At 46.3% G+C, this 69,988-nt stretch overlaps 4 protein-coding genes and 2 long non-coding RNA genes across 7 annotated transcripts; 2 read left to right on the top strand and 4 right to left on the bottom strand.

Moving 5' to 3' along the window:
• Positions 1 to 31,471: 31,471 nt before the first annotated feature.
• Positions 31,472 to 34,197, bottom strand: HOXA1 (homeobox A1). The gene is made up of 2 exons (XM_048303000.1): positions 33,337 to 34,197; positions 31,472 to 32,905 (listed from the first exon to the last, which is right to left on the bottom strand). The coding sequence occupies exons 1-2, from the start codon at positions 33,953 to 33,955 to the stop codon at positions 32,550 to 32,552; spliced, it is 975 nt and encodes a 324-aa protein (XP_048158957.1). The 5' UTR covers positions 33,956 to 34,197; the 3' UTR covers positions 31,472 to 32,549.
• A 3,425-nt stretch (positions 34,198 to 37,622) lies between these two features.
• On the top strand, positions 37,623 to 38,338 carry LOC125325718. Its single transcript, XR_007203504.1, has 2 exons — positions 37,623 to 37,876; positions 38,041 to 38,338. It is a non-coding gene; the product is annotated as an uncharacterized LOC125325718 (long non-coding RNA).
• A 130-nt stretch (positions 38,339 to 38,468) lies between these two features.
• HOXA2 (homeobox A2) lies at positions 38,469 to 41,474 on the bottom strand. The gene is made up of 2 exons (XM_048302988.1): positions 40,232 to 41,474; positions 38,469 to 39,561 (listed from the first exon to the last, which is right to left on the bottom strand). Exons 1-2 carry the CDS (start codon positions 40,611 to 40,613, stop codon positions 38,807 to 38,809), a joined length of 1,137 nt encoding a protein of 378 aa, XP_048158945.1. The 5' UTR covers positions 40,614 to 41,474; the 3' UTR covers positions 38,469 to 38,806.
• Positions 41,475 to 41,545: 71 nt separating this feature from the next.
• HOXA3 (homeobox A3) lies at positions 41,546 to 48,542 on the bottom strand. 2 transcript variants are annotated; one of them, XM_048302902.1, is made up of 2 exons: positions 48,071 to 48,542; positions 41,546 to 43,778 (listed from the first exon to the last, which is right to left on the bottom strand). In XM_048302902.1, the coding sequence occupies exons 1-2, from the start codon at positions 48,540 to 48,542 to the stop codon at positions 43,711 to 43,713; spliced, it is 540 nt and encodes a 179-aa protein (XP_048158859.1). In that variant the 3' UTR covers positions 41,546 to 43,710. The 2 variants fall into 2 exon arrangements, with proteins under 2 accessions (XP_048158859.1, XP_048158853.1); XM_048302896.1 differs by lacking the exon at positions 41,546 to 43,778 and adding an exon at positions 44,560 to 46,597.
• A 5,589-nt stretch (positions 48,543 to 54,131) lies between these two features.
• Positions 54,132 to 55,948, top strand: LOC125325706. The gene is made up of 2 exons (XR_007203493.1): positions 54,132 to 54,940; positions 55,149 to 55,948. It is a non-coding gene; the product is annotated as an uncharacterized LOC125325706 (long non-coding RNA).
• Positions 55,949 to 65,393: 9,445 nt separating this feature from the next.
• Positions 65,394 to 67,818, bottom strand: HOXA4 (homeobox A4). The gene is made up of 2 exons (XM_048302915.1): positions 67,172 to 67,818; positions 65,394 to 66,631 (listed from the first exon to the last, which is right to left on the bottom strand). Exons 1-2 carry the CDS (start codon positions 67,752 to 67,754, stop codon positions 66,303 to 66,305), a joined length of 912 nt encoding a protein of 303 aa, XP_048158872.1. The 5' UTR covers positions 67,755 to 67,818; the 3' UTR covers positions 65,394 to 66,302.
• Between the last annotated feature and the right edge of the window lie 2,170 nt (positions 67,819 to 69,988).

Here is a 69,988-nt window from a genome sequence, read left to right as displayed (position 1 = left end):
ATCACTTAATTTTTTCAAAATTCAGAACTAAATTCTATGTTTGGTAACAATCAGATGACTTCAGAGAAATCAGTAGGCATATCAGAGGGCTAAACCTGGTTCTTAATCATTAAAATATTATGTAAAGGAACATGAATAGAAACAAAGGCAGGAGAGTCTTCACTTCCATATCAATGTTCCAGATACTTTGCATTCATACAGAGCAGAGTTCATGAACTCTCTCTAACCATGTTAACAATCCTCTGGGTTTCTAAAGGAGCAGCAGGGGTTGGAGTGAGAAGTCTCCCCATATACATCAATAACATCAGCCTTGACACACTGATGGGATTTCCAGGGGGTTCTTTTCTAACTGCGCCTGCTAAATCCCCTGCACCACTCAGCAGTGGTAGCTCAGTATGCCTAGCAGGGAGGAAAAAAGTCTGAAATTTGTAGTCGAAAACAAAATGTGCATCTGTGGCATGTGATTTCTTGTGCAAAAGCAAGTCAGAGCATAGACATTTTAAATGCATTTTTCTCAGTGACTGAAGTCAGTTGGGGTATCTTAAATGGATATTTTACAGAAATAAAGCACAGCAATATTTTGCACCACACATTTTATATTTCACACAATATATGTAGATAAAGTTAAACATGTCTTCATTTGAAAATCTGAGAAGTACAGTAGTCTCTACTATATGAAGGAAAACTGTGTGATTGACAACAGCTAGCATGTTGTTAGTTTTGAAGGAGTAAAATAATATCCGACAGAACTGTGCCGGTTTTGAAGGGGTAAAATAATATCTGAATGACAGAACTGTGCCAGACCAAGGATCCACATAGCTCAGTCCATGCTTGCTCGGTGGCTGGCACTTAATGATTACAGAATATTATCAGAACAGGACAAGCATATTTTTCTTCAGTAAAACCTCTTAGTACCCAGATATCCATGCTATAAGGACACCCTAAGAACTTACATCTTTTTTATGGAATTGTTCATGATGGTGTTTCATGCATGATTTTTTTTTTTCTAATTGTTTTTTGAATGCATTTATACTTTTTCAAGTTAGGAGACTGCATTCAGAATGAGATTGTCAGCTGCAGTTGATGGCATGTTGGCATGCCAGTTTCTACCAAATAAGAATTCACCCCTTAGAAAACTCAACATTAATATAACAACTGCTTCAGCTTCATAAACTTTTTAACTGACTCATCTTCTAGTGTAAGCAGTTTTTTATAATGTTAAAATAACAGTGTGCTGAAATCTGTCATTTTGATAGAGTTTTTCCATAGTGATTCAAAATAAATCTTGAAAATAACTTGAAGCTTTTGTATTCTGATTTTTTTAAGGTAGTTTTTGTAGACCTATAAATTGCAAACCCAACTAATATAAAAGAAAATGTTACAGAATAGCAGTAGTACTCTATCTGGTTTCAGTGCTTTGATACTACATGTATGTACTTCCTAACTCTGTATAAAATCTAGTATTTCTAAAATCCAAAAGTTAGTAAAAAATAAAATCTGCTTTAAAATTTTGTGACATTTTCACAAAGCTGAAAGTGAGAAAGAACTTCCCTGTGCCTGTGATTAGGCACAAAATAAAACCCAGTGCAGGTGGTATTATTATTTCTGATGCTTTTCTGTCTTCATCCCAGATACATGAGGTTCCATGCTGGATCACCTAATACAAGAGAGACATTGATAAGCTGTTGGCAGCTCCATCTTGAGCCTGCAAGAAGCACCTTATTTGCTCAATTCCTGCAATCATAGGGTTAGCTAAGGACATTGGGGAGAGCCTAGATAACCCTAAGAGCTCACCTGCTTTAAAGTCCTTGGGCAGTAGTTTCTTCTGTCACCTTCATTTTAACCGTCCTCATTTCTCCAAGCATGACAGTGATGGGGTAGAAATGTGCCTCTGCAGTCTCCTCCTTGGTTTGCCACACAGCTCCCTGAGCTACTTGCCAGAACCTGATCAAACGCTGGAATTTCCATTTTGCTTTGGCTCAAATGCTTATTTAAACAAACAGAAACAAACCTTAAGCAAAGAGTGAAGTCCTCAGGCTCTGGCTGACTACAGTGAATTGATTGTACATATGCAAAATGTTGTCATAACAAAACAAGTGTTCTATGGTAATTGTGCTAAGTATCCTAACAAACAAGGTTCATCTGGCACAACTCACCCAAAGCCTTCAGGGGACTTGCAAAATTTATTTACGAGTGAGAGAGAAAAAATACTCTCCTTAATAAAATAACAGAAGCCAGCCATATGCATCCTTTCTGTGATGGCAAGAAGGCCTGTTTAAACAGAGCATGATCCTCCTAGGCACTTCTGCAAAAAGAAGTGGCCTCCGTTCCCTACTAGGTCTCTTGCCCCCACAGCTTGGTTGGAAACCAGTTCTCCTAATCTTAGGCAACAGGGGAGGAATAACTGGGGGAAAAAAAATCTAACTTCTTTCTGGTGAGTTAGGCACATTTTCTTTCATGTAGATTTGGGGTAACTCAGTAATGGGGTGTATGAAAGAGGTGATCAAAAGAAATATTATGGAAGAAGAAACTTTGTTAGGAGATATGGAATAAAATATTTGCAAGAAAAATATGTCACAGGCAAAAGAAGGAATAAATAAATTTGCTAGCTCAGGGGCAAAGGTCAGTGATGCAGACAGATACATTCATGTTTGTATGTTTAATGTTTAATTCATGTATGTATGTTAAACCCCAAAATGTGGTCAGCAGCATGTAATCATAAATCCTGACTGGATCAGAGAGGCGTTTTTCATTGTTCAATCACCCTTCCACCAAAGAGAGCGCTGACAGCTTTTGTAACAGGTGGCACTTGCTCTATTATGTGCTATTAAAGAGTGAAATGGTATGGGCTGTCATCCTATTCCCAAGTATCATGTCTTAAATGTAAAAGAGCTTTCAGCATCTGACTCAACCTAAACTGGCAGTGTGGTTTTCCATCTTCTATCATAAACCTGAATACAAAAACATTTTGTACTAAGCTTAAATAGGTGGATTTTTATAGTTGATTTGTGGGTCTATATAAAATTCTGGCTCTGCTGAAATCAATGATAAAGTTCATACTAACAGTCACAGAGCCAAGTTTTACTGAACTGTTTTAAAGCCAGGCATTTTTAAATGTCAGAAATAATGCATTCAGGAAACATTAGTGCCTTTGCTCAGCTGAAAGTGGGAACTTCTCTCACAAAAGATTTGGCTGTTCTTCCTGCTTAGCTGGTTTATGGACATGCTCTGCTGCCTCCTACACATCACGCAGTAGTGTTGAAACTGGCAGAAAACAGGATCTTTCTTTCTCTCCTGAAAGCTTTGCATGCCAGTCGTCCTAATGAGCCCAGGGTAACAGCTGGGATCTCGAAAAACACATTGCTGATGGTAGATTCGATCAGCAGTGCTCAGGTTGTTGGATGCTGGAGCATGGCTAGAGCAGTGTTGGATCTGTTCCTAGGTATGGGTTTGGATTTGCTTTCCTGGGGTAATGTACCCTTACCCTGTCATGCAAGAGATGCTGATGCAGCCAACAGTGTCTGTGGGTAAAATACCAGCTGAATTAGAGTCATTAAACCCAGATATATCTTTTTAGGGTCAAGGAGGCAAGGAATTGCAATTCACACTTATGGGTGAGTAAGCACATAAATTATAGTATTTAACTAATTGCTTACCTTACAAAGATAAATTGGACAAGGCTTTCCCAGAAAACAGCAACATTTTGGACATGTTTGTATATGGGGACACTTCCCCAGTCCTCACTCAAAACACTGCCAGAAGGTCACTTCTCATTACTTAAACTTTCGGAACCATTTCAAATCATTTAATGGACCTAGTATATCCAATGTCTCTACAGTAAGGATAGAACAATTCCCTTAGCATCCCTCAGAGATGCAGTAGGCTCTCAACAGCATGGATAACAGCCTTGTGGTCTGGCACAGGAACAGTTAAGAAGCAATGAACTCTGGTTTGACCTCTAGTAAGAGAAACTGGGTGTTCCCCATCCAGTCCAGCCCTGAGGACAAACTGTGAGACAGTAAGCCAGCTATTTGTTGCTGTATTTCCCTAAAATGTTTATATTTTTCCAAAAATAGTGAATTGCCATAAAAACAGGACCTGTGCCAGATGACAGGAGTCAGGAGCTTGTATTTTATTTTCACAGGAGGAGTTATTTATTCTGGAAGGTGATGTGCAGTAACGGGTATGAACCAGCACTACTTAGCCCCAGGAAGAAAGTATGAAGTCATAAGTTCTGCATTTAAAAGAAGAAAAAAAGCTACAGGAATCAAAGACTTCATCAGGGAACAGAGGGCGCCTGCCAGAACCAGAAATAGTTCTGTTGCCTGATGCTTTCTTTCCTCAGGCTCACAGACCCCAGAGGTGTGTTGGGGAGTGGGTGGAGTTGCAATGTTTTAATAAAGTACTCTGGAATTTTGTTAATGTGAAGGGTTGCAAATGCCTGCAGTTCTGGTCATGTGAGCATCTGCATTCAGCTGTCTTGGATTTTAATGAGGTTCTGAAGAACATTAGCTATGTAATTCCCATGGCTTTTCTTTTGGCCTGTAACAGGTCATAACAGGGTTAATGTTATGTTCACGTTTAGATTTTAGTGTTTGGCTTACTGGAAAGTAAAAATAAGTAAAAGGAATCCTATGCATTGAAGGGGATCAGAAGGACACTTGGAAATGAAAGGAGTGATTTGCAAATGTGGAACTCATGGAGTGATGAGTAAGGCTAGCCAGGAAAGACAAGGAACCCGGTGTTAGAGTTTCATACCCAGAGACTTCACTGCAGGTCTCAGACTCACAGAAAGCACTAAGTGTCCTATTACATTCCCACTTAGGAAGAGCTGAAAGCTGAAGTGACTTTTTAAGATCTTTTTCCCTTCAAGAGAAAACCAGGTCAATCATACTTGTTAGAAAGAACAAATGCTTACTGTCTGGGGACTTCTTTTTTAGGGAATATCGTTTGCTCTTGGTCCCAGTTCAGTTCTGACTGGAGCTCAGTCCCTGCAAGAGGGCTGTCTGTGCATTGATGCCTCCCCCAGAGAAGCAGGGGTCAGCCCAGGAGCAGAGCACTGCTACAGAGACACCACTTGGAGCCCAAAGACAGCAGCTCCTTCCCAGGAAGCAAATTGAATTCCTCTGTGTGCCACTGTTCAGGTTTCTGGCCATAAATATCAGGAAGCTTTCTGAGCATGGACTAGAAGTTTGTCCATATCCTGAACATATATCTAATGCTCCTTCAGCGTGCTTAGAAGCAGGAAGATAGCAATTCCATATGTGAATCCTTTTCTGAACTTCACGTTCCTTTAGAGCTGCGGTCAAGTTACATGTCTTTTCCACCCCCAAAATCCACCCCCATTGTTGGATCTGGTGTAGTGCTCCTTTCCTACTCCCAGGGGACAACTTGGCCTTCAAAAGGAAGTACGCTGTGAAATCAATCAGCACACAAGCAGTCATTTGCTGTGTACAGCCCTTTCTCTGGTCAGTTACCTGTTCTGTGCTTCAGGGTGGAGGATGGTCCTACCCCCTGCTCAGCCACTGGTTCTGAAAAGTCATCACCTCCCTTGGCTGACCGCTTCCCTTCTCCTGATGGCAGTCTGAACAACTTAGCAGCCAACATGTGGCACTCGAGCAGACATGCCAAGGACTCCCTCTCTGATGACTATTAGAAGGGTCTGGTCAGACCTGCAACATCAGGCAGCTGTTTTTGTTGAATCCTCCTCAGAAACTGTCTTCCAGCTCCTCCTGAGCTCCTCAGGAATGGGGTGTCACAGCTGGGGAGAGACACTAGGCATGCTGGGCCAGAGCTGTTGTGCAGTCCCCCTCCTGTAAATGCAAAGGCAAGCTTGTGTGTGAAGATATTTGAATAACATTTTTCCCCTGTGCCAGATTGTGAGCTGTATGTCATGCTGTCAAGGCTAGCAATCAGCCTGATTGTTGCAGACTTGACAAACATGATTATTTTTAGAACTGCTGGATATTACACATTACACTAGATCTCCCTTTCATGTTAAAGACTTTAATCTTCTGCTGGAGTTTCTTATTGGACATCTGCCCAGAATATAAAGACTGATCTTTCTTTTTTTTTCCCTTTCTTTGATAAAGTGTCAGAGCCTCACTGAAAGGTGTAGATGGCAGTCAAAGAATCTCAGCTGAAGTCATGCCTCTCCCACCTCTCATCCAAATTATAAGTAGGGGTTATTGGCAGTATGTTGAAATAACTTTACCTTGGGATAATAGCCTTTTGCTTATCTCCCATCTATCTGTCACACTGTCTAACTTCTGTATTAACAGAGTCTACCTTTGGGCAGCTCACACAGTACAGTAGCTGTCATTCTGTCCTCACTCCTGGGTATTTAATGTAAACTGAACTAAAGTATGTTAAAGGTGTACCAGGAAAGACAGTCATTTTTCCATCTCACTCCCCAGCAAAGTGAGAGGTAGCCAAAATAGTGGCCCTGCAGCACTCCAGATGTGAAGTAGCACAGTACGTATCATTACAGAAGAAACATTTTCTGCCTCAGGGGTCTATTAGTAATTTTGACAGCAGAGGCACTCTAATCCCACGCAGAAGAAAACAAGGATAAAATAAGGTGGGACCTAGTGAGGTCCTGAAACTTAAAATTAAGGCCCAACTGAGATACCCTGGCCCTGCTGTCAAACAGAGATTGCTGAAGGCTGCATTCTGGACTGTAGAACTCAGTATTGCCTGACTGTGATGACTGGGAACAAAGCGAGAGTAGAAAAGATGGGAAAGTTCACTTGAAAGGCTCATTTCTTTTATCCCAAATGTAAGGCTAGGTGACAAATGGCCCACAAGGACAATGTACTCTGAGGAATTGAGGCTACATGAGGCGTGTGACCACCTCCTGGACTAGCATGCTTCCCCCTCTCTGCAGGAGGTGCTATCCAAACACAACAAGAGGAGGCAGAAAGGAGCTGACACAACATCAAAACCTTACTGGAGCCCCAAGATTGGCCATTTATGAGAAGCAAAAATCCCAGCAGCTCAGCATCCTCCTCCCCTAGCTCACCTCTCCTTTGCACTGTGCCACAAAGTGAAACTTTGTCTTCTCTGAAATTTAAAAAAAAAGGATCTAAAAAGATAAAGTGGATCACATAAGTCAAGATGCTTATGACTGTGTTTCATAAATTATTTTTTCTCCATACTTTCATATGTTATTTCTGCTCTCATTTTTTTCTAAATGGAACTTACTGTTCTGATTTTAGTCCATGGCCTCATTCAGTAAGACTGGGGATGTAGACTTTTGATCCCTCTTTATTGATTTGAATTTTAAAAGGGGGTTATGTACAAGAAATCTGTGGCCTTTGAGTGAAAATATAAACCTATCACATTCAAGACAGTCTAAAAATCTAAGCAAAAACTATTAAAACATGGTATAGCACTTCCACATGATAGAATATATCCAGTTTTTCAAAGAGGAAATATGTGGAGAATTCCTTAAGAAGGAATTATCATACCTTTACAAGTTATGTGATCTTTAAAACTGCAAAGCTAAAATCTCCTAAGCCTTTGTGCATTAAATAGCATTCAAAGAGCACCACTACCATATCTCCCCATTCTAGCCTGCTGGCTGGCTGATCCAGCTGGTGGCATGAGCTGATGAGGACATGCTTGGCAGCCAAGCTCCACACAGAACAAATATCAGTGCATTGCCTCATGAGCAAGTGTGAGAAAAGATAGGAGTGCCACAAACAGCAGGGAACTGGCCTGAGGCAGTTCAGCTTGTTAGCAGAGAGAGCGGAGCAGCCCTGGAACAGATGTAACCAACACCCTTCATCTGTAATCACTGCACAGTTCTCATGTCAGGAGAGCTTGGGCAATATGAGGGTCTAAACTGCTGTCAGTGTCCCATTCATGAGAAAACAGAAGATGTGACAAACCTCCAAGCATAGCTTGGTTTGATGGTCCACCAAGCCAGCAAGTTAGTATAGCATGGGAGAGACAGCTGCTTTCCAGCTACTGATCTCAGTTACTTTTTTTTTTCTTTTTTTTTTCTTTTTTTTTCCATGACAGATGGGGATTAGTGTAGCTAACCAATATGCCTAATCTCTGGAGAGTGGAAACATTTTATGCCACTCAACAGGAGGCTTTATAGATGCTAGAGGTCAAATTCACAATGATATCTGAAAACCTAAAACCTACAGGGGTACTTCCCTCTGGTCTTAGTGGGAATTTAGTCTCTGGAGGGTTAAACCTTAAACACCTTTGTGAAACCGAGCCTGGACACTTAACATTTAAACTGTCTCCTGAGGAGCTCTTTCTCAAGCTGTTCCCAAGTTTCAAGAATCCCTACATCTGTTAAAAAGCTCGAACTGTGTGGGGAACAGATTATAACTGTTTCCACAGTGAGTCAGTAATCCTGCAAGCAGCAAGGCAGCTACCTGCTGTACAAAAAGTATTGACAGGTTTATACTTTTAAGCGTAACATTGGCCTTTCCCCCTTAACTGCATAGCTGGGAAACTGTTTAGTGAGTGATACGCCTGCAGTCACAGACCTTGGTACTCTAATATCCCATTAATTCTGCTTAGATGGAATGGTGTTGAAGAAACTGAATTTTATGTCAGACCTGTCAATGATTCTACAACACTGGCATTCTCCACATCTATTAGTACAGTGCCTCTCTCATATACCACTAGCATTACTTGAAAACATTTGCTATGTCTTCTTGTCCGCAGGAAAAAATGAGCCCTGGATTTCACTTTGAAATGAGGATGCCCAATATGTGTCAAAACATGCTGCCTCTTTTATTAATTCCTTCCCATCAGCATTTCAATGACCATGGTTTAAATTAAAAGGCAAGAGCATAACAGCTTGGAATAAAGTATCACCAGTACCTGCTAGAACACTGTCCCTTTAAGGCCTTGCATTCTGCCCCAATTAACATTCCACTTTTATTGCATGTACCTGGCCTGAAGAGAGTCAGTAGCCACTGGGCATAGCATAAATTGTTGGCCTTCAGCAAAATGAACAGCTGAAACACATGCAGTACCTGACCATGCTTGTTAGGCTATTTGCTCCTTTAATCACTGCTGCACTCGTGAATGCCTGCTATTCAATTATTTTCCAAACCTTCATCATGTCACTAGACAATAAAACATGACAAGACAGGTATTACTGTGGTAAGGTCATCTGATATCTAGAAGTGTCTCATTATTCCCTTCAGTGATTAGCTACAATTACTGCTTTAACCCAAGTATTTAAGGCCATAACTAAGTGTTTCAAATATTCATCACAGGATACCTTATGAGTGGGAGAAGTGTTCATGGAGTGTCTCCAGAGCAGCAGCAATCCCAGAGACAGTGCTCCAAAAAGTGTTGGGACCCCAAGTGTGTTCCTAAGACACAACCAAACACTCACAAGACAAAGGGTAGGCAGACTGTATCTTGCCTGTGCTGGTTGCAAGTGCTATCAGAGATAAGAAGGATCCATGTGCAAGACCACCCTTGACTCACCTTTCTTGCCCTAATCACTCCAGGCAGGGCTGATAGGATAGTTGGAGCCCAGAGACTGACCCAAAGCACTCAAAACATCTCCCAGAGGGGATGCCCCAGAAGCACCTGTATATGCAGGCTGGGTTGGCCCCAAGGACATCATGTTGCCCCTCTCTGGTAACACAGGTACACCTGGCTTCAAAGTTACTGCAGTTTCTGTATTTCAGTTAGGAATTTATAATTAGATTTAATATTAGGTCATCTTGTTTGTTAAGCCAATGTAGTCTTATCCTAATAAAGCTTCCTCAACCAGTTCAGGACCAAGAAAAGTTTTTGTTCCTGATGCCTGAAAACAGCAAGTTGCAGGAATTACAACCAATAAAAGATTACATGATCCTTTGTTCCTCAAGTTGGGGTAAATTAGGTAACTCACTGAATTCCAATTCTTTGCATCCTTGAGGTGACACCATTTATGGTGCGCAATGGACAACGGGGAGTTCCCTCCAAGAAAGAATCCTTACCAAGAAGGTAAGCAGAGATGAAGGATGCAGGGCTGGCACTGGTGCAGTAGGAATGCTGATTGTTGAGGAGAAGGCAGGACAGACCCAGGGTTTAACATTTCTCAGTAAATACAAATTACATCCAGGATCAAATTAATGTTGCCTCTCTCCCTTTCACCCTGCCCAACCAAAGTCAAATGCTGGTGAAGGGGAGAATTCATCTTGATCTTTGAGTTCAAAGGCAGGACACACATTTCATTGCAGTTCTGTGGGAGATGGAAGTAATACCTGCAAAAAGTAGTAAACAAGAACAGCCAGACTTTCACTGGGGGAAAGGCAGTTTTACAGGCGCATTGCCAATCAAAACCTCTCTCCCACTGTGGCTCAGTGGCCCCAGTATTTGCTCTGCCTTCCACAGAGCATTCAACATGACAAGCTAATAACCACAGCTGGCACTGCCGCTGGCAAAGTCAGCAGTTACCTCGAGCAGATGACTGATAGAAATGGGCAAGATAGCTTTTGCATTACCTACCAGCAGAGCCCTGGAAAGTCAAGTAAGGGGATGTGGCAGATGTCCCACCCCAGTGGCACAGGAGTAGCAAGCCTTGCTCTCCAGGACTCGCCTCCATTCCAGCCCTTCTTTTGTCCTTCCCCATCCAGCAGCAGGATGAGCCCAGTCCTCCAACTTTGGGACTGCAAAATTCAATTCTGCTAGCACTGCTGAAAGCTTTGAGCTGGCCCTGCAGACAACACAGCTCACTGCAAGACAATGAGTTGACAATTTTGTTTCTTGTGGTACAATGAAACTTATTTAAATAAAATTCTGATTAAGACAGAAAGGCATGGACTCAATTCACAGCAGGGAAAGCTGAAAACTGCTTGCTGCACGCCGTTAAATTACCAATTTCTACCATTTTATTTTTAAAACAGTGTGCTGTTTCTTTGAACTGGGAACAACACGGCATGCACATCATTTGGGGTAATGTCTATGCTAGGTCAATTTGTTCATTTGATGCTATTGAGCCCAAAGTAAGAAACATGGGGGATTTTTTTCCTCTCCAGTTGAGGAGTGTCTATTGCTATGTGGAAGTCAATGACCCCATGGTAGCAAAAGATCTGTCTTGACATGCAAATGGTAAATCAAAGTGGTCCACCCCACCATAAGGATCATGCAGCTTTTACCAGTCATTGTCCTATGCCAGGAGAGCATCAATGAGGTAAAAGAAACTTTGTAGCTCTCTCATCTGTTCTGCACATTTAAGTCATAACTGCTATAGGGCACAGTTAGAATTTGCAGATCATTGCTTTCTGTCTTAGTTACAGAGGACCTGTTACACATACCAGGCACAGCTGGCTACAGTTCAATTAGCCAAACATTAAAATACCCTATAACAATGCACCAAAACTTTAATTCAATGCTGAGTGTCAATAATTTGATTCATTTTAACCATATTTCCTTCTAAATCTTAATCACCTAATCACTGATCGACTTTTCCATTGCCTGGCTGTGACTATTCTCATATTAGGCCATGCAGCTATGCTGTAGCTGGTCATTTCAGATGGTTTCCATTTCCTCCTGGTATAAGCATGTGAGCAATCCTGAAGCAAATACTCAAATGTACTTCACGTGGATAGTTGTATCTAGAAACAAGAACACAAGAACTTCCACAGAAAATGGCTATAAATAGACCCAGATAAAGAAAATGCAGTTACAAGAATTCACATTTGTTTATCCTTTGAGCTTTTTTCCCAGATATTCTTGAAAGAAATGTTTGATCTCCCATCAGCTAGCCTAGCTGTGAGTTTGGGGCATCATATCAGCTTGTACCACTTGAGAATATGGTTCTTTTTGTACCGTCTATGTTTAGCTATGGCAGGACATCACAGAAACATGTCCAATACAAATCAGAGGAATATGTCATATGTATTATCCACCATAACTGTTGTGTTTGTTTTCACTACCCAGACAGAGAATTAATTGCATTGATTTTTAGGGATCTGCATTTTAGATGAGGGTGAACTGCACAACACAGATGAGTTTGCATGATTGTGAGAATAAGCACTCAACCATTTTAGAGCATCTCTGAAAATAATCTCTGGCCTCCTGTAAAGACAAAAGCTTATAGATGTAGCTCTTTTCTGCAAGAATTTTCAGTGAAACCAACTTCCTTCAGCAGTGCCCTGTTTTAAGGGATCCAGCTATGTTAGCAACGTTCCCTTCCTCTGCAGAGGGGGCAGTGATAGCCCACTTTCACTGTTCAGCTGCAATTCCATATTAGGCTGCGATGGAGAGCAGTCAGCCCTGTCAGCTGCAGCCAGGATAAGCTTTCATGTTTAAATCATGTTAGATCATTCAGCAGTTATACTCAGGGCTGCCTAAATAGCACAGATAACATGCCTGACAAGTCTAAGGCAGGTAAATTAAGAAGTGCTGTGCCGAAACTGTTCCCACTTATTGGGGTTTTTTTCACTGGATTTCCGGGAATATCTGTACCTCCTTTCCCTTGTGCATGGCATTGTTAAGCGTCTGTGCTCCCACCCACCCCCCCCCCAACCCTTTTCTCAAACAATATTACACAGCTGTGAGTGCAAAATACCATTTATTCCACGCCATCGGTGCTCAGGTAGCATGCAGATGAGTGTCCATCACTACCTGGGGAGTCCTCTTTTCCTCATTAAAATGTCCCTCCTCTTACGTGAGAGAGCAGACAGATGGAGGGATGAGAACAAAAAGTTGATCCAGGAAAGCAGAGAGGACGAGGTAAAGAAGGCAGATGAGCTTGCCAATTCATTAGTCTATTAGCCCAGAGGCCAGTAGGGCATTGCAAAGCCTCCAGGCCCTACTAGACACCTGGATGCAGGCCAGTACTTAATGAGAAAAATTTCTTTCAGCTGACTGTGCTGTGGCTTTTTCTCTTCACCACGTGCATCAGTATAGTAGCAGCAGTAGATACGAGCAGATTATTTCAACTTCAGTTATCTAGTTTCTGTGGCCAAGTATTTGGCCATGTGCTTGCTGTACCTGGACTTTCTTTACGGTCATCTGAGACCCCTGGACTGGCTGAAGGGTGCTTAGTTTCCAAAGCATGGCATAATCAAATTCATTCAACTCAGTATGTGTAAGGCTTACTGAATTCTTTATTATAGCCGTCCTTCTGTGGGGCCCTGAAGTTTTAAGTGACTCAGCTATGTACTATGCTGATATGTCACTCCTGAGACTTGTATTAGTATAATAAGCCATTGGAGAGATTATTCATTGTATGTAATTAAGATGTTGGTTAACCGTGACATCCAGAATGAGCATTAGAGCAAAGACACTTTGCTAAATCTGTTGCAGTATTCCAAGTCATCAAGATATCAGTTTGATTGACAGATCAGATAATCTCTTTAGTAATCCTCTGAATTCTAAACACAGAAACCCGTAACTCATTATCAGATAAGAATATGTTGTATTTATACTCTAAAGGATAGAGGACAGCATTTCATTTGTCTGGGTTTATCCAGTCAGTGAATAAGGTTCTTAGAGCACCTCTGTTTCAAAATAAAGTTTAACTTTAGTAAGATCAGGCAGAACAATGACTTGTTCTTGCAGAGGTTCTGCTTGTTGATTTTTTTTACAAGGCACTAACGATGTAATAAAGATTAATTAGTGTAAGTTATAGTGTCTGAAATGTATACATTCAAGCTGTTAAATGTGTCAACGGAGATCCATTATGACAACAACAGGCATTTTATTCTCAATAGGGATTGCTCTATTTGCCAGTATGAGACTGTTTTCTTTATTAAGACAAAACAAGTGAGAAGAGTCCAGATTTGAATACAGCTGAAATAAGACCCTTGCTTTACACAGCATGATAAGCCTTGATTTTATAAACATTATTACTTTGCTTTCATTACATATTCCTGCTGGTGTTACTTTATGGCATCAGCTCTTTTACCAGCTTTTATTTGGCACCATATTAAATCAAGCCATCAGAATATGCTTAGCACCTCATAGCTTAAAAAACCCCAAAATCAACGTGGTGATTTATGAAGGACAAGTACTTGAAATTCAAATAGAATCTGTGTATCCATATAAATATCTGCCCAGATCTAGATGACCCATCAGACAAAAAAGATTAAAGCTCACTGAATTTCTGCCACCAGTAACACACAGGGAGGGGAATGTTGTGGCTAACAGCACCTTTGTATGCTTGGACATCCCAAAGCCCTGTTAAGCAGGCATCCACACTCACTATTGGATCAGAGAGAAGTGGTTATCAGTGTAAAGCCCAAATCCAGCCATGTCTGTGGATCCCTATTGGCAACTGAGATACACTCCTGCCATCTCCTCATTCAACCATCACTTTAAAGTGTTAGAAGATTTAAACTGATTTTAAGGCCATTATCGAGATATTTTAAAATAAATATGAAATGCAACAGTAAGATATTTGCTGCAAACTTACTGCTTAAATGCAGCAAACACTAGTAGCAAATGCATTGCTTGGATCATTTTGAGTGCATAAGGCAGTTATTAAAATTCAGGGCTTGATCTGATTTCCAAAAAGACCATCAGTTATATGGGATGGGCAAGTCCTCACTAGGCTGAGATGAGTCCATCTGAAGGCATTTCCAAGTCCCCCACAGCACTCTGGTCCCAGTGTGGCATTCAGCCAAATGGAATAGACAGTGCTTCTCCAGTTCCCAGGCTGTCACACTAGAGGGTTTGCCTCTGTTTGTGTTTCTCAAAGGAATACTTTTCCCATGTACACTTAGAAATTGTTTCTCACCACTGTTTTACAAACTTGAGATTTTACATAGGATTCTTCTGTGCATGGCATTTCTTGAATTTTGTGCATCTGGGGTAGGACATTAGCCTTTACAAAAGAACATTCAGATGTCAAAACTAGATATCATTTTCTCTGAGGCATCTCTGCTTGCTTGCTTGCTTGCTTGTTTTTAAGTTGTAGTCTGTAAGAAGGTTCACTGTCTTACTCTTCTGTGATTCAAAGTTTGATCAAAGAATTTTCCTCCAGATTTCAGCAGAAGAAAAACGTCTTTTATGAGCTGAGATCAAGCATCAAAGTTTTCAGCCCTAAAGGAGCTTGGGAGAAATTTGTAAGTATTTGAAATTGAGGGGTGAAAAAGAATTCATGCCAAGAGTGACTTCCCTGACACCTGGAGAAATGCTGCTTCTGCCTTTGCCCTTGCCATGGCCTCCAGTTAAAACAAATTTCAACTTTTTCAGAGCAGCATGAGCAGGGCTCAAGGCTAAGTCTTCCACTCACTTTTTGCTGGCTTTCTGCTAGCAGTCTCATTCAGGTTCACCTTAATACAGCAAAAGGAAAGTGAGGAGGGAGAAGTGGAAATGGGAAAGCTCTTTCCTTCCTCTCCTAAATTTAAATGAATGACTGTGCTGAATCTCCAACACAAAAAATGCTCACCTCATCCACTCCGATGGACAACTCATAGTCCTAGCAGATTTTTCAGGCAACTTGAGGGTTGCATACCTTGTGCAGAGTGTGTCAGAAGTCTTTTTCTCTTGCAGTTGTACTGGCACAGAGCTGGGCTCAGCTGCCACCTAAGATTCAGCTGTGCCTGAAGAAGCAGGATACCTGTTCTTAGCTTTTCTTTAATCCAGAAATCCAGATAAATGCCTGTGCTTGGCTTCATACCTCTGGGACAGAATCACAAGTGCATGCGACATCAGAGCCTAAGCAAATCAGTAATATCAAGTAGCACACACACCAAAAACTACCAGTGCTGTCAGGGATTGAAATATTAGCGGACTATGCCTCAAGAGAGCCATGAAAACACGAAACATTGTCCATATATCACTGACTCTGATCTGCTTGTTTGATTAAGATCTCAAGATTAAAGTTGAATAAGGAGGAAACCCTTTCTACAAAACCTTCGCCTTCTCAGAAACAAAGGTATCATTGAGGCCAGTGTGTAATAAAATCATAATTTCCTGAAATAACACAAAGTGTCAGGGCAACACAGCCCTCAGGAGCACAGACAGCTACACTGACAGAGCAGGCAACTTTTGTAGACGAGGTGAGGGTTCACATGATCTTGGCCAGTTCTGAGCCTTCAGTCACAGCTCCTGCTGATGAGCCCACAGACCCAGAGTGCTGCCCAAATGCCAGTGTCTGGGTTTGCTTTCTGTAAATGAAAACCAGTAGCAATTACTACTCTGCTGTTGATCAGTATCCCATTTGTGGAAGGTGTTGAAAAATGAACTAAAGACCCTTTGCTTTATAGGTTTGACTTTGGAATTAAGACTAAGATATCATAAGGTTTCCTACATTGGAGTCTGATGTCTGTGATTTAACAGATCTAAACTACAGCTTCATGTTACTTTCCATACATTAATCATTTCTAGAGTTCAAAATATGTTCATTTTCTTAATATGAATCCCTTAATGTGCTGTATGAACATGTATTTACTGAAGATCCCATCTGTGCTTTGGCATATTTATAATTAGATGCACAGTTTATCAGTCAGTTACAGAAGATTTTTTTTGTAAACTAATCATTGCCACAATTTGAAACTATATATTAAAATGCTTCAATTATATGTCCTTTGCTATGAATGAACCTTTTCCTAGTAACAGCATTGCACCTGAAGTGATTAAATAGATGTGGAGCTTATAATCACAGCAGAAATTGAATTCTCAGTTAACAATTTCAAAGTCCTATTGATGAAAATTCCCACTGATTACAATTCCTATTGATTGAAAGTGATTTTAATCAGTTCAGTTGTTTTTTTAGAGGATTGACCACAAAATAGATACTCTTTTCCCATATGAGAATATTTGCATTACTGGGAGCCATTCAGGGATGAAGCTTAAAATTCAGTGTTGGTTTACTTTGTCTAGCTGTCTCCTCTGAAGGGAAAAACAACCCTTCTCTTGAAGACATTCAGCACCATAATTTTAAGTGCATGAGGATATCCATCTCCAATGGATAAGACATCAGAAAATTTTTAAAAGTCCATTTCTGAGACCACCAAACAGCTCAGCCAGAGCAAACATCTACCTGCTTGGATTCTTAAACACTGAGCAAGCACAAGAATCAGCTATAAAAGAAAAAAGCTTCTGGTTTATCAAGTGTAAAACCCAAATCCTTAATATCACTACATAACAAGTAAGCTTTCTAAAAGACTAGATATTATGCACCTGTAGCATTTCTCATTGTTCTTTTTTTCTGAGATATATAAACCTTATATCTATGACAAAAATAACCATTGGTGTGGGATAACCAACATGGGCCATTCAGATTACTTCAGCCTTCAGAGGGATTGCGGTCTAGGATTTCTCAAATCTCATACCAGTGGCAGCCTTAGCCAGACCAGCTCTCTATTTGTGGTTCCACCCCACAGTGGTTATTGGTATTTCACCACAAATTTTACTGACCTAAAGGTGTATTTCAGTGTGGAGAGTATAAGCTAGTGACTCTGAAAGCATCATTGCGACGTTGCACAAACCAAACAGTTGCCTGGGTGAGGACTGTGAGAAAACCCAGTGACTGGCTCCATTTTGGAGATAAAAGTTTCACCCCAGGAGTGGAGTTACTGCCACCAGCCTGCTTATTCAGGGATGCATGGCAATGAGCTTTACAAAAACTCTTAGAGAGCCAGCACGGAAGTCTCCATCTGAGCAAAAATTCAGTTGCAAGTCCATCAGATCTGGCCTCTGGAGTATAATACCATAATACATGTAACATATCTGAGTCAATACTGTTCTAAACCACACCACCTTTCTAATTTTCACATGATACATAAGAGCATAATCAAGTCAGAAATTCTGTTGCAGTAGGGAGTACTCACTTTCTCTCACTGTCATGTGTAGTGTGGACAGGCTTACAAAAAATGCCTGTAATTGGAGCCGTGAACACCTGAACTTCAACAGAGGGCAATTGTCAAAATACTGTGAGTTCATCTTCAGATCAAATATCCTCAATGGTTCCTTTGCACAGTAAAATACCTTTGTTTAGGCATTAGAGTGCACAAGTCTTCCTAGAAGGATCTTGGTTAAGATAAGCTGATGTCCTGTCTTTTAATCTTTTAGGACCCTGACTTTGTACATTGTTATTTACTGTCAACTCCAGAATTCTGCAGTATTGCAACCTCATCCTAGTGTCTAACATTAGGTGGGAGATGTGCTTTGCCTCCCTTGGCACTGTAATGCTCTTCCTGAGGACAAAAGGTGTCCTCTGTCAGTGGAGGACATTGCCAAGTTTTCTGATAAATCAGATTGACTAAAGATTTTTTTTCTTTTTTTAAATTAAAATAATAATAATAATAATAATAATAAAGATAATTAAAACCATTTGAATAGTGTGATAGATAAATTATCTGAGAAACCACAACATACAGAAAAGATTCAGGACCCAGAGTCTGGCAATTTCTTTAAAATTTCACGCAAGTCGAGATGACAAACAGATGGCATGGTTAGGAAAATCTAGAAGGCAAAATATAGCCCCCATGTCACTTTAATGATGCCTCTGCTTATCTCAGCCTATATTTTAAATCAACTCACAAAGTATTTTTCTAAATCATAAAACTCTCTTGAGCTCTATTTTCTAAAGACAAACTGGTCTGTAAAGATGCATCAGTCAAGCAGAAGATTAATTCCTGTTGTACCAAGTTGTTGTTTTTGGCACAGAAGTCAATATTTATAAGACAGAAAGCAGCTGCAGCTCGCAAGTTAGCATAGTGCATAAATCTTTGCAGCAGGTTATAGCAAGATGATGATACTATCCACAGGTAACACGATGGAAGCACTGCCACAACAGAGCCTTCCTAATGGTGGTCATCCATTTAGCAGTGTGAGCCACGCTAATGAGGTCACACTGATTCACTTCATGTCATTTCCCCTTTGGAAGCAATCAGCACAAATATAAACCAGTAATACATTAGAAGAGGTCACCCAGCGCAGTAGCTCTGTAAAGAGTGAGCTGTTTGTATAGGACTCTGAGCCAGATCCAAGCCTGCCTGGAGCAATAGGACGTGTGGCTACTGACAACAGAGCCTGGGAAGCAGATTAACCCCCCGTCCCCATGAAAGCTGGCTGAGGTAAAGCGCTGCTCTCAGCTTTGCCTGTGGTGCAGCTCTTCATCCCCCCTCTCTCATCACCCCTCCACATCGGTGGTGGGGGTCGCGGGAAGGGCAGGGGGTTAACTCTCAGTTTTCCTTCTGCTGACTGAAGCTTTTGCCTCCTGCCTGGTGATGCTGGATGGCAGCTTTGGGGCAGCAGAGGGACAGGGGCACAGCACTGCCAGGAGTTGTGGCAGATGTGGTCCTACCTCCCTCGCAGGGGGACAAGAGTCTTGTCATTTGACAGACGTACTGACCTCTTTCCCCATCACTCCGCCTCTCTTGCTTGACACACTAGCAATGAGATACCACTCTCCCTTTCCTCCACAACAGAGACCTGGTGTGGTCGGCAACAGGGTCAGGGCACATTGGATAATGCCTGATCAACCAACCAGGCAAGCCCCAGCAATCCCCAGCCTTGCCTTCCATATCTTCAGCCCAACAATCATTCCCTTCCACGGCACATGATGAGCTCTGCAGTGGAGAGGCTAGTAGAGCTGATCTAATTCTTTATGTACAAGGTTATACGGGTTCTCCATATCTCTGTCAGCCCTTTTCCCAGTGCTGAAATTGAGGATATCAGATCCCTTGCCACAGTATTATCTCTGAAACTAGAAGTGAAGGAAGTTCAGCCTATCAGTCTGCTTGGTTATTTTTCCCCCTTCTTGAGAAGGCTGCCATGCCAAAATTTTGGGTTCCTGGCACTTTTCACAGGAGTGCAGCTACGCCCTTACAAGGCCGCATGCAGTTTCAAGCCCACAGCTCTCTCTCTAGCTACTGCTGCACTAGGTCAGACATTTCCAATCTCACTTGACCAAATTATATGTGGTTGTAGGCAAAGACGTTTGAAGTTTAATGTTGAATAGATGCAGATTGAGCCCACATGGGAGGGAAATACAGTAGATATGTGGAACCCCATTATAACAATTTATCAGTGTACATTCTGCATGCTTTATAAATTTCACTAGTGTGATCATCTATTTCATTCCTAGAAGAGAAAAAGCTGTATTAATTTCTTGAAATAGGCAGCAGAAAGAGATTGACTTGAAATAAACAAAATAGTTGAAATTAAATTTTCTTGGCAAGATTTGCTTGTGTTGTTCGTCAAATAAATGTACGTTATGTCTTGCACTGTTACTCAGCTGTGATCCTGTAATGTGTTCTCTGCATCCTGTCAGACATATGATCCTTTGTCCCATAATAGACCCAACTATCTCACAACCAGCTGAGCTCAGGGTCATCCCAGGGTCAGGCTGGTTAAAGATGGCTGTCAGTTCTCTGCCTGACTCACAGACGAACTTTAAATCACCTTTATCTTACTTGTGCTGATGCTTTCCAGCCATCACTGTAGCAGGAGCTGTATCATCTATGTACAATGTAGGGAAATGTCTTACAGCATCCCTGAAAATTTCTCTGTGGATCTGCAATGTGCAGTGCACTCAATATAAAGAAAGTGCAGCTCGATGCATAATGTGAAATGGGAGCTACTTCAAATACCTTTATGCAAGGTAGTTAACAATATGGTTCTCATCCATCTTGCAAATGAAAACAATAATTCAGGGGGTGAAATATCACCCTTCAGATCAGAAATATAATTATTACTTAGCCTGAAATTTCCAGCAAAAAGAGTATTTGCATAGGAAGGACAGATAATCTGGGAAATGCATCACCTAAAGTTTTTATTGTGATAAATACCTCTCTTCAGCTTCTGCAGCTATACAACTTCTTAATGTTTGTCACTAGTCTCCAAGGTATAGAAGAAAGACAGGCCTTAATTGTAAATTTACACATGCTTTATTACCAGTGCAATGGCATAAACACATTTAACAGGATTGTCATTCCAGTTAATTATTCTGATTCTGACATGTACCTATCTCATCTAAAATTGATAGTGTCTTTTGACCACTTAGTAGCATCACAATGTGTTTTGTCTTTCTAAGGCTAAGCATGTTAGGGGCCAGAGAATGGCAGGAGAAAAGAGTCCCTGCATATTAAGTAAACACCAACACATCAACAGCCAAACCTCCCTTTAAGAAAACTGTAAATAGCTGAACCCCAGCACATGTTCTGCATTTCTATGTCTGTTCCAGCCACAGCACACCTGCCCCAGGCAAAGACAATAATCTCCATTATGCCTAATAGTAAACAACACTGTTCCAGCCCCTCAGAAACTCTTGGCCTTGCTCACAATGTGTAGTACCCAGCACCCAAGCAGATGGTAACACTTATTAAAGATATTAAAGCAGAAGAAAAGACAGCAGAAAAGGAGGCAACTATTACAGAACACATTGTGACAAGGGAAAAAACAATTTCCATGTTTTCCCTGCAGCAGAAGTCTGAGTCTGTGAATTCCAGACTGAAGAAATTGGGGCAAGACATGAAATCAGCAAACAACAAACAAGCATCCAATGACAATAAAACACCACCCTTACCCTCAGCAGAGTTATCAATGCTCAGATCAAAGCCTCACTTTCAAACCTCACACTGAGAAGGAAACTGTACAGACTCTTTTCCTTCCCACACACCCCAGTATAAACCTGGCAGGGCATTCCAGAAAGGAGATGGAAGTACATATATCTTATAGTCACACCTGGGTGACAAGGGAAATATTTTCCCATTAGGAAGGAAGGAAGGAAGGAAGGAAGGAAGGAAGGAAGGAAGGAAGGAAGGAAGGAAGGAAGGAAGGAAGGAATCAATCTTCTGTGAAAAATGTCTTAAAAAAATCTTTAAGTCATTCATTTTCTATCATGATATCCACACGCCTTTTAAAGAAAAGCAAGCTTTTATGCTCCTTCAAAAGCATAAAACCATGGGTGATGGTAGCTGAGCTAAAGAGTGCAAAAACCTGGAAGAAAAAACCTTGAGGAATTAAAAATGCATTAAAGAATAGCAATCCTGTTGATGGTCATGTAAAGTGTAACTTGAAATGCCTCTCTATGTAATACAGAATTTCACACTGCTTGGGAAAGGATGAGGTATCACCACTGAGGACTCTCCTCTCCATGTTCTGCACCTACTCCTGCCCCTACTCCTGGGCAACAGTCTCTCCTTTCAGCTACCCCACTGCTCTATAGCCAATATTCTTGGGGACAGTGGCAGCCGTGTCCAGCAGAGCCCCTCCACAGTTGTCCATCTTCCTTCCTCACACACGCTTTGCCCTTTTGACCACCTTCATCCTAACCTAGACTGTAGAAATGGAAGAACTGTGCCAAAGGCTGGAGAACGTAAGCTCATGAAGTCTGGAAAACTGGAAAGGCTTGGATCACCAGTGAAGAGATGCTGAAGAGCTTGTCTCATAGCTGTGGGTAAGTACCTAGGAAACATCTAGATAAAGCTTTATTCTTAATATTCTTTTAAGTAGGAGAGTACAATGGATGCAAGGAGGAATTCATTTCCTCCATTTTCCTAAAAAGAAATTTTGCAGCTCCTCAGCTTATGAGTGCATCTAGAATTCATTTTGCTGGACAAGAAAAAGCAGTATTTTTCAGTAGTGGCATTCTGGATAACCACACATACTCCTGCTCACAATTAAAGGGATGTTCTCACATGACAGCTCAAGGAATGTCCTTCAGATCCAGCTGACAGGATCTCTGGAGCAGAGCACAGTGCCTGCCTTTGGACAAACTCACATTAAGCAGGTATGTCCCAAGACAGTGCTGCTGATGGACTTCGTTCCTTTCTCCCTCTTCTTTTGAGTTCAGATAGTGTTCACCTCATGACTAGTGTGACTTCTGGGGCTACTTCCACAGCCCTTTTTCTGAGAAACTCCCCATTGAAACTACTAGGCGTTTTTATATAGCACAAATACAGCAGGAGTTAAGCTTTTGTGATTAAAGGAAATCTTCTATTTGATGCCTGCTGGCATTTTTTTACTCTAAATATTTTACAAAAATAAAAAAAAAAAAGTGTCCTACCCTCTGAGATGTGAACAATGCATCTTAGATTATTTAATCTTCACTTAAATGTAGATTGTTTTTTCCAAAGGCTGATATATATTCCTTGCCCTGGAGAATATTTACAGACAAACAAACCTAATTTTAAGGCTCAGGCTGGACTCCATCACTTTTAGTGCTGCTGCTCCAAACTAATACGGAATTGCACTAAACAAAATACCTGCTCTAAGGATTAAAAACATGAAATAACGTGCCTCATTCTCATGAATCCTAAAGGACACACCCGTGCACCCTCAGATCGGTCTTCTCCTTCAACATGGACACTTCAGACATGTCAGCAGACGGGGCAGCTCTCAAAGGTGCTTTACCAAGGAAAATGGCTATTGGAATTTCCTACAGTAGTAAGAGCACCCTTCCCACTCTGAGGTTACATGCTGAGTGCAGACACCAGGGGTGCAGGTGACCCTCTACAGCTGCCTGGGGATTGCTGTCCCACGTGGCTGAACATGCGTCCTGCCCTCAAGGAAGAGGGCCAGGTTCATCTCAGCCAACACACACCTGAATGCAGTTAATATTGCTCAGCTCCTCCATTCATCTCCTGGCCAGTTTTTCGGTCTCTAAGAGGAAAGGAATTTTATGAAATGAAGATCTAAGGGCTGAAAATGTGCGTGCAAAGGAGGGGGGGTGGGGAGCGTGACAAACCTTCTAGCCCATATGAAAGGTTTGTTTCTAGACCAAAGGGGAGGAGGCCTGATCCTGCTCCCGTGCGAGATAAGCAGATATCCTGCAGGCAAGCAAAGCTGGCAACAGGCTGAAATCGTGGTGAGAGTTGAAAAGCTTGTTTTTCTATATGCACAACAAACCAGAAACGTTGACAGAAAAGTAAAAGAACATCTGCTCATGCTGATCTATGAATGCTTTTCCTGGAACCATTAACTCCCTTCTTTGTCTGTCTCTCTTTTTTTCCTAAACTGAAAATTATCATTTTAAATATTCAAGGCTTTAATTTTTCTATTAATCAAATTAAATCTCCTTAGCTACTGTTAAAATACCCTGTGAGGTCCTTCGACCAAAGATTATCTGCCTCACAATTAGAACTCATTTTTAATACAACAGGCGGGAAATAGAGAACCACAGCTTTAGAATCAATATAACTATAAATTACATGGGAAAGGAAACGGTAGCATCCTAGCTTGAAACAACAGATTTATTGTCAAAGAGGATGGTATTTTATCGACAGAGTACATAAGTTTTATAAAGAAAGAGAGAGGAGACACAGAGAGAGAAATCAATGTTAACATGGGCTCACCGTTGCTTTAAATGCTGCATTTGTGGTAACTAATTTTCATTTCTTATTTTAATTTGTAAAATGTCACATTGAAAAATGTTTAGTGGCTAAAAAGTCCTGTCTGGAGTATTTTCTAAGGCAAAACTCCACTGATTTTAATGAAAAAAATCTGTAGAAGAAGGTCCCACTATGTATTCTCTATTTTATCCTGGTTAAGACTGGTTACTAAAGGACCTCCTCCATTCCCATGTTTTGAACAATATCATAGTTCAGGTTGCAGCTAAGATTTGTATTTAAACTTCAAAGATTTGCATTTATTTTGATTCCTCCCTGCAGGACAGGGTGACAAATTTTTTTCTTTCTGATAGAAGCAAATATTTTAAATGCATCGCCTTCCCCTTCTGCAATCAGAATTCATCTGTGGTTGCTTACATACAGGATACAAAAAAAAAACCTGATCTGTGATCAGATTTCTTGCTAGATTTTCACTGCTTTCAGTGCACAGTCTGCCCTGTTGTCTTCTTAGTGAAAAGCAAAGGGGAAATTTTTGCCCATTGTTGAATGTGGAGTTTGCAGTTAGGGCCTGATCTAAAGCCCAAGGTAATAGCTATGTCTTCTTTTCTTTCAGCTCCAATAAAAGTGGGAGTCACCCTGTATGGTTGACAAGGCTCAAAATACATCATGATGTTCAAAAAAGGGATTACATAGAGATTTTCTGGATTTCTAGAGTCTCTCATCTGATTTGCAATAAAACTGTCTTGTTAGAGGGTCCTCAGCAGAATTTTCAGTGGGTTTGGCTGTGCTCCTTATATACTTCACAGTATAAATGCCATTCAAACCCTGGGGTGAGAAAGATGTGATCTGAAGAGAGAAAACTTATCTTTACTGGTGGATTACCAGGCTCAATGAGGCTAATTTTTGGATTTGCAGACTTGTGGGTCTCAGGTGAGCTGAGTCTCCCTAGCAATGAGCCACAGTAGGTTCCACTCAAAGCCAAGATATGTATCAGGTACAAGCCTCTGCTAACATTTGAATCTTTCCATTTGTGAGCTGACTTGAAAGAAGCTTGGGTAATGCCTTTTTATGTAAATCTAAGTTCTTGGGGACATACATGTTCCTATGGATATAGAAAAACACTGCATGTTTCCTGTGCAGTGGGATCTGAGCTGTGTCCTTGAAGACAGGTCTTCTCAGACCCTTTTTGCCTCACCTTCTATTTCCATGATCACTGCCTTGCCTCATAGCACTCATGTCAGAAATACAGAAAATAAAATATACAGGGAGATGTAATGAACTGCAAAGCCCCATGGGGTCCTGCCTGTCTGCAATACCCACTTCTATGTCTAAACATATTGTTCATGTTAATACTGTTTGCTGGTAGGAGTGTTCCTCCAAGATAACATTTTTGTGCAGTGAAATATGCATGGCTCTCAGATGGCTCAGCTCAGATGGGATCACCTTTCAGTTTCTAGACAGTGTTATTTTTTTTACCCTTTTTTTTTCCCCATCACAGCATGAAGAACACAACACTACCCCACCAATGCCTTTTGTTTTATGACCCATCTGTCCACAGAACTATGCAGAGATGTTAAATCCACTGATAGTGCAGAGCAGTGTTGCAGTGATTTTATTTCTTTCAAAATAGACCAATCTGGTCCAAGTGTCTACTTTGCTAGGTGCTAGTGGGAATATTTTACTACTATGCTAAGAAAATAAATTGTGGTTTGGATGATATTTCCACTGCAACTGATGCTTTGTACTAGGGTTATTTGAGATAATAGACCAGTTGCAAAAGTAAAGAAAAATCTTGATTTTATTGGAACAGAAGAGTTTCAATTAAAACTGTGTAGAAATTCCCATTCTGTGACTTAGCCCCTTGCATGACCTTCACCTTCCTATGAAGGCAGTAGGACGCTTGGACAAGCAGTTTTTCTCCAAGACTTCTCCAGTATGCCCCCACTGCTCCCAGAAGGGGTCTGTGATTTATACAGGTGTGCTTTGCACCTGAGGGCTCACTGGTGTGCAGAGGAGGAGGCCCCCTATTTCCACCACCAGCCTCATCCTCACCCCCATCTCTTTTCATTACTTAACAAAGCTGGTCTCCTGTGTTTTCTCTGCTCTTTATTGCTTGTCACCGAGGCTGAGTGACTGCTGAAGATGAGAAGGGATGAGGAGTGTGAAGCGGGAAGCTTCTGCCTTTGGTCTGAGCCTGACGGGGAATGATGAAAAACACATGGGCTATGAAAAAGTCCAGTCCAACTTTCTGTTTACCGAGCTCCCTAGAAACGTCAACATCTGTCACCAAGTTACCCCTAAGAGGGGCACCCCCTTGCTACAGGACCCCGATGGCAGGTCCCATCCCTCTTCCCCCAGCACGGGCTGAAGCGGAGGGGTGTTGACAGAGGGAAAGGAAGGTTATCCGGGATTTGGTGATGGCTGTATTAATAGACAAAGGACATCAGGAGCGATATCCCCGGCTCAGCGCTGCGGTGCCACCTCAGGCTCGGCCAGCCGGCCCGCAGCCTCCCTCCCGCAGAGACGGGGTGGGCGCCGGGGCATCTCTCGGGTTAGCCTGACTTCTGCCGTTCCCGCAGGCGAGTCCCGAGGGAGAGACCGGCTGAGCTGGGTGCGGAGGAGCGCGGCAGCCGGGTACCGCTCCCCCGCCGCCCCCGGGCCGGGCGCCGAGCAGAGCGGCCCGGCGGTCGTAGCCCGCTCTGTTGTTATTACAATTCACACAACGAATTTTCCTCGTATCAGTAATTTCTCGAAGATCAAGTACGAGTACAGCTGCGAATGAAATCGATCCCTACAAAATGCTTAGCGAAGTGTTCAGTCAAAATAGGTATTTCCTTGGAGGTTTTTTGTTTGGTTTTTTTTTTTTTTAATTTATAATAGTCGATAGCATATTGCTATTTTTTGATTTTCCTTTACTTTTCTTTTTTTTTTTTTTCCTGGCGAAGAGTTACAACCCCGCATGGGGTAGAATTAGAAACTGCATAAGTACCTTGGCAAAGCCGAGCTTATCGGATGCAAACAAGAACCGCTGCGCAGCGTCGAGACGCCAGGCGGGCATCGAGACAGGCACCGGGGCAAACACCGGGGCAGGGCGCGCACGTACCCTGGCTCTCGACCTCTCGGACACTACCTACAACTCTGGTGAGCAAAACGCTCCATGAGTCCCCACATATTCCTAATCCCTCCGCCTCCCGCTGGCTGCACCACATCTGAGACCGATGTGAACACAGGCACGAGAGTTTGTGACTGAGATTGGCTTCGTACCTCCCGCTGTCTCTCTTGTATCTGGGGTTACTTGGTTTTTTTTTCTTTTTGCTACTTTTACTTACTTGAGCGGGAGAAATTTTGCAATACGCTGAGTTTGCACTCGGAAAAGTCATCAACTGGCTATCGGTTTCGTCATAGTCGAGGCTGATCATTATTCGACCACATTTTTATCAGAATCAGTAGTCCCGATTTAATTTTGTGAGATATATACTTTCAAGGAAAATAGATTGGAAAGCCAAAATAACTGTAAAAGTAATAGTTGAACCATTCTCCATGTGGAATAAAGGTTTAAAATGTGTAACTGCCCTATAAAAAGTAGCAAAGAAGCATTCTCCGGACCCATTCCTGCTCGTAATAGTGAAATGCGTAATCCGTTTGAAGTTATATGGCAAAGAGAACTCCTTGCACGACCAAAATCAACACAGTTTGCTCCCAAATGCCTAGGCACAAGAGAAGACTTCTCTTCCCCAGAGCGCCCATTGATTTCATTGGTCTTTTCCGAGCTTGAAACAGAAGTAACTGTGACCTGTAATATTTTATGACACATAAACCATAAAAGAATAATGTTAACAATGAAAGTCGGCCAAGTAGTGTGCCTGGGGGAGAAGAGGAATGTTTGTCTTGGAAAAGGAGAAAGGGAAAAGGGAAAGAGAAAGAGGGAGAGAAAGAGAGAAAAAGTTAGCAAGGCAGACCGAAAGAAAAAAGATGGAAAGAGGGAAAAGAGGGAGGGAGGGAGAGAGGGAGGGAGGGAGGGAGGACGGGAGAGTGGGAAGGAAGAGTGGGAAGGAAGAGTGGGAAGGAAGAGTGGGAAGGAAGGAAGGAAGGAAGGAAGGAAGGAAGGAAGGAAGGCAGGCTGGTTTCTCAAAATACGTTACATATCTGTTTATTCCTATATTATTAATCTCATTATTTATGTAACCCTTTTTTGTGGTTACAAATTTTCTGTGATCACACAGAGCTAATTACTAAAAAAAAAAACCGAATAGGAGATCTTGCTCCTAAGCTTATGCGGAAAACATTCCTAAACTACCCTTTCCCCCCCTCATAAAGAATGACAGCCCCGTGTTCCCGCCGGGCGCAGGGCCCGCCCGGGCCGCGGACGGGAGCGGCCTCCTCCGGGGCCATCCCCTGCGTGGCGCTGCCGCCCGGGCTCTCCCGCGGGCGGCCCCGAGCTCTGGCCCCGTTCGGAGCATCCCCGGGGCCTGGCCGGGGGGTCATCGCCTTCCGTGCCCAGGGTCCCCCGGCAATTCCTGGGTAGGAGGGGGCATCGCTCCTGAAAGGCAGTTTGCCGGTAAAAAGCCGCTGAAGTCTATAGCCCAAACGTGAGCTGCCATTAGAGAGTTACTAATAAATCCCTATTAAGCATGCATTTATGCAATGATTATGTGAACTTTGGCCTTTGAAGAGTCCCAGCAATTAAAGGCGACGTCTATCGCGTTTTGCCCAGATTTCTACTCTTTTCCCATACAGGATGGAGAGGGGAGCACGGCTCCACCAGCGCCTCCAGCTGCCGCGTGCCTCTCCAGCCGTCCCTTTCCACCCACCATCACTGCTGAGGAGAAAGCCCCAAGCACCCCTCCCTTTGCCTCCGGACCCCCGCTTGAAAATGCCCGGTCCTTTGCGGGATGTTTTTTTTTTTTCCCGCACTCCGGTACCTCTCGCCGGGGATACCCGCCTGAGTGTCAGATGCGGCGCGGGGGAGATGCCGAGTTTTTGCTGTCTCCACAAAACAGCGGAAAGCGGTTAAAATTTAGTAAAAATGTGCTGGGCAAAAATGAGAGGAAAGTTGCTGCTGTCGGGGAGACAGCGAGAGAGAGAGGGAGAGGGATGACTCTGGAATTGTTGCCTTTATCAAGGCTGCGAGATTAACTACTGGGATTTATTCTAAAGTGACCCATCACGGAATTCATTTCTGCTTGAACTTTCGGTGAACCTGAGATTAAAGAGGGGAGAGCAGCTAAGCAGTTTGTTGTTAGCTGCCTTTTCAACAGCCCTTTCAGACTGAGTAAATATTGATCGGTTTCAATCTGATTGCCCCAGAGGAAAACACCAAAGCATCTCAATAGCCTCCAAAAGTAAACTTTAAAGGTGAACAGCAGAAATGGCCTTAAGTATGATAGGAAGATACTAAACTCCGTTTGACATTTGAATGCTATTTGTGTTGACGGGTTTTGATGAGACGGTTTTTTTTTTTTCCCTCATTCTTCCCCCTGAGACGCTAGAGAATTTTTTTTTTTTTAATTTTAAAAGGTGTAAAAAAAAAAAAAATCCTTACAAGCTGCAGGGTAAATTAGTGTCTTCATTGAACGCACTCTGTGGCGGGGTTTTAGGGATATTTCTGTGGTAGAAACTATAAGATAGAGATTTTCATTTCTCTTCCCCGCACCCCTGACCCCAAAGGCTGATAGTATCGAAATAGTATTAACGCTAGCAAAATGAGACAGGATCGGGAGGTTTGGAGCGTCTTTGCTTGGAATACATTATGATTGAGGGGGAAAAAAAAAAAATATATATATATACGTATTACATATACATATGTGTGTGTGTGTGTGTGTGTGTGTGTATATGTATATATATATATATATATATGTATGTGTGTATATATATATAAGTGGGGTTTGGGCTTGGAAGGAGATGGGATTCTTTGCCCGCGAATCGCTCATTGACGCACTGACAAGAGTCTGGTCTCTCGTATTTAGGCTGTAATTTATGGCCGCTCTTTCTAACACATTAAGTCAACACCGGTGGAAGCGAGTTGTAGATCCGGATTTCAGCAATGTTTAGATCCAGATTTCGATATTGAAATGCCCTCATTGGCATGTAAATGCCACTTTAACACATCCAAGACTCTGCAAGAAGGCCATCTGTTTTGCTTTGTGGCTTTACACTAATAAACAAAAGGTAAAGTATATGGCAGGCGGGGAAATGAAAGAAATAGAGGCATCGGCGGGAGCCTTTGGAGACAGCCCTGCTCCCTTGCAGATAGCTCGGCTCTTGATATGGCCGCCGCGCCTTGCAAATCAGGGTTTGTGTCTTTTGACACTGAAGTGAAGAAAATTTCGTTGACTCTCTGCCGATCCCGCAAAGCAAAGCCTGCGTGGGCAGCCCAGCCCCAGGAGAAGTCCGGTAGCACTTCCCGCAGCTGGGCCGGCTGAAGGAGATGTTAGGCGTGTTTGCGTTGTAATTCAAGTGGCATCAGTGCCTTGAGACACCCCCTGTCCAGCTGAGCATGCCTCTGCTCTGTCCTGCCACCCAGGTTCTCCCCACAGAGGCTCCTCTCCCTTCCCGACCTGCTGTTCACTTGACATTTTTTGGAATACTTACTATATTTACCTGCGAGAGCTTGCTCTTGTACACGGGGGAAAAAATAAGTAAATTAATAAAAAGAGAGGGAGGGACGGGGGAACGGGCTGGGATTAACGCCAAAAACACAGTGGGACAAAATCTCCCACCTTGGCACCCCATCAAGCGCTGGGGATAGCAGCCTGGGATGGGAGAGAGAAGACAGACAAGCTTACTGCCCAGGCTAACTAAATGTTGAGTCCTTGGAGAGGGGCCTGCAGTGTGAGGAAAGACTGGCTGAAGAGAGCTTCTGCTTTTGAAGGGTGCTCTATTTATTTAAGTGTCAGCATCCATCCCGAGGTGAAAAGGTTAGCACTTGACCCAGGAAGTTCTCCTGTTTGTGCTTCAGAAATAGATTGGGATCATAAATTCCTCCCAGTTACAGAGAATGGAGAGAAGGGCCTTATATTTTCTAAAAATAATATTATTTTAGCATAGGAGAGGAAGAAGTTTTATGTAAGAACTCAGATTGGGCAGCCAGAGCTCTTGCCCTGACAAAACAACACAGGAGGAGTAAGGCTGTGAGACTCTCACTCCCTTTCCCCCTTGGAAAAAACCCAGTAGAAGAAAGTAAGGGAAACAAAACTGCTGAGCCCAGCCTGTGACTCAGCGCTGACGTCACGCAGAGGTAGGCAGACGAGGGCTACCTGAAAGTGGAATATATTTATTACAGACATTATAAGGACCCGTAAATCCTGCCCTGGACTCCACCACTAGTGGAATCACAGTGCCTTTCATGATTGTACAGAAAAATCAGGAGGACATTTTGCTCACACACGACAACTGATAGAACTCAGTGTACCCGCAGTACAGCAAAGCACGGTGCATCATGCAAAGGTCTGGACACCAACCACAGAAATTATACATTCATTTGGCCATTTGTCACATTCACGAGTAGTTTGAAAAGACACCGAGTCTAAAGGAAGGTTAATATGAAAATAGGAAGAGGCAAGGTCTTTTGGATGGTTGCACCCTTTAGCTGAGCATAATCCAACACAGCTTTCGGGGCAGGGGGAAAAGGAGAGGGAGCAAGCACACCGGGTAAGGTTTAAAAAACCTAGTGCAATTGAAGCCTTGTTTGTCACATTTAAAGAAATAGCGCTACTTTTTTTGAGGTATCTGCTTGAGCTTAAGACATTTACTTGATACGGTCGTCTGCTTTACCAATATAAAAATGGATCCAGTTTGGCGAATGCACTCACCCTGCTTAACCTGATAATCGAAACATCATTCTAGAAAAATCTGTAAAAAGATAAATCTCTCGGACAAAGTATTTACAAGCAACGAACTCATTGACACGAACAAAGAATACATTAAATTAAGGGGATGAAAGTCCTATAAGTCGTGTAAACACTTGCAATAGTGCATCTCTTTGTGAGGTTATGTACCCTAAATAACCTGTCTTTCACTCAGGGAAGCTCGATAGAACGTCCTTACAGTGGAGGAGGGAGACGCGTGTGCCAACACAGCTCCTCCAGCAGAAAAGGAAGAGGGGGCCCGGGAAGAAAATCCCCTGGCACCAAAGAGCCGGGACCCGGCGGAGCCGGAACCCCCGGGGCCGGGCGGCGGCGGGGGCGGCCGAGGTAGCAGGGGAGCGAGCGGCAGCTCGCCGGAACCTCTCGGCGATACCGACCGACCGAGGGACCGACACAGCGGCGGTGACGGACGCGTGCCGCGCTGGCGGGAGCGTCTCGCCGGGCGGCCGTCGGGGCGCGGCCGGTCTCAGTTGGAGGCAGCGAGAGTGTCCGAGGCGGAGGAGGCGGGCGAGGCGCTGCAGGGCGAGGAGCAGGACTTCTCCGATGACTCCTCCGCCTTCTCCTCGCAGCCCGTGGGGGTGGGGGGGGAGATGGGCAGCAGCCCCTCTTTCTCCCGTTTCTTTTGCTTCATCCGCCGGTTCTGGAACCAGATCTTCACCTGCGTCTCGTTGAGCTGGAGGGAGGCCGCGATCTCCACCCGCCTGGCCCTGGTCAGGTATTTGTTGAAATGAAACTCCTTCTCCAGCTCGGTGAGCTGCTTGGTTGTGAAGTTAGTTCTGACGGTATTGGGCTGCCCCACGAAGCCGTACTCGCCAGCCTTGCCTGCAAGGGGACATGCAGCGGTAAGTAAGTGAGCGCAAATGATTTATAGGCGATGTAATCAATATGTCCACACCGGCTAAGCGATAGGGAGAAAGAACTTCTTGGGATAAGAGGGAAACCCCGGCAGGGTGAGTGATGGAGTGCGAGGTGCTAAACCGGAGTCAGCCTCTAGTGTCAGAGGAAACTTGATAAGTGGTTTATGAATTACGAGAAATATGACCACGGAGAGGAGGAGAAGGGGGAGTCAGGAATAAGTGAGGAATAAGCGGCGCTGGCTTTCAGCTCCGCGGGCAGAGAGCCGGGAGTGCTCCCAGAGGTGCGGGCTGCCCTACCTGCTCAGCGCCCCGCGGGACACCGCGCCTCTTTCCCCGCACCCGCGGCGGAGAGAGAGAGGAGCGGCCCCCACCCCGGCCCTCCCGCCGGCCACTGACCTGTTTTGGGTGGGTTTCTTTTCACTTTCATCCAGTCGAAGGTTTGCGCCGGCGGCGAGGTCTCGGTGGAGGGGGAACGGGAGTTTTCCCGGTGGCCAGCGTGGAGGGGAGACAGGGCATGATTGTAGGTGCCCAGGGGCAGGCTCTGCTGCTCCTGCCCGTAAGGGGGAGGCACGTACTGAGCGGGGGCTCCCGCGTAGCCCTGGTGCGGGAGCGGGTGCTGCGCAGCGGCGGAGGAGGAGATGCTCCCCGAGTACACGGCGGGGGCACAGGGAGGGAAGCCGCCGCCCAGCTCCGCGTCCTGCCCCAGGGGGTAGGGGCCGTACGCCGGTCCGAAGCCCTGCGCGCTGTAGGTCGGGCCGCAGCCGGGGTGCGCGTAGGACACCCCAAGCCCGCTGTGATGCTGGTAGGTGGCGGGCTGGGCCGGGGTGTGGTGGTGGTGGCGGTGGGGGCTGATAGGCACCCCGCGGCCCGCCAGGAAGCGGTCCTCTCCGCTGCAGCTGCCGGCGCTGACGGCGCAGGGCTGGAAAGTTGTAATCCCGTGGTCGGGGTGGTAGGCGCGGGCGGCGCAGCCCCCCGCCTCGCCGCCAAGGACGGGGTACTCGAGGAAGGAGCTCATCCTCGCCGCGTCCCTCTGTCACGCCGCCACCGGGTCTTCAGCGTCCGGCGGGGCCGCGCCAACTTTCCCACTTCCTCCATGGGGCCGGCAGGAAAATGACACGAAGGCGCCGGCAGCGGGCAGGCACGTGGGGGGCGGCAGCCAATGGCTGCGGCGCCCGCGGGGCTTCCCCGGCTCCTGTCGCTGATACAGCGCCGCGTCGGGGGCATTTAAACGCCGAGCGCTCCGACGGCGCGGCACCGCGGGGCAGGGAGGCGGTGGCAGTGGCCCCCGGGGGGTGGAGGGGCGGTCCGGGCCGGGCTGGGCTGTACACACACACACACACACACACACACACACACACGCCCGCCGCCGCAGCCCCTTGGGTCTCGTCCGCCAGCTGAGAGAGGAAGGCAGGAGAGACCCGGAGGCTGCGCCCGGCCCGCGGAGCCCACCGCCGTCCCCTCCAGGGTGAGTGCTGCTGCCCGGGTGCCCCAGCATCACCCCTGCTGTCGGCGCTGTCAGGCTCGCACGGGGCACCTCTGCCGCCCACCAACCCCTGGCCGGGGCAGCAGCGGGGGGGGTGGGGATGGGGGTGGGGGGGCGTGTGGAGTGGGGAGGCGACTGGATCCACAGCACGGGGCGAGGGATGCGGCGGAGAGAGGCAGGGACAGTGCTAAGAGCATCAGCCCTTGGAACGGGAACGAGAATGGGACCGTGGATGCGGCTGGGGACTTCTGTGGGGATAGGAATGGAGATAGGGACAGGAATGAAGGTAAGGGTAAGGTGGAGAATAGGCATGGGAGCGAGGATATGGATGTGGACGGGATGCGGGTAGAGATGGAGACTGTAACAGTGCCAGTGCCGAGGGATCTCGCCGGTCCTGCCTCGCCGCAGTGCCAGCGCGACGCCACGCCAAGAGTTAAAGGGGCTTGTCCAGCCGCATCACCAGGCGGCCGCGGACATTAGCATGGAAATGAGGCGCTTTTGGGACTGACGGCCATTGTGCTCTCCCAGGCTCACCGGCCACCCTCTGGCCCTCATCCCTGCTCCCCCTGCACCTCCGCTGGGCTCACCCTCGCCAGCCCAGGGTTGGGGTAGGGAAGGAGGAGCCGGGGGCAGGAGGACGAATGATTGGACGGGGGCCCGGGGGCTCCGCAGCCCATCTGCTGTGGTCCCGCGGCGCCGCTGCCGCCCGCCCGCCCTGGGACAGGGTGGGGGGACGGCTGTCCGGGGTGCCGCGGGTCGCAGCCCGAGGAGACGACCCGGGACAGGGGCAGAGGAGCAGCAGGACTCGCAGGGCCCGCCGCCCCGGCCCCTTTGTCCCTGCGCTCCGCCACCCGGGTCGGCGGTGGGGAGGGGTGGCAGATGGCCAGTGGCAGAGGCGGCCCCAGGACCCTTGGGAACCGCGCTGAGCATCGACTCCAACACACCCCTCCCCAACCCCGTGGGGAGCTGGGTCAAAAAAGTGGGTCCGTGGCCAGAGAAGGAGGGATGGCGGTGAGATATGGGTTACGACCTCATATTCGGTTTACGTATGCGGAAAAGGAAAGGGGAGGTAAAGGCCGGGCATCCGTCTGTCCCGGCGCGCCCAGCCGTCTGCCGGCAGAAAGGACGGCACCAAAAGTCTTCGAAAGAAGTTCTGCAAAACGTCAGCCTCCGAGAAAGATGGATGGAAAGTCATGTCCCCTGACACCAGCCCCAGGAGGGGCTGCCCCTTCTATTTCTGCAGGTGCCGACTCTTATGTCCCTGTGTTCTCACGCTCGGTTCTCGCTTGTTTTGAAATCCAAAAGGCTCTTCTACCCCGCCACCACTCCCTGCTCACGAATACACACACACACCCTCAAGCTCCTCCCTCCCACATGAACTACAACACTCTCCCCTAGGTGCAAAGTTCTCCTATTGCTGTTAGGTCAGCCCTTATCCCATGGCATCTGCACGGCCTCTCTACTGTCAGCCAAAACCGAAGGGCGCCTCTCTCCCCCACACTCCTATCTCGGTGCCCTCAGTATGTCTATTTGTTCTGATTTACTACAGAGGCAGGGATGGTTAAGGGCCCTCTGGAAAGGTTCCGTTTCTTAAACTGCAGGGGGGCGGAGTGGAGGACAAGAGCAACAACACCCCAGAGGCATTTATGGTATTATACTGTGCCAATTTTGGCTATGGTTACAGCTGTAAACACATTTATTTCATTCTTGTAAACCAGATAAGTACTGCATAAAGCAGAGAGAAAAGACAGGCGATTAGGACTCTTTACTAATAAAAGGGCTGACATCTTCTCAGTGCTTTTTCAGTCAGCCAAGAAAAAAAAAAAATTAATACAAGTAGATCCCTTTTACCCGTAAATTCCGATGAATCACTTTTCTTATAGCCTCCAGCATTCTGAAATCCTTTTTTCTCTGCCTTTTTGGTGCCATTGTCTCTTGTTGCATTGTCTCTCTGGCGGGGCTTTCGGTTTTTGCTGCCCGTTCTAAGCATGGGGGCAACATCATGAGAAGGGTCGGAGCAGAGGGGGAACACACACCAAACCATCCCTCCCCCGCGGCCAGGCGAGGGGGAGCTACTGCCGCTTCCCCCCGCCCTCAGGCCATCTCGACCCCTCCGCGCCCCTCCGCGGCTTCGCTCCGCGTTTCCTGCCACGGGACTGAGGCTAAGGAGGCGATCCCGGCTGTTTAGGCTTTTCCGTGGGAGTGTGCCCCCGCTGTGGCCCCAGGGTTCAGTCGGAGCCTCGGAGGCGGCTCCTACTTGCTGAATTCCCCCATTTATTTAAATGGAGTTTACGAGAAGTTTAAACCTTGTAACACATTTCCTTTTTATTTTTCTTTTTTTTTTTTCTTTTTGTTTGATGTTTCTGGTTTCTGATTGGGGTTTGGGGGGGTTGTTTTAATGTCTGGGGTTTCTTTTAGTTCGTTTTGCTTTGGTTTTCTTTAAGCGTTGTCAGCATCCGGAAATCTGGGCACAAAAGAAACCCCAACCCTTACATGCACATTGCGGTCCAATTTAACTCAGTGGCAGAGGAGTGAAAATGCCGGTGAGGCTGCTCGCTTTCCGCAGGGACATGGCTGGAGCAGAGAGAAGGAGAACCAAGGCCGAGGTTTCACCGCGCCCGCAGCTCAGCCAAGCTGTTGTTTTAAAAGAGCAATAAAAGTGAATTATGACTAAACGCCTTCTCACTTAATGGTTTTAGACGGGGATCCCCAGCCCCGGCAAATACGTAAGAGGATTTTTATTTGTGCATGTGTTCCTGCAATTGATCTCTTTGATGACATTCTCATTCATAGAAAGAGTTTGATTTATGACTTTCGGAAGAATTGCGTTCAGCCCTTCCAGCTATAACCCACGCATCCCAGCTCCACAACGTTTTACAGGGCTGGGAGACAACACTCCTCGCATGGACGGACAGCAGAGCCCCGCTCACAAACCTCCACCCAAGCCCCACTCGTCTGTGTAATGTAACCACACACACTCACTCGGACCCACACGCACGCAAGGAGCCGCGAACGTACCCGCCCGGGATCCCCCGGCCCCGGAGCAGCAGAGCCCCGCTGGCATCTGTTGCTCGCTTTTAGCCCGAAGGACGGGGCTCACCCTCTGCTTTGGGGTTCGGCAACGCCGGGTGGCAGGCAATTTGGTGGAGATTTCTGAAAGCCCGTCTTTGCTGCCTCCAGCAGAAGAGGGGGGGGGCGAGGATAATGTAACTTTAAAGTCAGAGTTTCCCCTTTTCGTTATCAGTCTCGTCTCGCAAGAAGGTTTACACAGGAAAATATCTTCGGGTCTTCCCCCGCACCGCCCCCGAAAAGTATGGAGTGGAGAGGCTGATTCCTCCCTAAATACTTTTTCTTCCCCCTGCGTTTCTCCCACCCTTTTGATCTCACAGGCACTAACTTCTCCATTTCCTCTCCTCCTAGGGCTGATTTCTTGGATTGCTCAGCACGTGAGAGGTAACCAACCACATTCTTTGTGAGCTATGATATTTTTTAAGACACGTTTTCTGAAAAATCTTGCTGGCTGCTAAGCACTACTTTTTAGAAAAACAGGATTATTTTTTTAAAAAAAAGGAACAAAAAACAACAAAACAACGCCTTTTCTTTCGTTCATGTAACAGGCTGGTTTCTGCAGGAGACGCTTATCCTACTGAGTCTCTCTTACGTTCTGCCTGTAACAGAGAAAGTCCTCGTTCATGCTTTTGTTACAGCTCACCACTTCCAAGCTTTGTATCCTCACGGAGATAAGATGCCACATTTATATATTAAAAGGAACAAATCTCCATCGAACCCGTGAACGATTTTAATTTCTTTAGTCTGTTTTTCCTTCCCTTGTGAGTACCCTTACAATAAAGAAAACGAACGAGTTTTCCTCTCTAATGAATGTCCTAAATTGCCAAAAGGGCAATTGCTCGTTGTTAGAACACTGAATTTTTTTTATTGGCAAATTAGTAGTGGAAGAGATGGGGAGAGATGCCCGTCATGTTATCCATCTTGAAAGCAGAGAGAAAGAGAGGAGAAAGAGAAAGAAAAAAGAGAAAGCTCCTTGTAGCAAACAAGAATTTATTCTACCAAAAATACTTATGACAACGCATCCTAATGTAATACAAAAATAAAAAGAAAGTGAAGATACATTCCTATACGATCACTTTCTTACAGACCTCATATATTGCTTTCATAGAAGGACCTAGAATGTGGCTAGGTTAAAATTGAACACAACTAAAACTTCAAAAGAAACGGCAAAATGGCATATCAGAGGGAAGTAACAAACAGAAAATACTGAAGAGGGAAGGGAGGGGGAAAATAAAATTAATTCACTGGGGGAAAAAAAATAAAGAAGAATAAGGAGGAGAAAGCAGGACCCTTGGAGAGGATGTCTTTAATTTCTTAGTAATTCAGATGCTGCAAGTCAATTGTGGTGAGTGTGTCTGTAAAAAAGTCAAAACTGTCAGCAGAGATATCTACAGGACTGTCCAGAGATCCTGGCAAACTGGGGGAAACTGCATCTGAAAGCTGTAGGCAGGAATCTGTGGAGAAAACGTTAAAGTCCTGTAAAGAAGGGACATCTAGGGCCTCAGGACTGTCATTGTTCAGGCCAGCTGCACAGTTCTGGGCCATTGTTGAGAGGCAGTTTTGAACAGTGGGTGACTGATGTTGAAAATGTTTCAGATTTTTCTCATTGCTCGTTAAAGGCGAAACGGGGAAAGTTTGGGATTCGCCATTGTGCGCATTCTGCGCCTGCTGCTGGGAGAGGGCATTCTGCTGGAAAGCGTAGCCTTCCCGCTCCAGGAGAGCGCCGGAGACGTTGTTGAGGGCTTGCTCGAAGAGGGATTTCTCCTCCTCCTCCTCTTCCTCTTCCTCCACCGTTTTTTCGGGGTCTTCGAGGTTCTTAAATTTCCCCTCGCTGTTTTGATTCTCCTTGCACTGGGTCTGTCTCTTGTGCTTCATCCTCCTGTTCTGGAACCAGACTTTGACTTGTCTCTCAGTCAGATCCAGCAAGGCTGCAATCTCAACCCTCCTTGGTCTACAGAGATACTTGTTGAAATGAAATTCTTTCTCTAGCTCCAAAAGCTGGGTGTTGGTGTAAGCCGTCCTCAGGCGCCTAGATCCACCGCTACCGCTATCGGGGATTTCAAGGGGGTCTGTTAAAAAAGAAAGAAAAAAAAAAAAGAAAAACACCACCACCACACGCACCCCAAAGCATCACAGCCAGAACAGTGAAAGCAAAGACACACGGACACACACACAAAACAAAATGCATGGATTGAATTTCAGCACCCCAGCACATCGCATCCCGGGGGGGTGGAGGGAGTGCTCTCTCTGCATGTATATGTCTATATCTATATGTCCATATACCATAAAATAGCAACTGCAACAAAATGGCCGCCTTTGGATGCAGTAAACCCATTGTGTTGCACTGCTGAGCGCCCGGTGCTGCGTGCCCTTCGGCCACCTCCGCCAAATCGCTGCCTCCAGCTCCCCAACCTCCCCACACCAGAGCAAACTTTATATTAGCCATACCGCAATTTATAATTAATGCATCAGCTGCTTAGCTGAGCGGGAGCAATCTATCACTCTTCATTACTGTCAAATATCCTAACTCTAGGACGGCGAGACAAGAGAGGTCAGCTCCAACTCAAATAAATCATCCCGCATTAGGCAAGTTTGGGGAAAGTTTGGGTTTCCATCGAGCCCCGCCAGCTCCGTCCTTCCCGCCCGCCTGCCCTCCGCCTCGTCCCCCCGCGAAGCCGGGGGGATGCGGGGAGCCAAAATAGCGGCCCGGCGGGGCTGGCGGCACGTCTTTGGACTGACCTTTGTGGCTGAGGCAGGCAGGTCCAGCGGCTGAGGCGGAGGCCGAGGCGGGCGGCAGCGCGGATCGCTTGGACGCCTTTTTCTCTTTCATCCAGGGGTACTCCGGGGGCGGCGGGGCGCCGGCGGGGCCCGGGCTGCTGCTGCGGCCGCGGGGGCTCGCCTTGGGGCGACCGCCGCCGCTGTGGCGAGGGTGGCTGCCGGGGTTCAGGCTGGGGATGGTCTGCTCGAAAGGAGGAGGAATCAGTGTCGAGTGTGAAAGCGTCGAGTTCTTGATTGATGAACTTTGAAATGTATCACCGACAGGGGGAAAAGATGTCAGGCACTCAGCAAGCGATGGCTGGCTATTGATAAAACCGATCTCTCGCTCAAATGCGAAATTCATGGCCTTCAACTGGCAGCCCCCGCGGAGAAAAAGTTCCCTCGGATTCAGGGGGCTCGGGGGGAGGGGAAGGCCCAGGAAAAAGGAGAGAGAGGAGAAAAAAATATAGCATAGAAGATCGCTGGTGGGGTGTTTTTTTTCTAATTCACTGATTACAGCCGTATGGGGACCGTGCTACTATTAAACTATTGAATTCATGGAGACAAGGTTGAAATTGGACCGAATTGGCTGTCACATGATTGCCTCTGCCCAATGACAATTTGGGCTTTAATCAAAAGAAGCCACTGTCTGTTTGATTGATCCAAAAAAGTCGGGAAGGAACGCCTCATTGGGGGCCAGAAAGGCTTTATTTACACTTTTTTTAAAAGGGGAAATGATATCTCGAGTATCTATCCCCTTGGCGTCCTAATCCGAAATGATCGGGGGTGGGGAGGAGGGTGCGTGTGCGTGGATATGTTTGTGTGAGAGGCTGCGAATGTGTGTGTGTGTGTGTGTGTGTGGCTGCTTGTCCTGCAGCCTGCTGCCTTCCTTGCATCCACCCGCACACTCTTCTCTCATTGTTTGGGACTGTCAGGAAAACGCTTTGCACCTCACAAATCATTTAAGCACCTCAATCTGACGCCTTGAGTCATTAACAAAGTAATCCATTAATCTTCAAAGTTTTGACACCGTCAGGCCCCCGCATAAGAAGTTGCACCCAGGCAGGAGTCTGAAGCACTGGGTCTTGATTTTTTCTTAGAAATAGCACTTCCTCCAAAACTAGTTTCTCCTTCCCGACTCAGCCTCAATGAGCTCCTTTGTATTTTTTGTTTGTTTATTTGTTTGGCTTTGTGTTCTTGTTCGATTTTTTTCTTTCTTTTTTCCTTTTTTCCTCTTTTCCTCCTTTTATTTTTCTTTTCTTTTTTTTTTTTTTTTTTTTTTTTTTTTTGGTGGCTATCGGGTGTACAGTACGGAGAACAATTGGTCGCCGGTGCTGAGCCATTGTTTATCAGGATCTTCCTCAGCAACCTTGCTTCGAGGGGAAGAGTCACATAGGCAGCAGCCCTGGAGCTTCATGACTTCCCTCTCCAGTTGGCTTCCCGGGATTGGACCGTAAAACACAACCCTAGGAGAACATCTCTGGGCGAGCCAAATCGCGAGGCTGCAAACGCGTCTGGCTGTTGGCTCTTAAAAAAAAGTATATATCCCGTGCATTAGCTTGCAAACGATACTCCCGTCTGCTGGCATAATTTGCTTAGTAACCGTAGTAGGCTGGGTCTGGTGAGTATTTTCGATTACCAGGAAATAGTATGGGCTGGTAGCGGTTTTGTTTTCTAGGGGCCAGACAGAGCGAAAATGCTGCGAGGTTATGACTTGAGAGACGGCACTCGCCTCCGATGCTTGGCTCTTGCCGCCGCTGCCTCCAGTCACCCCCTCCAGGTCGAGGCAAGTCCCGAATTTGGATGCTTTTGGCAAAATTTTCCAACTATACCGAGGCGACAGGGAGAGCGATGACAATGATGGCCACAATCACCAATCGGATGAATCCTATGGTCACAGCCGCCCTAGACAGCTCGGTTGGGGCTTGCTTGCCCGCGGAGACCGGGGTGCACGGCGGGGTGGGGTGCTCCGGGGGCCGGGGGGAAGGCGCTTCCCAGCCGCTCTCTGCATCCTCCAGGAGCCAGGAGCCATCGCCAGCGCGATGAGGTGCCGTCTCGCTTTATTTTCGGAGTTGCCAAAGAGGGGTCGGCAGCCGTCTTCGTAATTATATTAAAAAAAAAAAAAAAAGACGGGGAAAAAAAATAGAGAACAAGACCCCAAGCGCTCAGTGGATCAGTCTTCGTCCAGTCTGCAGGAAGTGCATTTTAAAAATCGGTTTTAAGTTAATGCACCCACAAGATGTAGCATATCTGCGAAGGCATTGGAGAGAGGGGGAGGGGAGGGGCCGGGAGGCTTTAAATGGGCTTTTTGGTGGTTGCTTGTTTAAATAAAATATAGAACGAGACTTGTCATTTAATCCCTCGAAAGGGATGCCTTACAAATATCGATGCTGTTGGAAAATGCAAGGGGTTTAATTTTCTTGCTTTTAGTCCAAACAAAGCTCTGGTGGTGTCTGCCCGCGATCAATCTTGGCCGCCAAAAGGTTTGACAGCTACTGGCCCTTAAGAACACATTTAAAGCTTCTTGCTCTTTCCAAGATCAAATGTGGCCGTGAAAAGAGGCAGAGCAAGAAACGCAAGTAAACAAGGAAAAAAGCTGCTTTTAAAATATTCTGGCAGAGGACTGGGCTGCTTGTGGGAAAAGTCCGGTTTTATTTTGCTTCTTGGTGCCTACGTTGGGGTCGGGCTTTTCTTTTTCTTTTCTCTGATTTCTTTTTTTCCCCTCTGGAAAATATTGGGATTAACAGCAGGATGACAAATAATAAAGAGAGAGGTTTGGATTTTAACCAGGCTTTGTGAGTAAAACCTGTGTGGGTGTCTCTATTCTGCACATTTGTTTCTTGTGGTCAGTCTAATACAAAAACCACCTGGAACAAAACCTTTGCAGAGAGGACGCGAAATTCTTGGGAAAATCAATTACTGCTGCCTCCAGGGGGATCTTTTAATCGGACGAATCTTAAATGCAAAATTACAAATTCTTATTTGCAACCTACAGGCTCTGAAGAGAGGATTGAATACGGTTTATGGAAAGAAGAGGGGAAAATCCCCTGTATTTTTCTTTCTTCAGGGTGGGAGGGGAGTAAAACGCCAACTTCCTTCCATTTGAACATTTTTCTAAATGTAATTCGTGGTGCTAAAGGAACCACACAGTAAGTATCGTGACTATACCGTTACCTTTTGTTGTATCTAACCTAACTGATCCGAGAGGTGGGGGGGCGGCTTGAATTTTATACGGGCGCTCCTTTGAAACGAGCATTGTCTTGCAATGTTGCAAAAATGGTTCCTTCGCCTACAAAAATAATAATCAGTCGTCGGTCTGTATTGGGTAATAATCAGGTTTCAGTGAAAAATATTAGCCTACATAGCCTTTCCTTCCACGGTTACATGTCTATATATACAATAAACAGCACGGCATAAATCTATTTGCTATCCTTTTCTTTGACTGGGCATGCTTTATCTATTTATGCAGAAAAGCTCTGTATAGATTCACGGGTGCATGACAACGTTTCAGCATCAGGCAAGGATGGTTCTGGGAACAAGGTAAAGCCCAAAGATTAATAATATTTCAGCATGAGACCAAAATGGCGACAATTTTTTTTCTGGGCTCTAAAAGATACAGATGGTGAACAGCGTGCGTTATTATCTACACAGCATAGGAATATGTCTTTATAAACGTGCAGGGGTATATTTTACCTAGTCTATTAAGGTCCGTTTTGATTTATCTTTCAAGTTTCAATCTAAAAATTACAGACATTTTGCCTGAAAGGAATAAAAACCGGATTTTAGCACAAGCTTGCGGGTTTCTACGTTCTACCTCGAGCCAATTCGGACCGGAGACCCCTACGGGTGCCCGTTTGGGGCCGGGACCGTCGCCCTTCTACAGTACCGTGTCCCCCCCTCCGACACAAGCACCCGCACACACATCCACACCACCCCCGCGGGAAGAAACGGAGCACAAGGCTCCCCTCCCCCACACCTTCAGGCTGCCGTGGGAGGAAAGGCGGCTTAGCAAGAATGAAACAAGCCCCAGTAAGATATAAAAAAATATTAATTCGGGGGGGAAACATAGGGAAAGGAAAAGGTAAAATCCACTTCTTAAAGGAAAAGGGGAAAACGGCGCGGGTAGCGGGTGGAAGGAGCAGCGGTGCGCGCATCCACCCCCCCCCCCACCAGCGCATTCGCGGCTCGGCCAGACCCTGCTCTGCCACCCTGCTTCCCAGTGCTGAGGGGCTCCGCAGCCCCCGCCGCCCGGCTCAGGGCGCCAGCCCAGCGCCCGGGAGGCCCCTCCGCACCCACGCGGGCCTTTATCCTGCGCTCCGGTGCCGTGTGCTTCACACACACGCTGGGACGCCCACACCCTCGGCTGTCCTCCCGGCGCTGCTCCGCGGGGAGGGGGCGATCCGCGCCCGCCGGGCACCGCGCAGCGGGTGCGGGAGGAGGCGGCCGCCGCGGGCCCTGAAACCTCCCCTGCTGGAAGAAAGGAAAAAAAAACAGAGCGAGAGAGAGAGAGGAAAAGAAAAATCTCTCTCCCTGCCTATGAAATGCTGAAAAGGCATCGCGGGGCCCTTCGGGTGGGCGAGCAGATCCTAGTGTAAGTTTATAGACGGGTTTCCTAGCTCCCCACGTCATGAAGGGCTCTTCATTCCCCTCCGCTGCGAAGAACATGTTCTCAACTCTTTATTATTCAGAATAAAAACTTTATTTTTTTTTTTTCCAGAACGTGAGCAGCAAGGAATGTATAACTTTCAAAACAAATCTAGCCTTTTCAGCTTCACACACTTTTTGCCTAGCTGGATGTCACAAGCATAAAATATTCAAACCGTGATCTTTTTTCCCAGATTTTATTGCATCGTCATCATCATTATTATCACTATTTTTAATAAAAGGAGTTAATAGTTTCCTTTCAAATGATATTTCTAACGCGTGCCGATATGCCATCTAATATATGGCCTCCTGAATATTCAGGGTACAGATTTTTTAATATATATATAAATATGAACAAATGGGGATAAATAAAATTTTAAACACTTAGATTATTCAATGTTTGCGAAAAAAAAATATAAATAAATCTGAATGTTCACCAGCATACACACATTGAAAGACTTACACGTATCAATAATTGTCCAGGGAGTCCCTGTCCAAGCGCTTTTGATGTCTTTCTTGCTATTTAAAAGAAGTGCAATAAAAAAAATTGCTTCCCCGTGGGATCAATCATGTACGAACAAATTCACATTTAAGAATTCCTTTTATAGAAAATTTGTTCATATACCCTGTTTTGATAAAAGTGTAGAAGGTAAAGTATAAAGCCTCTGCATACTCCCAAAGTGAGACACAAGGCTACAGTTCAAGAAGATAAATATCCACTAGTGAAACTATAGAGCAATTCAAGCAACAAATATTGCTACGTCACATAAACTAGAAAACGCTTTTACGAAAGGAAACAAAACAAACCAAAACGAACAAAAGAAACGAGAAGGGAAGGGGAGGGCACATGTTGGGGAGAGGAGAGAGAAGGGAAGGGATGAGTACTTTCCAAAACTTGGGGGCTTGGTGTGTTCCTCTTAGTGACTCCTGTCTCTTACAGATGAGTGAGTTTGGGCGCTTCCTGAATTCTTCCCTGAGAAGGATGGTGAGCAGTAAGGTCTGTGTATGTTGGATGTGGATCACAAGGTCCATGGTGGTGATTGTTGGCCATTGGCCCAGCCCCGCTGTAGTCCATGTTGGCAGAGGGAGGATGAGGGAGATGAGTTAGACCAAAGATGGAAGGCCCAGAATTGGTCATGGTCTCCACGTAGTTGCCCCCTACATAGACGGGGCTTCCCTGTATATGTGGATTCCCATAACCGTTGCCTTGAAGAGGATGAGTATCATATTCAGGTGTCACAGCTGCTGTCCCCGTGTATCTCTTTTGAGGAGGTGGGCAGTTATTAAGAGGAGCAGTATACGATGCAGGGATGCCATAGGTGTTTTGATGAGGCTTGTTAAATGGTGGAGGCGACTGGGGCTCGTAGGGGACACTGTTTACTAAAGAATGCATAGAGTTTAGATATCCCCCAGCAGCTGGAGGGACAGGGCTTCTGCTTGGGGACTGTCCTCCTGAAGAGGTCATCATACCCTTGCCCTTCTGATCCTTTTTGTATTTCATTCTGCGGTTTTGAAACCAGATTTTGATCTGTCTTTCTGTGAGATTGAGCAAATTAGCCATTTCTACCCTTCGTGGCCTGCAAAGGTACCTATTGAAGTGGAACTCCTTTTCCAGTTCTACCAGCTGGGCACTTGTGTAAGCTGTACGGGCTCGCTTAGAGGAGGCTTGCCCTGGAGGGCTTTTATCACCAGCACAACTCTCACCTATGTAAATCACACAAAGAACACAATCAGCATGGCGAACCTACACATGGCAACACGAGAAAATGGCCAACAACACCAGCGCCTGGAGAGTTTGGCTCCCAAAGGCAAGATGGATGCCCATGCGTGCAGCGAGTCCTCCCCCATGGCGCGAGCTCAGTCGCGCCAAACTACAAGACTCAGAAGACTTCCTTCACCTCGTTAATGTCACTATATGACTACACGTGCTTCCCTTAAGAATGACAGCATGCAACACGTCTTGAGCTTGGTGTAGAGGAGCAAGGAGGGTTCAGGGAAACACAGTGAGGTTTACAAACTCTGAAGGTGAACTTGTGGCTCTGCTGACATAGTGGGACCAGGGTCTTCAAAAACTAGCTGTTCTCTATTGCTGTAAAGACCTAAAACCCTCTTTTCTGAAAACCCATGTATGTATATGTATACATCAGCTACAAATACCTGAAAGTTAGGTATCCACAATACAAAATTTTAACAAATAAATATAGAATTGTCAGTATAATGGTTTTTATCATATCAAATATATAGCGTAATATAAGCAGATGGTAGTGATTGGGAAGAATAATATATATAAAGAAGAACATACAGTACCTAGGCTTGCATATAGGCATGGAGATATATTTAAGTGTTGCTGCTTTTTAATAAAATAAATACATCATATGGAAGACTGTAAACAGCAGTGTTACCACAGCTTTAAAAAGCAGACTGGCAGAACATTTGCTAAAGTTTTGAACTCTATTTCCAAGGCACATTTAAGTGAAAAAGAAGTCAGAATAAGCCCAACTTCTGGGCATTGGAGCTAGCACTGGTGTTATCAGTTTGGGTTTCCTTGAGTAATAAAAGCATTGATATACACTTCCATCCCTCAAATAATGTTTTATGGCCTGAAGTTTATAGCACTCCAGAATCACGTTTGTTTACCAGGCTTGTAACTTTGCCAATCAGCTTATTAAAATAGGAAGAGGTTCTGACTGCATGCAGGGCATTGATCCTGCCTGCACATGATTATGAGCTATTTTATTCCCGTTACACTTCAGCAGAGATAGGTCACTGTCTTATTAATCTAACAGCACCATGCCAACAAAGTACTCGGGACAAGCCTCTGGCTTGAGGCCTGGGCTGCTCCGCACTGACATGATTTACTGGAGGGGGGATTACCTAGGAAATATGATAGATGCTGGAGGGCACAAGTGGTTCTGCCACTAGGAAGCAAAGTCAATTCAGACCCATTCTGCAAGGCTGGGAAAGTTTTGCATGGGGTGTTTTTTACACTGAGCTCCCCTCAGTGAATAAGCTGAGTGATGGCAAGCCCGTTCCAAAAGTTTCATGCGGTCAACTCAGAGGGTAAAAAAACCCCCATCCTCCCCTCCCTAAAGTGAAGGTGGGTACGACAGCCCTCCTCCCCACAGGATGCATAGTCAGCCCAGAAATACCCAGGGAGAGGGGGAACACATTTCATACCTGAACTGGAACTGCTGTTTTTCTGCTTTGTGTTTTGCCGAGACTCTTTCATCCACGGGAATATCTGTTTGGACACGGTGGGTGAGTTAAGAGCTGGGCTCTTGGTGGGGTTGGCCGGGGCAGGGTTGCTGCTGGCATTTTGAGATGGTGAGGTGGAGGACGGAGGTGGAGGTTGTGACTGCTGGGCTGGAGGTGGCTGCGGTGGAGCCTGTGGGTCAGCGAGGCTGGGGGGCTGGAGAGTCTGGCTGGGGAGGGTCCTCATGCAACTCTCACTGATGTCATTGGCCTTGTGGTGGGACACAGAGCTGCCGGGGGACTGGAGGGAGCACGCGGGGCGGTGGTACTCAGTTTCCACAAGTGATGAAGATGGAGGATATTGCTGCTGACTCACATTATAAGTGAAACCATTTGCTCCTTGGTAGGGGTAGGCACCATAGATTGCAGAGCTGTCGTAGTAGGTCGCTTTTTGCATTTCGTTGTTTCCCAATATTTATTTCGCAAACTGACAGGGTCTTGACACCCTTGGAGAATAACATTGGCACCCCTCTGTCACGTGGCGCTCTTCCTCCAATGGCCTCTCCGGGCAGACCTGGGGTGTGGGGAGAGCAGAGCAGGGTGAAGAAATGGTACAAATCCATCTTACTTTCAATAGCTAAGTGACATGAAAGCCATAAAAGAAAAAGTGGTCAGCAATATTTAGCAGCATGACTTGGCCTCAGGCGTGGAGCATTTCGATATAAAAGCTGCCTGGACTTACTGGCATCTACAAATATGTGCTTTGCTGCACTGGGATAGGGGCTTTCTAGGTTTGTTTTTTTTTTTATTATTTCTTTCTTCTTAAGGAACAGAGCAAGAGGGTTGATCATTTGTCACCAAGAGGCTGTTTTAATACCGGTTTCAGAGATAAGGGTGATCGAGGAATCAGTAATGCGAAGGGGCTGGGCTGTTACTTCAGTCCAACTCTAAGATCAAACCCTCTCCTTTAACTAGCGTTGTTTTATTTTTAGCCTTTCTCTCCTGGTTAAGGCTCTTCATACAACTTCAAAGAAATATATGAGATGGTTCCCGTCTACGTGTGGCAGGGGGCAGGAGCGGGGTAGAAAGGTTTCCTAGGAAGGGATATTTAAACACCCCGAACCCAAGTGATGGATTTTGGCTTGTCTGTGAAACGCTCGATAGGAAAATAAACAAAGCCGGCACCTTCTCCCCTCCGTGCCCGCACACCACCCCGAGCCGCCCAGGTCACGCACCCTGGCAGCAGCGGTTTCTGCCCGGGCGAGCCCCGCCCGCCGCCCGCAGCGGCTACCTCTCGGTCCCGGAACTCGGCTTGGGCCACCCCACGGAGCCCCCGAGCCTGCCTCCCACTCGTGAGTGGGTCTGGAGCCTCAACTGAACCCGGTGCCGCGCAAAGCCCCTTCAGCGGGACCAGCAGGGGCGGTCGTCGGTTTGGTTTTTTCAGCAGTTGTTTTCAAGACACTAACTTTTCGTGGAATCAGCCAGATCCTACCTGTTAAAACATGATGGATTGGGGGAAAAAAACACACCAGAAACCTGAAAAACCAGCGTTCATCTCCATGACCACGGCTTGAACTTTCCTTCCAACTTAGCGATAATAGGTTCTGTCTTGGAAACTGCTATGTAATTTGATGTATGAGGGTCACTTGGCTGGGGAGAGGGTGGACACAAACTCAGAGAATGCTTCTCCTGCCCGGGCGAATCCCTTCCCCCCCCCCTCCCCTTTTTTTTTTTTTTTGTCACCCATCCTCCTTTCTTTCTGGGATTCCCACTCACCCATTTAAAGTCTACTTCGTCACCTGCCTGAAAATAACCAATTAAAGAATTGCCCATATTAATGAGAGAGGAGACCTGTGCGTAACCTCCGATCCAGGAGGTGTTTCCACACGCACTCACATTGTTCTCCGAAATTGAAGTGTGTTACTCACCGTCCCCCTACCCCCTCGCTGGCAAATAACCACGTCTTTTCAGATCAGAAGAGCCTCTTTTCTTTTACCACTTTCCTTGTACTTAAGCAGCTGGATATTTCCCCCCCAAAACATCTAACGAGGACAAATGCTTAGGGGCGAAAAGCCTTACACAACACATGCACCAAACGAGCTCATTCTACGCCTTTCAAGTTATACAAGTTCTTAGAAAACAGTATTCCCTTTGTTAGATCGTAACAAAATGAAGGTAACACACCTACAGCAGGGCGGTTACCCTGTTATTGCACTAATCAAGCTCTTGGGATGCTATTAAGCTAATAAGCCGATGGAGATCTGAGGCACACAAACAATTTCCAGCTCCTCGCCTCTCCTTCCCTGTGCTATCGAGGCCTGGTGTGATTTTTCTCAATTCCTTTGAAAGAGAGACGATAGACACCACTACCAGAGGAGAAGGAGGAAACAATCAGCCAGGGGTGATTTCACAAAGGCACCCGCCTTTCATGACCGCGACACCAAACATTTCACCTTCCTTCGGCTGCTGCGAAGTTTTGTAGCGCTGGCAGGACGGGCAGCGCGGAGCGAGGATTCGGGGTGGCTGCTCCCGTAGCTGCCGGCCTGCAGACAATAGGCAACTTTACTTGGAAGGCAAAATATTATTGGAGCCTCGGCCGTCTGCCAGCAAGTAAAAAAAAAAATCAGATCCCGAGTTCGGGTTCGCCGAGTTAATCACTTCCTACAAAGTTATAGAGGAGCGAGGGTAACCTGAGGAACGCCCGGTCATTCCAGGAGAAAGTGGGAATAGCGGGATTAAGAGCGATAACGATCACGATAGCGTCCTAACGGGAGAGGGGAGAGGAGGTGGGTTTACCACCCCAGCCGGTGCCTGGGATGGGAAGAGCTCTCCTCTCCCCTTCGAAGACAAAAAGACAGGTCTTACAAACACACATGGGCCCCCAATCTTTCCAATGCCTGTTTTATCGGCTCCATCTCGTTTTGTGCAGTACACAGCTCTGCACTTTACCAACTTCTCTCCCCCCAACCCAGACAGCCCAGAGACAGCAGATGAAAGTTGCTTGGGGAGGCAAGTCCGCTTGGTTTCCCCCACTCACCACTTCAGCTCTCTCCCACCCTCTGCTTCCCTGTGCTTCCCCCCTTCCCAAGCACACCAGGTATTTGTCCTGTAACTCCCAACCGAGCCCCAAACTCTGACTCTAGGACGAAAAACCAGGCAGCCCCCCTGAAAGATTTCCTGAAAGATAAAGACAAAGTTGAGAGAAGGTGGGGGGTGGGGGGAAGAGAGGAGAGAGAGCTGCCTGAACACGAAGTGTAAGGGTATCAGTCACTGCCTGGAAGGAAGCCCCAGCTTGTGAACTCTTCTTGAACCGACATTTAAGTCTACGGTCATAAATCACTGGGACATAAACTCCGCCATTCACGACTGATAGCAGCGTATTTGTGGCCTGCTTACCTTAACTTCTGACGACTGAGGCGGAAGCCAGCATGCTCGCTCTCTCTCTCTTTTTTTTTTTTTTTTTGCAGGCGACACAACCCAGAGAGCAGGGGCTGTCTGCCCCAGCTCGATCCCTGTGGCCGCGGGGTGGGCACCGGCTCAGCTCATCCGCACCCGGCACCCCCCGGCCGGGAGGGGCGAGTCCTGCTCCGCACAGGATGGGGTCGGTGGCTCCGGACACCCGCCTACCCCGCTCCCCTGACACTTCAGGCTGCGCACCCTACCCCGAGCAGGTCCCCGGCGTACCGGGCTCCCCCTGCGCGGGGCACGGAGAACGGGGTTGTTTCCCAGGGCTGCTCTGGGAAGGGAAGAAGAGAGAGGAAAGGAGGAGGGGGGGGAGTTGGAGGGGGGGAAAAAAGGAAAAAATAAAAAAAAAGGAAGAAAGAAAGGAAGGCGGCCGCCTGGGGAAGCATGGGGCAGGGTGGGGGCTGGGGAGGGAGCGCAGGAGCACGGCAGTGAAGGAGTGCGGCCCCCCCGCACCCGGGCGTCACCGAAGTCCAGGAAAATTATGCTAATGAAGACAAACGGCGCTCACAAAGGGTCGCTCTCACCAGCCTCCAGGGTGCTGCTGTGGGGGGTTGAGTTTGTCCCTCTTACCGGTGGGCCTGGGGGGCAGCTGCAGAATAGCCCCTCTGCCTCTCCCCACGGCCGGGAGCCCCGCACAGCCCCGGCTGAGTCCCGGGGAGGGGAGCAAAGCCCGGAGAGCCGGGGCTGGGTCCGGAGAGCCAACCGAAGCCCACCAGGATCCCCGCTCTGGGCAATGCTTTCAGAGCCACGCTGGAAATCATTAGAGTTACTAATTATTAACTCATGCATGCGTGAGCGCACACACACACAGATGTACACACAGACACCCCCTGCCCCCCTCAAATATCCCCAGCGCCCGGGACGGGCACAGAGGCGCTCACACACACACATGTGCTGCACAGACGGGTCGGGGTGCCCGCAGCACCCCGTGGGGACGCGTGGGCGGGAGCCCCGCGTGGACGCGGGCCCGGAGCCTCTCAGTTCGCCTTCTCCTTCTTTCCGCGGCACAGCTGGGGAAGGCGCTCGCCTCTTTCCTCAGCGCCACGGGGTTTGGGGGTGGTGGTGTCCCCCCAGTTTCCTGCAACAGAAACACGGCAGCGACCGTGCAAACGAGAACTTAAACAAAGTTGCAGACCCTGCCCGTCTGGCAGACGGTAACGGGGCTGTGGGCTCCGTGCATTAAGCAGAGCCTGCGAATAAAATCTAGGTGTAAATTTGACGTTACTTCGTTAATTAAGGCATTATAAATATAACTAGTCCGTTTAAAGCACGAGGGAACCCAGCGTCATCTTTAAATACAAACAAAGCGAGGGGGAAGCGAGAAATAAAAAGCACTATAAGGCTGGGGTGGCCTCTTACGCATACCAATGGTTTTTGTCATTTATGGCTATGCAAGATTTATGACTTCGTGCACCAAAGCTGTAAACAGAGCACTAAAACAGAAAACACTTGCTCCTTATGGCATAAGTGAGAAGGCACCACATGAAAGGGGAAGCGGCCAGCGTAGGAGGAGAGAAGAGGCAAAAATCCTTCGTATGCGTTTTGCTTCAAACAATCCTGTGAATGTTGCTTTGGAAGGAAAAAAAAAAAAAAAACAACAAAAACTCTTTTTAGTCAATAATCAACCCCACACTTTCTTCTGAAACTGCTGATCTGCCATTCGCCCACTTGCCCGGCCAAATACTGAGAGGCAGCGCTGCGCCCCGACGGAGCCCCCCGGACCGGCGAGGAGGATTTGGACAGGGAGAGAAAAGATGGGGACTGCCGAAACCTACGAACACCGTGGAGCCTGCCGGGTTTGGGGATCCCCGCCGAAAGCTGGACGAGTTTTTCCTAAGAGGGCGTTTCAACTTGGGAACCATCTCCAGCGGGATATTCTGACTAAATGTCTGTATTTAAGAACGGGGAACGGGAAGCGGGGGGAGGTTTTTTAAAAATGAAAGGATATGTAAGGACTTCAATTGTGAGAACCGAAGTGGTTCATAGGAATATTGAAGTGTTTCTTCCATTCATCTTACTGCCTGCAAAGAGTATTTTGCGAGATTTCTCCAATTAGTCCCATTTCCCCACGCCCCCTCTCTCCCCAAAGAGGTAATTTTAAACATGAGAAGATGATTATTTTTTTTAATGTCTCCTATGATGTCGGGATAAGTGTCCCAACGCACAGATCCCCGCTGCTTTTATCTGTCTTTCCCTCCCAGAGGCCGAATATTTTCTTTCTGCTCCATTCCGCTGAGAGAGATAGGGCTTAGCTCGGAGGGGGACGGGCAGTGTTTGGGGCTGATTTCTGAGTCAGAAATGACTGCCTTTTCTCCCCGAAGAGTCCCACTCTGTGGCACTCCCTCCCCTCCCTCCCCCCACCTCCCCCGAATTACTATTTTCCGAATAAAATAATGCCTGTAAAGCGCCTTGTCCTTGGATGCCCCGAAATGGAAGCAGGCAGCACCATAATTCAAGGCTGGTTCTGGGGGATCTCTTAGGGATGAAATAGCAAGGCAGGGAGTTGAGGGAGAAGTGGGACAATTCTGGAAGTGGTCCCTGTCCCAGTCGTTAGAGTGTAAGAAGGGGATATCAACTGAATTAGAGAAGGACTGGACAATCGAAGCAAGCCGTGGTCAATCTAAATTTTTGTTTATATTTTCTAACACTAGAGAGGCGATGCACTCTTTGCTATTTGCTCAACAGACTGAAGTTATTTACATAACTCGCCGAAATCCCCCTCTCCTCCAGAACTCTTCTTGCTTCTTTTTACTCTAGAGCAGGACTGTATTATTTATGAGCATTTTAACTGGGTCAATATGCATCCAAACTGGGTCATAAATCAGAGGAAAGGCTGCCAAGTAATTTAGCTGCAATTAAAGCTTGGATTTTATTTTTGAGGCACGTTTTGGCCCATTTCAAAATACGGCAATGCCAGTCTTGCCTTTTAGACATACAGATGGGAGCGAAAGAGCTCTCCTTCCCTTGTTGAAGAGAGAAACACCATGCTTCAGCATGGCGAGAAGGGGAAATAAAATTTATTTGGGTCAGTTCTGCTTTGAGAGCGGCTTTAAAGAGCAGGAAAATGTGAGACCATCCCAAACATAACCCCGAAGGTCTCTGCAGAATGGCCGCGAATATCTCCAAGTGGAAATAACCTTTTTTTTGGTGCTCTCAGCGGAGTTTTTATCATCGGTCACTTTTCTTCTTCTTTCCCTCTCTTTCTGACCCCTTAAAGACGAGCAATTACAAACAGCGTGTAACTGGACAGAAAATGGTTCAACAGGAATAGGCGAGAGGCATGGAGCGACCTGGAGGAAAGCGAGTCCCTGTGCTCCAACCTTTCCCAATGCCGGGGCACACCAGGGAAATAGGGTTTCATATAGCATTTTGCTCTCTTTGGATAGCAAGGTAATCTTTCATTTTTGTCATTTAAAGTACGTCCTTCATACATATCTATTCATTCATATTGATAAGTATATGCATATACTTACATATTTATATATATGGATATATATATATATTTATGTAAGCGACGGCATGGATATGGATTTAGGACTAGTATATGCTCTCCTAGAAGATACTTTCCACTCCTCTCCTTTTTATTCTCTCTATCCAGATCCCCATTCAGAGAGACAGAATAAACCCCCACATTTTCAAGACTGATTTATTGTTAGAAGCCGTGGCTGGCTCTTGGTTCAGCTCCTTCTCACCACGGAGAAATAAAAAGGAGCGCCTTGGCTCATTTGGGAAGGGGAAGCTTTGCCATAGAGCTGAGCACTCATGCAGCGCTCCTCGCACAATAAACAAAGTACCACTAAAGCATCATAAATAAAATGGCAGCACGATCGCACAGTCATCGATTTACGGAGCGGCAGCGGCCGAACAAACACCCATGAAACAACAACCATCGCCGCACACTCGAGCACGACCCCGACCGAGGAGCATCACACACCCCCCACATCGTTTTCTCCGACTTGCTCTAATACATAAATAAATAAACACACAAACACACAGAGAAAACAATAGAATAAAATTAAGGGGGAAAATATTCAAACACGACAATAAGAGAGGCTTCCTATCTCTAGCCGGTCATAAATAATGGTAAGATGGCAATCGAGGGGCTGTAGCAGAGGCAGCTGGCCATCAACAGCAGTGTGGGATCTCTATGGAGAAAAATAAATAAAGAAGCAAACTCTCCCTGCTCAGCTCGCTGCGAGGGTAGAGTTGAATATTTACCACAGCAAATTGAAACAAAGGGGGAAGCAGCCTGGCTCCGGGTGCACACACACCCGCACGCACACACACGCACTCACTCCAGCCTCTGCTACTGACCTTTGCCTCGAACAGCAATAACTCACCACATAAATGAACAATCAACGGAAATACCTTAAAATAAAATCCATCCTTTCTAACGAAGCATTTCGTCCTCTCGACTCGACAATAACCTTTCCATAAGGAACGAAAGCTGTCAGCGAAATAGCCAGCTCTTGTGGGGACGGTGATGGGGGCAGGAGAAAAAAAAAAAAAATAATAGAAAGCAGTGCTTGCTCTGAACAGAAACTGGAAAAGCGTAATCGCAGACGGAGCCAGACCGGGTCTCCACTCCAAATGCCACAATAATGCGCTGTATTATGTGCTCACGTGGTCATACGTCAACTTAAATCCTTTTATTTGAAATAGGGAATCATTGAAGGAACAGGGTTTCTTAGCGCGAGCCTTCGCTTTTTAAAGCCTTAACCCAATATGTTAAAGAAGAGTTTTAAGGGAGGGGAAAAAAAATCTAAGAGATGCAGATGACTATGGGGCGAGATTGGTCTGATTCTCTTTCCTCCCACACCAATATTTCTTTACACAAAGCCCATTGGAAGGTAAGAAGAATTCTTATAACGCTGCACTTTGATACTTAGCCTAATTAACCGGCATTTGCTCCCCGGGCCCGCCACTCTGCTCCACGTCGCATGTCCTCTGCAAGCCCCGAAGAAAGCCCAAATCTTAATGCTATTATTTCCAGCCCCCTTCTAAACGGGACGATTATCAGCCTACCCCCCACCCCCAGCTGCCTCTACTCTGCCATTGTACAGGGCTTGCTCAACTCCCACACGCTACATCAGGGCTCCTGTAGAAACTAAAAAGACCTATAATTACCTGACAAAGGCAAAAAAGAGTCTCTTCTAAGAGGCTAGTTGATTTTTGTCCTCGTAACACACTATGAAGAATACACCTTCCTTCACTGGCGTGCCTCTGAATTTTGCAAAATCTTTTGGGACCTTGCTGTTAAACCTGTGCTTACGCATTTCCTATACAGCTAGTTTGAGTGATGCACAAAATTATAGGTTTCTAACGTTGGAAAAAAAAAAAGAATTGGGGAGGGGGAGCTCTTTGCCTAAGGGGAAAAAATTAAGAAAAAAAAGGAAAAAGCAAAGTTGTATGTGGCCCCTGAGCCAGGCAGCTTTGCCTGTGTGTGAACCGATCACATCCTCCCTGTAAGATTGTTTAACTTGTGCTATTGACACAATAAGCTAAACAAACAAAAGAAACCCTTCACTCACACAACTTTTCTGGAAGGAGTCAAAGTAAATCAGATAGTTCACGCTTTTAGCGTGCTCCTGGTTCAGTTCTGCGAGTCCAGCATTGTGCATCATCATCTACACACCCTTGCCTAAATCTTTCCACCATCTCCCATGAGCTCAAAGAAGCTAACTACATATCCCCTCTTACTGTTTCACCTGCACTTCATTGAACAGAATGGAAGGAGTTTTCTTTTTAAAGGTGACTTTTAGTGTTATGGCCAAGTCTTGTTACACTCTCGCCTGGATTGTAGAAGCGGGCCACTGGAATGTAAACCCATTAGTAACAGTGTAGGGTAGTGGCATTGCAGCAAAGTCAGCATGACGTTACAGCAGGAGAAAACTTTGCAATTTTTCATATGGAAGTGACTAAGCTAGGACCAGGGTATACATATATTATCCCTCACTAGGAACTGGAATAAAAACTACAGACTTTTTAAAAAAGAGAGGGCATTAGGCACACTCGGCATGCCCGAATCTATAACTATCAGCATGCTTGGTAATTCCACAGCTCTCATACTTATTGTAAGCCAAGGCTGATACTTGCTTGAAATGGATTCGCAGTTCTTTTAAATTTGGTGTGTTTACATCCCATAGAAGAAACACATAGAGAAGTTCTTCTGCAACAATGAAACTGAAATTAATGGAGAATGGAGCAGATGTTGAAAAAAGCAAAGCAAGTCTTTCTTGGGGCTGTTGTAAAAAGTTATCGACTGCTTTGCGTCAAAAGTAGAAAGATGGCTTTAGAAGTTACAGTCTTGAGCAAATAGAAACTACAAAAGCAATAAATCACAATCATAAGTCATCTGAAATGCCTTAACGCTAGCTGTGGCTATTGGCTTCAAACCCTGTTTCTGCGAACATCTTTATTAGTATTAATGGTCAAGTTAATCCTAAAACTACTGTTTAACAATTAACTTGGTGTTTATAGTGGGGAAACTAATTAATTCTTAAGAAAAGTAACTTCTTGACGTGTGAATACCTTTCACAGAGTGTGCTTTGGGAAGGCAGAAGAGGGAGTCTGCCTAACTTTGTGTTGTCCTGAATTGCAGCTGAAAATTATTCCCTTCCGCCGAATTTGGAGAAAGTTTTCCTTGCTCTAGTAGCGTGATCACGAGTTTTCAGATACAAATTCAAATGATCTTGCGAGTCGCAGGAGCTAAACTTTCCTCACCACCCCATTTATTGCTTTGCTCCTGTTCCTGGACACTCAACGTTGTGTTTTATTACCTTGATGATTTGGAGACCCGAAAGACTGTTTCTAGTAGAAAAATGTGGAGTTTATCAGTAGGTCTGCTACTGATTTTTCTGTGCTTTATACACATGGCTTCGAGCTGAGTTTAAATTCCAGCCTCAGTAACAACAAACAGATCTGAGTTCATAACGTGCCTTCATTAAGGGAGATCCTTTGTGCCCGTTCTGGTATTAATAGCCACTCTTAGCATTAATGCTATTTAAAGTTATCTCCAGTATAATTAGATTTAGAATTTTTACTGTGCTTCAAGTTTACTTTTATGCCAGTTGGTAAGAGGTGTGCCTATCACTCCCGTGTGGAGATGAAATGGGAATCATCCGTACGATTTAAGTACTTATTTCCTCGCTACCTCGAAAGATTTGCAATCTGCTGGGACGCAGAGCTGTTTACCTACATCCGTGCGTCTGATAAAGTTGGTCTTTGATCATTTCCAAGTAGATAAAAAGAGCAGCGTTATCGACTGTGCCCTTGTGTGAGAAGCTCTGCTCAGAGTCAGCTGAGTCTGCCGGTGTTGGGTCCGTTAAGGAATCCCAAATATCTCTGCCCGCAATGTTGTGGGTACATGCCACCGGAGGAAGGTTCCTTCGCACCGTGTTTTCGCTTTCAATTTCCGAACACAAGCGTGAATAGACATTTGCAGCGCCTTTTTGTAGTTAAGATTTAAGCAGCTCATTAAGCCAACACAAAGAGCCCTTGTAGTCCTGTAATTTATGGCCGCTTTTAAAAGGTAGTAAAATACACTAATTGTACATCAACATCCAAAAAGAAGCAGGTAAATCTAGCAGGAATTTGAGCTAATTCTATGTAATCCTCCCCTCTCGACGGCCGACATAAAAACATTGTCACTATGGAAAACATTTCTTTTCTCCTGCCAAAGGACCAAGCGCATCAAGGACTTCAGCAACTCCGAACCACCAGACACCGACCTCCACTGAGTGCAAAGCAGGCCAGGACGGACAAATACCCGAAATTTATTCGCGAGCCATTCTGTTGTATGCACGCAGACAAAAATCAGGTTTTCTAACATCCCCACACGCACTTCTCGTTTGCAGGACTGGCTGCGGAACTCCTCGAGGAGGAGGCGAACAGACAAGCCGCGATAAGCAGCCATTCAACACCGAATTGGCTCCAACCCTCTCTCCCTCGCCTGGTGCCTTTGATTTCGGAAGGAGCTAAGAACGGACAAAGAAATTTTCTAACTCTTTCGCTCTTCAGATGACTTTGCATCCTTCCTGTCCCCAATGCCTTTATAAGGATGGCGATCACTCAGGTCCCGTACACTTCTTTGTCTGCCCAGACACGCGCATTCACCACCCATGGAAGATGAATAGAGCCAATCCAGAAAAAAAAATTCCAGCTAGGTTAAATATTTATCGCAACAACAACAAAATCTCATTCCAGCAGTCTTGTTCTTCATGCAGGTACCAGGCAAATCGCATTCTTACAGCTGCCACGGGCACAAAAGCAGCGGCCGCTGCCTGGCTCTTACCTCCTCCAGCTGCGCAGGGTTGGGCTGAGGCGCTCCCAGCTTCTTCCACCGCCCTGGCCGAGCGGCTTCGTTTCGGGGCTCCCTGCAAACAAGCAACAAACAGTGCCTTACCGGGGAGTGCAGGGGGAGGTATTTTGCTCCTTCATTGGCAATACATGGTTTGCCGGGTGCGCTGGGAGAGCCCGGAGAGGGGCGGGAGGGGACGGAGAGGACTCGGGCTCCCGCGAGGAACGTGGATTCCCACCCGGGTGAAGAGCACGGGGAGCTGAGAAATAAAAGCGTGCCGTTGTTTTGGTTGGGGTTTTTTCCTTAATTTTTTTTCCCCCCGTAGACAGCTATGCCTTCTGTCTCCAAGTGTTTGGAAATATTGTCATTCCTAACTCTTGTTACATGAACGTCTGCTTTATTTTCCTCTGGGAAACCTTTGTTTAGGATCATTTAATCAAGAACAGACATTAAACACAAGTCGTGGTGTTCATCTCTGCTGAATTAAACTCGGAAAGGGTTCCAGTTTAAATGCGGGGCGTATTGTGGTTGGGCTTTTATTCAAACGGTTAGCCGGGGCCCAATCCTGCCACCGCAAGCTCAGTAAGAGACTAACAATTGACCTCAGTGAAGCGGGATCGGGCCCAAATGCTTGGGGAAAAAAAAAAAATCAACGAAAAAAATCAACATCACTGAAAGCCATTGACAGAGGGGAAAAAATCGGGCTGCTTCTTTTCCCCTAAAATAAACACTATTGCACAGTCCAAAAAGACAATAGTCAGATTATTTGCATGCTACTTACTGAATCACTTTTACATATGAATTTGTCACACATAGTAATCTACCCCTGTATTCAGTCTTGCTTATAAAACCCATCTAATGCATCTTACAATCGTCAGTAAATGTAAATGCTAATAATTAAATAACACCGTTCTTGCTGAAGGGTGTTATCTGAGCCCTGGAAATATTAAGTCTGTCTTGGGAGAACTTTTCCAGCAGATACTTTGCTTTGGTAATTTAGTAGTTCCATAATTACACTAATAATTTTAAATTTGGTGTTGAACTCCAGTCCACATAAAATCATGCAATAATAGCCTACTAAACTGTTTATTGCTGTCTCATAAATTTCCGAGTGCTGACTGTTAAAATCTACTGGCAAACACAAAAGAAAATGGAAAGTTCGAACTGCAATCACGGAGCCCGGCGCTGCTTCCTGTAGTTATCCTAAGCTCTACCTTTCCTTCCACTCGGCTTCAGTGCAGGGGGAACCCCCTGGCATTTTAGGCTCAAAGTCATACCTTAGCTGGTTTGATCCGTAATCAATAATCATGTTACAAACAGCAATAATCATCGATCAAGCGTGCCGTGACTGGGTTGTCCCACTCGTGTTAAATATGGAGCGTGTACCTGAAAATGGTGCCAGCGACTTTCTGTTATTTATTTTGGAGCTATTAGGTCACGCTACCATATTTTACACTGCCACGGTCCTTTAAAGTATGCTGTTTCTTGAAAGAGTTGCTAAGTAGCAATAAAGCACTTTACGAAAACTATGACTTTTTAAAAATTTGTTGTTATCCCAAACTCTAATATTCATTGCAGCACTGTAAGTTCGTACATAAATCGTTCAGACTAATGAGTCGTTGAGAAATTCGCCCATGACTTTTCCTTTGCAATGCTCACTGCCTTTCCATTGCTTTTTTGGCCCTGTATTAAGAGACGGTGATTTATTATCGCCAAGAAAATTGAACAAAGCAGGTCCTCCTGCACTGTGGCACCCAGCCTTCCACAGTGTGAATTAGAACATTATCAAGTGTGTTTGCCTCCGTAACACTTAATCACTAAAAGCCGTAATGTGACCACAAGGCAGCTAAAACAAAGATTTAACATTTCTAAATATTAAACTTGTTAAGCAAATGCTCAGCAGACAAAGCAAGCACAAACAATTAAAGTCATCAAGCTAGAAATACACACTACCTACTTACCAACACAGACCCTATTGCTTGCTTAAGAAGTTTAGAATCTTTCAAGATAAATCAGGTGGGGGTTTTTTTAAGAGGGAAAAAAAAAGAAAAAAGAAAGAAAGAGAAAGAAGGAAAGAAGGAAAGAAGGAAAGAAGGAAAGAAAGAAAGAAAGAAAGAAAGAAAGAAAGAAAGAAAGAAAGAAAGAAAGAAAGAAAGAGAGAAAGAGAGAAAGAGAGAAAGAGAGAGAAAGAAAGAAAGAAAGAAAGAAAAAGAAAGAAAGAAAGAAAGAAAGAAAGAAAGAAAAGACAAACTCCAGTAATAAGGAGTTGAGTTTCACTTCTGAGAGAATCACTCTTAGTGAGGACTGACGGCCACAAATCCATTCCTGACTATCTGCATTAATTATTTAATGAGTCACGTGACCCTAAAGATTAAAATTTCAATATCTCCCCCAGAACAGACGCAACACCTTTATCTGAGAGGGCAGGGATGCTCGTACTTGGGTCCCCTAATCTCTACTGCCTTTGACAGCTCCTCAGTTTCCAGGGAGAGCTCTGGGGCGTTATTAACAAGGGTTTGTCCCGTTCTGCACAGCGAGCTGGGTCAGCTTTACACCCTCCCTCCCCCGCCAGATGAATCAGTAGAACCCAGATCGTCATTGTCTGCAGCGGGGAGGGGGCTCTGTGCTCTGCTGGCAGGGGGACGGGAGAGCATCAGGGCGGAATTCCACGGGCCGTCTTCCTCGGGTGAGTGCTGCCTGTCCGCGGGCCCGGGCGGAGCCAGTAGGGCTGCCCGGGGCCGGAGGGAGGCGGCCGCGGAGCTTCTCCTGCCCACGCGGGGAGCCCCGACCCCACCGGGACCCGCGTGGGCAGGGCTTGGGCGCCCGCGCAGCACCCCGCTGGAGGGGACAGCCCTGGAGCGACACCCCGGAGTCCCACCCCGCCGCGGCCCGGCCAGGCCATGAGGCTGCGGACATGGCAAGAGCCTCCGCCTCCTCGGGGACGTGACGTGCGGGTCCCGCGGCCGCGCCGCCCGGCCGGCTCGGGCGGAGGTGCGGGAACGGCGGGCGAGCCCGGGCTGCCCGAATACGGCCCCGACGCGAGACGGGGGGGCCGGGGAGAGCTGGAGTTTCACGGCAAGCCTGTCAGGATCTCCGCCTGTGTGAGGGCTCCCCCCACCCCTTCTCGTTTACAAACACGGGGCAAGAAGACCTGGGACTGCAAGCACCCTGGGGGGGGGGGGGGGGGAAGAAAGAAAGAAAAAAGAGAAATAATAAAAAAAATTTTAAAAACCAACCAAGCAAGCAAACCAAAAAATCCTAGCATTGCGTAATCCCCCAATGCAGGATGGCCCTGGTTATTAAATACCACAAGGCGCTTGTCACAGTTCAGCTCCTCATGTAATGAAACACCAGGTATAGCAAGAGCTTGCAGGAGAAACGAGGAGGGGGATCTTGGAAGAGGAGCATTTTTCTTGGTGGGTGGAGGGGAGCTGGGTGCCGGGGTTAACCGAGTGGCGTTCCCTGCGGACAGCAAATTGACTCCGAGGTGATTTGCTCTTTCTTTGAAATATTGACACACTTCCACTTCCAGCGTTTTGGGCTGCACTCTCCTTTGTGGCCAGAGCAGATAAATTCGTGTGTGAGAGACACCGGGAGATCGAGAGAGAGGGAGGGGGGAAGAGACATTTAGGTCCAAGTGCCGGATTAAAAAGAATACTGTCTTTAAAGGTCAAGGGTTTGAAGGGTCAGTCTGCTCCTCTAAAAAAAACAATTAATGGGATAGAAAATTTGTCCTCTCGGTGAACTCCTGGTTGCCTTAGCAAAGGGAGCACAATGCGAGAATTTAAACAGGACGATGTAATTTTTGAAGTTATTGTAAAGAGGAGAGGTATGGGATGGGGAGCAGAGGGCTCCCAGCCCGGGAGCATCATTCTGCTCCCAGCAGAGGCAGAGGGGGGAAAAGACGGAAGGAGAATTTACCTTAAACGATGATAATCTGCCATGGGGTATTTTGCAGTCCGCAGTTCAATCTCCAACAAGAGAGTGTACATTTTTTTAGCAGACAGCCAAGATGCTGTGTCTTTACACATGACCACTTTTTTTTTCCCCCAGGAAAATCCTTTGCGTCTTCACAGACTTTTCCAAGAGAATGCCTTTCAGAACCGCTGTTGAATTACAAAGAAGTATTTATTGTAGGAGGTGATTAATGATTCTCGCTAAAATTGCTATTTGCAGCGTGATTTCATTTCTCTTTACAATGGGAGCAAACCAGGTTGATACACATAGGCTGCACACTAAAGAAATCCTGCACTGCCAGTTAATACATTTCAGCTGGAATTTTGCTCAGTTGTGCTAATTTTGGCTCTAAATATGTTAAGGGATTCTCAACAATAACCCAAATGAAAAGTTATACATTTGTGGATAATAGTTACCTCACATACAGCTACATATTTTTCCATTTATAAGGCCACAACTGGCTACTCGGGATTTAGTAAACAGCAATATGTGAGCAGAAATGTGCTTTTCAGGCCTGCTCTTTGGTCAGGTATGGGGACAGCAGTGTTCGCTGAGGGTATTTACAGCCGCCACCTCCCTGATGCTGAACGTGTTCTGCCAGTGGCACGTTACATTTTTCTCTGGCATGGTCCATATTCCATGGCTAGGCAACGATGCTGGTACCACCTTTGGAGCCTGGTGCTGCCTCAACCAGGGGTGATGATGCCCCTGGTCCGGGCGGCCTCACGTGAGGACAAGCACTGATTCCAAGAATCCATCTTGTATGTATTTGGGTAAGTAAATAAATATTGGCCTTCAGGCCTTCCCTGGAAGATTTACTAGCACTTGAGCTCCTTTCCAAGACTTTTCCTACTCAGCTCAGTGCTATACCGTGTCGTGAAAGCCCCAAGCAGGGCTCTCTGTTAGCAGCCCTGCTTTGCCTGAACTCCTTAGCTGCCTGGAAGCAGCAAGATGCGCAGGCTGAGCTGGAACCAGTTGAATCCCATTTTGCCACAGTAGTTGTGACAATCTCGGTCGAATAAGCCTCATGAGTTGTATACAAATTCATGTGTCTACCGAGGCTTTCCGAACACATTTCGAAATAATCTCAAAACAAAACAAAAGAAACAGAAACAGAAAAGGCAGCTTAAAAAGAAAGTTTAGATTACTGTTCATGTATTCCCCTTAAATAGGGCTAGCCAGCTAAGAAATCATAATCGGGTGAAAATGAATGAATAAATCACGACTGGCTAAAGATTTAAAGTGTTATCACGGCATGGGAGCTTATTGGCTCCCAGAAGATGCACAGTTTCTCTTGTCAGGCAGCTGAAAACAGTTGCACGGCCATCAGTGGTGTCAGACTCATTCTAAGTCAGCTAAAGAGAGCACCACTCACCTATACAATGAAGCAAGACCCTTCCTCGTCCTGCGACACAATTTTTCCCAGCCAGGCATGTAGGAGTCAGGACGTTTTTCATCACATTTAAAATAACCATTACCTTATTGACAAGATGAATCCAAGCTAAAACAATGCATTAAACCGTTGTTTTCCATTCCTGATGCCAACACCAGCCAAGCACAAGGTGGATGAAAGAGCACATAGTGGACTTGTGTTTCAAGCATTTAATTCTTTTGTACAGAATAATCTTTATTACTAGCATTTGGCACTGTTATACATTACACCAAAAATCCACAAATTGTACATGTACCCAAACTATTTAGACGGTGCCAAATAGGAAGACAGCAACAGCCTTTATAGCAATATTTCTTTAAATAAATGCAATAGGGAATGTGGAGAAAAACTAATAGATCACAGCTACTGAGGGGGCTACACTTAAAACCAGTTAAGTTACCTTTGATACATAAAACATTTTCCTTTAGACAACGTAAGGGGACTTTTTCATAAGTCTTTAACCTCTTGTGGACGTGTTCGTTCTCTCCCATGTTGGTCTGTGTGTATACGTGCCTGTGCACCATCACACACACAAGCACGCACAGAGGAATCCATGAACACACCACAAAACAGCGCTATTCAAGTCAATGCCTTACACAAGCGTCTCACGAGCTCTTTGCTTTAAATGTTGGGTTTTTTTATTTTTAAAATGTTCCCTAAAACAAAAAAGAAATATAAAAAAAAAAGAAAAAAGAAAAAGAGTCCGTCTTAGGTACAGAGAATTTGTCCATGACAGCATCCAGCCCTCTCTTACACCGAGGGCAAGAGAGCGTTTCCATAAATAGAAAAAAATGATGGGCATGGAACCATTATCTATATACAATGTAGACAATCGTCCGGGTTTTGGTTTAAACATGTGCCCGTTCTTGGACACGTCTCATCTTCCTTTTCTGCTCCTGTTTTGTTTTACACAGTTTGGTCCAAAAGGCCAGCCACCACCTCGAGGCAGCTTGAAAACCCCAATAGATAGGTAAATATATATATTTAAAAAAAAAAACCCAAAAAACAAACAAACAAAAAAACCAACCAAAAACCAACAAAAAGACTCAAACCAAAAACCGTATTTATAGCGCGGCTGCGTTGGGTGTAGCCCCATCGAGCGGATGGGGGTGGCCCTGTGTCTGTGCTTTGGACTGCTGGCTCAGTGTGGACTGGTTTGAGGAGCGCATCTTTGTATTAGGCAGTTTATGGTCTTTCTTCCACTTCATGCGCCTGTTCTGGAACCAGATTTTGACCTGGCGCTCGGAGAGGCAGAGGGTGTGCGCGATCTCGATGCGTCGCCTTCTGGTCAGGTAGCGGTTGAAGTGAAACTCCTTCTCCAGCTCCAGGACCTGCTGTCTGGTGTAGGCAGTGCGAGACCTCTTGGGCTCCCCTCCGTTGTAATTGGGATTGACTGAAACGTGCACACACAGGCACACAGATACACACGCGGATGGGAAAGAAGGAGAGGGGAAGGGATGGAACATAATCATTATATAATAACTTGACACCGGGTTCACATAAGATACATAAACGGCAAGAAAAATTGTTTCACAGCCTATCGACAGTGGGGACAATCGAGGAGCAATAAAAAATGGTGATGGGCATTTGGGTTAGAAGAAAAGCTTCAAAGACACATGGCCCAGAGCCACTGCAGGGCAATTAAATTTATGGGGGCTATAATTACTGCCCTAACAGTTTGGCGTCTCGTAAATCTTTTGATAAAGGACCCCGGATACAAAAGGTTTCTCACTTTTTTCTTTTTTTTTTTCTCTTTTTTTTTTTCTCTCTCTCTTTTTTTTTTTCTTTCTTTTTTCCTATTAGGAAACGCGGAGGGAGAAGGAGGGAAAAAAAAAGCCACACACGCAACGACCCATCCCGGCCCCGGGAGCACCCTCCCCCCTTCCCTCCTCTGCAGGCGCATCCCCACCTCCCCCTGGCAAGGGCAACTCACCCGTGCTCACATGGATCTTCTTCATCCAGGGGTAGACCACCGGCTCCTTCCCCTTCAACCCGGGCAGACTCTTGTCGGGCAGCAGAGGACAGGCGGGCCCGGTGCCGGCCCCGGCGGCGGGGGCTGCTTCGCAGCGGCGCTGCAGGGCATGGCCTGGGAGCAGGGGCTGGGGCGGGCCGGGGTGGCCCTTGGCGGGCGGCGGCGGCGAGGCGCCCGGGGGCGGCTGCTCGGGGCCCGGGGCGGCGCTGCCGGCGCTGCTGTAGCTGTAGGGCGCCTGGGGGTAGGAGGGTGCCTGCGCGGGGTAGAGCGCCTCGGGAGGCGGCCCCGGCGGCCCCGGCGGCGCCGCGGGAGCCTGGTAGCCCGGTTCCCGGCGCTGCCGCGGGAAGTACTCGGGCAGCGCCGGGCCCGGGTGCGCGGCGTGCAGGTGCGGCGGCGGCGGCGGCGGCGGACCGTGCGGGTGCGAGTGGTGAGGGTGGTAGCTGGCGGAGCTGCCGGCGCTGCCGCTGTGCTGCGTGTATTCCTCGCAGGGAGGGAATTTGGGCTCGATGTAGTTGGAGTTTATCAAAAACGAACTCATGGTCATTAATTTGTGAAGTGCAAAAATACTAATTTTTCTCGCGTTGTCGTTTTTCTGGGCTCGGCGAGGCCCCTCCCCTTCCCCCCCCTTCCCTCCCTTCCCTCCCTCTCCCCCTCCCGCTGCTGTCAAGTGCTGCCGCTGCCAAAGTTTGGGCCTCCAGCCCTTCCCCCCCCTTCCCCGCTGCACTCCCCTCCCTTCCTCTCTTCCCACCCCTGGAGCGCCTACAACACACACAAACACACACCCGCGCACACACACACCCGCACCCCCCACCGCCCCGCCACCACCTGACCGCCAGCGCCAATTACCGCGCGGGGCCGCGGACCCCGGATCAGGAAATGGAAGAGGGACGAGCGGCCGCAGGGCAGCTCCGCGCCCGCGGACCCTCCGCGGGGACCGCGCCTCCCCCACGGGCGGCGGCTGCCTGGCGAGGGAGCGCCCCGCGTCCTCTCCTCACCAGCATCCCCGGCTCCTCCCGCTCGCCGACCCGGGCCGCGTCCAGCAGTCGCGGTGTCAAGCGAGATAAAACTAATCCGGCTTTGACAGTGTCCCACCCACCCCGCCCGCCCCAGCACTTTTTGTGTCTTCGTTCTCCCGTGGGAGAGTGTAGGAAGCGGGGCGAGGAAGCGGAGCGCAGCCCAGCTGCGTGATCCAGAGGGAGGCAGGCATTGCACAAGGCGTTGCACAATCCTTTTAAACAAGCCCATCTCCAAACGCCGGGGCTGCGCGCAGGCAGAGGGCGGCAGCGGCTGTCGGGCACAGGCCACCGGCCGCCCTCCTGGGTCTGTCCCCAGCGCCCCGCCGCTGCGGACCGCGGGCAGCCGCGAGCTCCAGGGACAGCCCTTTGCGCCTTTGAAGCTGTGCTAATTGGAGGAATAGATGCAAAAGTTAGAATGAAGGTCGCGGGGAGGCCGAGGAGAGTCATCGGGGGGCTTGCGGAGTGTGAGGCATAGAGCGAGCCTGAAAATAACGGGGAACAGAGGGGGAAGGGAGAGGGGAAGACGGACACGACGGTATCAAACACTTCCTACCGGCGATTGCAGGGCTCACTGTGAGCATCCCTCCCCGCGGAGGAGAGCTTTCTGAACTACGAATTTAAGTCCGTAGGTTCGGTATGCCTCGTCTTGGGTTTATTTCTTAATTTTCACTTCCATGAGAAAACGCTAGCGCCTTCGCAGAAGTAACTCACAAACCCTGGTGTAGGAGGGCGAGGGCACTCGGGCACTTCTAGGTTGCTAAAACTGAGACTGTTAACGGTATTTGCAGCTCAGGGGGAAACGAGGCAACCGCCCTGACCTTAGGTAATTGAAATTTGATGGTTAAACTAATTACGCTCTTATTCTGAGGGGAAAAAAAATGCTTATTGAACATCAGCTAGTCTGCCACATTTGGAGTAGGCGCGAACTTTTCGGATTATTTTTTTCATCTTTACAGGAAAGCATATAAACACATAGAAATATTTACCGCACCCTTAGAGAATATAATTGCTGAGTGGCTAATCTCATCTGCTGGTATGGGAAAATACTTCTAATATATCAAGCGTAAATATGATATGGTTTAGATCTTACCCTCCTAAAGATATTACATTAACAGTTACCCAGGTTTAAATTCAGATTATTGTCTTTTGCAGTTTTATAGATAATGGATACATGCAATAAAATTCTATTTGAATATATATTCTATCTAACAAGACACACATCGTATCGATTTATATTTTATCCACAGACACACAGCCATGCACATTGCATGCGGCTTGTAATATGTTAGAACATTTCCAGCACTTGGGTATACTGGGATACTTATCTAAACAATCACTCATTTCCTCCTACTATCGAATGTCTAATTTGTAAAGAGAGTTAAAACACATTTACTTACTCATTTCCAACAGCACATCTATGGAACTCTAACTGGTGTATAGATAAGTTTCTCTATTTACTCTGCGTGGAGAGGAAATGCGGTTACACACACGCGGCTACACACAGAGACAGCCGCAACTGTTCAACAGCACACGTTTGACAGAAAAGGGGAGATTGTTTTATTTATATTCAAAACAACAACAAGGAGACAACAGCAACCTATTTCCTAAAAGAAAAAAAGGTCCCATCTATATGACTGTAAAAACCAAAAGATTGCCGAAGCAATCCACCACGATAGCATTTTCCCGGCGTAAAGAGATACATGCACACACAGAGACGCATACATACAAATACCTGCCGGCTAGCACCAGATGAATTACACTG

This window comes from Corvus hawaiiensis, chromosome 1 (assembly GCF_020740725.1).
Source record: "Corvus hawaiiensis isolate bCorHaw1 chromosome 1, bCorHaw1.pri.cur, whole genome shotgun sequence".
Classification (NCBI taxonomy): domain Eukaryota; kingdom Metazoa; phylum Chordata; class Aves; order Passeriformes; family Corvidae; genus Corvus; species Corvus hawaiiensis.
This window is presented reverse-complemented; position numbering and strand designations above follow the sequence as displayed.

Bases quoted from the DNA above. Each gene is read 5' to 3' on its own strand.
- HOXA2 (XM_048302988.1), bottom strand. From the start codon at position 40,613: ATGAATTTCGCATTTGAGCGAGAGATCGGTTTTATCAATAGCCAGCCA. The intron at 39,562-40,231 runs GTCAGTCCAAAG...CTTTTTTAACAG, and splicing joins TGCCTGCCTCAGCCACAAAG to ACCCCCTTGAAATCCCCGAT.
- HOXA4 (XM_048302915.1), bottom strand. From the start codon at position 67,754: ATGACCATGAGTTCGTTTTTGATAAACTCCAACTACATCGAGCCCAAA. The intron at 66,632-67,171 runs GTGAGTTGCCCT...TGCACGTTTCAG, and splicing joins GAAGATCCATGTGAGCACGG to TCAATCCCAATTACAACGGA.
- HOXA3 (XM_048302896.1), bottom strand. From the start codon at position 48,542: ATGCAAAAAGCGACCTACTACGACAGCTCTGCAATCTATGGTGCCTAC. The intron at 46,598-48,070 runs GTATGAAATGTG...TGATTTACATAG, and splicing joins AAACAGCAGTTCCAGTTCAG to GTGAGAGTTGTGCTGGTGAT.
- HOXA1 (XM_048303000.1), bottom strand. From the start codon at position 33,955: ATGAGCTCCTTCCTCGAGTACCCCGTCCTTGGCGGCGAGGCGGGGGGC. The intron at 32,906-33,336 runs GTCAGTGGCCGG...GTCCCCTTGCAG, and splicing joins AAGAAACCCACCCAAAACAG to GCAAGGCTGGCGAGTACGGC.